Raw genomic sequence first — 72,089 nt, forward strand, 5'->3', positions numbered from 1 at the left:
AGAGCTTTCTCAGAATGCTTCTGTATGGTTTTTATGTGACGATATAGCTTTTTCCACAATAGGACTCATAGCTCTCCAAACATCCACATGCAGATTCTGCAAAAAGAGAGATTCAAAAGTGCTCAATCAAAAGAAAGTTTCAACTCTGTGAGTTGAATGCGCACATCACAAACAGGTTTCTCAGAATGCTTCTGTGTAGTATTTATGTGAGCATATTTGATTTTCTACAGTAGGCCTCACCACGCTCCAAATATCCTCTTGCAGATTCTGCAAAAAGAGAGATTCAAAACTACTCAATCAAAAGAAAGTTTCAACTCTGAGAGTTGAATGCACACATCACAAACAGGTTTCTCCGAATGCTTCTGTGTAGTTTAAATGTGAGCATATTTGATTTTCTACAGTAGGCCTCACAACGCTCCAAATATCCACTTGCAGATTCTACGAAAAGAGAGATTCAAAACTGCTCAATCAAAACATAGGTTCAACTCTGTGAGTTGAATCTACACATCACAAAGGAGTTTCTCAGAATGCTTCTGAGTAGTTTTTATATGAAGATATTTCATTTTCTGCAATAGGCTTCAAATGTCTCCAATTATCCACTTGCAGATTCTACAAAAAGAGTGTTTCAAAACTGCTAAATCAAAAGAAACGTTCAATTCTGTGAAACGAAAGCACACATCACAAGAAAGTTTCTCTGTATGTTTCTATGTAGCTTTTATTTGAAGATATTTCCTTTTCCACCATAGGGCACAAAGGGCTCCAAATATCCACTTGCATATTCCACAAAAAGAGAGACTCAAAACTGCTCAATGAGAAGATAAGTTTAACTCTGTGAGTTGAATGGACATCTCACAAAGGAGTTTCTCAGAATTCTTCCATGTAGTTTTTTTGTGAAGATATTTCCTTTTACACAGTAGGCCTCAAAGATCCCCAAACATCCACTTGCAGATTCTGCAAAAGGAGAGATTCAAAACTGCTCAATCAAATGATAGGTTCAACACTTTGAGATGAATGAACACATCAGAAAAATTTTCTCAGAATGCTTCTGTGTAGTTTTTCTGTGAACATGTTTGATTTTCCAAAGCAGGCCTCACAACGCTCCAAATATCCACTTGCAGATTCTACAAATAAAGCGATTTGAAACTGCTCAATGTGAAGATAAGTTCAACTCTGTGAGTTGAATGCACACCTCACAAAGAAGTTTCTTACGATGCTTCTTTTTAGTTTGTATGTGAAGATATTTCCTTTTCAACAATTGGCCTCAAAGCTCTCCAAACATCCACTTGTAGATTTTGCAAAAAGAGAGATTCAAAACAGATCATTCAAAAGAGAGATTCAAATATGTGAATTGAATGCACACATCACAGAGAAGTTTCTCAGAATGCTTCTGTGCAGTTTTTAGCTGAAGATATTTGCCTTTCCATGGTAGGCCTGAAAGCGATCCAAATATTCACTTGCAGATTCCACAAAAAGAGTGTTTCAAAACTGCTCAATCATGAAATAGGTTCAACCTTGTGAGATGAATGCACACATCACAAATAAGTTTCTCTGACTGCTTCTGTGTAGTTTTTATGTGAAGATATTTCCATTTCCACAATAGACCTCAAACGGCTCCAAATATCCCCTTGCAGATTCTACAAAAATAGTTTCAAAACTCCTCAATCAAAAGAAAAGTTCAACTTTGTGAGATGAATGCACACATCACAAAGAAGTTTCTCAGAATGCTTCTGTGTAGTTTTTATCTGAAGATATTTGCTTTTCCAAGGTAGGCATGAAAGCGCACCAAATATCCCCTCGCAGATTCTGTAAAAGGAGTGTTTCAAAACTCCTCAATCATAAGATAGGTTGAACCCTATCAGATGAATGCACACATCACAAAGAAGGTTCTCTGAATGTTTCTGTGTAGTTTTTAATTGAAGATATTTTCTTTTCCACCATGGGACCCAATGGACTCCAAATATCCTCTTCCAGATTCTGCAAATAGAGAGATTCAAAACTGCTCAATCAAAAGATAGGTTCAACTCTGTGAGTTGAATGCACATTTCCCAAAGTAGTTTCTCAGAATGCTTCTGTGTAGTTTTTATGTGAAGAGATTTGCTTTTCCACTGTAGGCCTCAAAAGGCTCCAAATATCCACCTGCATATTCTGCAAAAGGAGAGATTCAAAACTGCTCTATCAAAAGATAGGTTCAACTCTGAGATTTGATTTCATACATCACAAAGAAGTTTCTCTAAATAGTACTGTGTAGTTTTTATTTGAAGATATTTCCTTTTCCACTATGGGGCGCCAAGGTCTCCAAAAATCCACTTGCCGATTCTACAAAAAGAGAGATTCAAAACTGCTCAATGAAAAGATGGGTTCAGCCCTGTTAGTTGAATGCCTACATAACAAAGAAGTTTCTCTGAATTCTTCTGTGTAGTTTTTATGTGAAGATATTTCCTTTTCCACCACAATCCTCAAAGCTCTCGAAACATCCACTTGCAGATTCTGCAAAAAGACATTCAAAACTGCTCCATCAAAAGATAGGTTCAACTCTGTGAGTTGAATGCACACATGACACAGAAGTTTCTCAGAGTGCTTCTGTGTAATTTTTATCTGAAGATATTTGCTTTTCCACAGTTGGCCTCAAAGCCCTCCAAATATCCATTTGCAGATTCCACAAAAAGTGTGTTTCAAAGCTGCTCAATCATCAGATAGGTTCAACCCTGTGAGATGAATGCACACATCACAAAGAACTTTCTCAGAATGTCTCTGTGTAGTTTTCATATGAAGATATTTCCTTTTCCACCGTAGGGCGCATAGGGCTCCAAATATCCACTTGCAGATTCTGCAAAAAGGGAGATTCAAAACTGCTCAATCAAAAGAAAGGTTCAACTCTGAGTTGAGTGCATACATCCCAAAGACGTTTCTCAGAAGGCTTCAGTGTAGTTTTTATGTGAAGATATTTTGTTTTCCACAGTAGACCTCAAAGGGCGCCAAACATCCACCTGCCGATTCTGCAAATAGAGAGATTCACAACTGCTCAATCAAAAGATAGGTTCAACACTGTGAGTTGAATGCATACCTCACAAAGGAGTTTCTCTGATTGCTTCTGTGTAGTTTTTATTTGAAGATATTTCCTTTTCCAGCATAGGGCTCAAAGGGCTTAATATATCCCCTTGCAGATTTTACAACAAGATAGATTCAAAACTGCTCAAGGAGAAAATAAGTTCAACTCTGTGAGTTGAATGCACACCTCACAAAGAAGTTTCTCAGAATTATTCTGTGTAGTTTTCATGTGAAGATATTTCCTTTTCCACAACAGGCCTCGGAGGTCTCCAAACATCCACTTGCAGATTCTGCAAAAAAAGAAGTTCAAAGCTGCTCAATCAAAACGTAGTTTCAACTCTTTGAGTTGAATGCACACATCACAAAGAAGTTTCTCAGAATGCTTGTGTGTAGTTTTTATGTGAGCATATTTGATTTTCCAAAGTAGACCTCACAGCACTCCAAATATCCACTTGCAGATTCTACAGAAAGAGAGATTCAAAACTGCTGAATCAAAAGATAGGTTCAACTATGTGTGTTGAATGCACCCATCCCACAGAAGTTTCCCAGAATCCTTCTGTGTAGTTTTTTTGTGAAGATTTTTTTTCCACAGTACACCTCAAAGGACTCCAATTATACATTTGCAGATTCTACAAAAAGAGTGAATCAAAACTGCTCTAACAAAAGAAATGTTCAACTGTGTGAGATGACTGCACACATCACAAAGAAGTTTCTAAGAATGCTTCTGTGTAGTTTTTATGCGAATATATTTACTTTTCCACAATAGGCCTCAAAGGGCACAAAATATCCACTTGCAGATTCTGCAAAAAGAGAGATTCAAAACTACTCTATCAAAAGATAGTTTCAACTCTGCGAGTTGAATGCATACATCCCAAAGAATTTCTCAAAATATTTCTGTGTAGTTCTTATGTGAAGATATTTGCTTTTCCACAGTAGGCCTCAAAGGGCTCCAAATAGCCACCTGCAGATTCTGCAAAAAGAGAGATTCGAAACTGCTCAATGAGAAGATAAGTTCAACAGTGTGAGTTGAATGCACACCTCACAAAGAAGTTTCTCAGAATGCTTCTGTGTAGTTTTTATGTGAAGACATTTGCTTTTCCACAATAGTCCTCAAAGCCCTCCAAACATCCACCTGCAAATTGTGCAAAAAGAGAGTTTCAAAACTGCTGAATCAAAAGATAGGTTAAAGTCTGTGAGTTGAATGCATACATCACAAAGAAGTTTCTCTGCATGCTTCTGTGTAACGTTTATTTGAAGATATTTCCTTTTCCACCATAGGGTCCAAAGGGCTCCAAATATCCACGTGCAGATTCTACAAAAAGAGAGATTCTAAAATGCTCAATCAAAAGATAGATTCAACTCTGTGAGTTAAATGCACACGTCACAAAGAAGTTTCTTAGAATGCTTCTGAGTAGTTCTTATCTGAAGATATTTCCTTTTCCACAATAGGCCTCTTAGGGCTCAAATTATCCACTTGCAGATTCTAGAAAAAGATTGTTTCAAAACTGCTCAATCAAAACAAAGTTTCAACTCAGTGAGATGAATGCACACATCACAAAGAGGTTTTTCAGAATGCTTCTGTGTAGTTTTTATCTGAAGATATTTGGTTTTCCACGGTAGGCCTCAAAGGGCTCCAAATATTCACTTGCAGATTCTACAAAAAGAGTGTTTCAAAACTTCTCAATGATAAGAGCAGTTCAACCCTGTGAGATGAGTGCACTCCTCAAAAAGATTCTCAGAATGTTTCTGTGCAGTTTTTATTTGAAGATATATCCATTTCCACCATAGGCCGAAAAGGGCTCCAAATATCCTCTTGCAGATTCTGCAAAAGACAGATTCAAAACTGCTCAATCAAAAGAAAGGTTCAACTCTGTGAGTTGATTGCACACATCCCAAAGAAGTTTTTCTGAATGCTTCTGTGTAGTTTTTATGAGAAGATATTTGCTTTCCACAATGGGCCTCAAATATCTCCAAATATCCACCTGCAGATTCTGCAAAAAGAGTGATTCAAAATGGCTAAATCAAAAGACAAGTTCAGCTCCATGATTTCAATGCATACATCACAAGGAAGTCTCTCTGAATGATTTTCTGTACTTTTTATTTGAAGATATTTCCTTTTCCAAGATACGGCACAAAGGGCTCCAAATTTCCACTTGCAGATTCTCGAAAAAGAGATTCAAAACTGCTCAATGGGAAGATAAGATCAACTGTGTGATTTGAATGTACACCTTGCAAAGAAGTTTCTCACAATGTTTCTGTGTAGTTTTTATGTGAATATATTTCCTTTTCCACAAAGCCTCAAAGCTCTCCAAACATCCACTTGCAGATTCTCCAAAAAGAGAGATTCAATACTTCTCAATCAAAAGATTGGTTCAACTCTGTGAGTTGAATGCACACATCATAAAGAAGTTTCTCAGAATGCTTCTGTGTGGTTTTATTGGAAAGCATTTTATTTTCCACAGTAGGAGTCACAGCGCTCCAAATATCCACTTGCAGATTCTATGAACAGAGAAATCCAAACGGCTCAATAGAAAGGTAGGTACAACTCATTGAGTTGAATGCACACATCACGAAAAGTTTCTTAGAATGCTTCTGAGTAGTTTTCATTTGAAGATATTTCCTTTTCCACAATAGGTGGCAAAGGGCTCCAAATATCCACTTGTAGATCCTTCAGAAAGAGAGATTCAAAACTGCTCAATGAGAAGATAAGTTCAACTCTGTGAATTGAATGCACACATTTCAAAGAAGTTTCTGAGAATGCTTCTGTGTAGTTTTTATTTGAAGTTATTTCCTTTTCCATCACATGGCACAAAGTGCTCTAAATATCCACTTGCATATTCTACAAAAAGAGAGATTCTAAACTGCTCCATCAAAAGATAGATTCAACTCTGTGAGTTGAATGCAAACATCACAAAGAAGTTTCTCAAAATGCTTCTGAGGAGTTTCTATGTGAAGATATTTCCTATTCCACAGCAGGCCTCAAAGGGCTTCAATTATCCACTCGCAGATTCTACGAAGAGTGTGTCAAAACTGCTCAATCAAAAGAAAGTTTCAATTCTGTGAGATGAATGCACACATCACAAAGAAGTTTCTCAGAATGCTTCTGTGCAGTTTTCATGTGAAGAGATTTCCTTTTCCACCATAGGCAACAAAAGACTGCAAGTATTCACTTGCAGCTTCTACAAAAAGAGTGTTCCAAAACTGCTCAATCAAAAGAAAGTTTCAACTCTGTGTGATGAATGCACCCATCCCAAGAAGTTTCTCAGAATTCTTTTGTGTAGTTTTTGTCTGAAGATATTTGTTTTTCCACGGTGGGCCTCATAGCGCTCTAAATATCCACTTGCAGACTGTACAAAAAGACTGTTTCAAAACTGCTCAAGCATAAGTTAGCTTCAACCCTGTGAGATGAATGCACATATCACAATGAAGTTTCTCCAAAAGTTTCTGTGTAGTTTTTATTTGAAGATATTTCCTTTTCCACCATAGGCCACAAAGGGCTAAAAATATCCACCTGCAGAATCTGGAAGAGACAGATTGAAAACTGCTCAATCTAAAGATGGGTTCAACTCTGGGAGTTGAATGCACGCATCACAAAGAAGTTTCTCAGTATCATTCTGTGTAGTTTTTATGTGAAGATATTTGCTTTTCCACTGTAAGCCTCAAAGGGCCCCAAATATCCACCTGCAGATTCTGCAAAAAGAGAGATTCAAAACTACTCAATCAAAAGACAGGTTCAACACTGTGAGCTGAATGCACACATCACGAAGTAGTTTCTCTGATTGTTTCTATGTAGTTTTTATTTGAAGAAATTTCCTTTTCCACCATATTACACAAAGGGCTCCAAATATCCACTTGCAGATTCTACAAAATGAGAGATTCAAAACTTCTCAATGAGAAGATAAGTTGAACTCTATGAGTTGAACACACAGCTCACAAAGAAGCTTGCAGAATGCTTCTGTGTAGTATTTATGTGAAGATACTACCTTTTCCACAGTAAGATTCACAGCTCTCCAAACATCCACTTGCAGATTCTGCAAAAAGGGAGATTCAAAACTGCTCAATAAAAAGATACGCTCAATTCTTTCAGTTGAATGCACACATCACAAAGAAGTTTCTCGGAATACTTCTGTGTTGTTTTTATGTGAAGAGATTTCCTTTTCCATCATAGAGGTCAAAGAGCACCAAATATCCACTTGCAGTTTCTACAAAAAGGGTGTTTCAAAACTGCTATGTTAAAAGAAAGTTACAACTCTGTGAGTTGAATGCGCACATCACAAAGCAGTTTCTGAGAATTCTTCTGACCAGATTTTATGTGAAGATAATTCCCTTTCCAGTGAAGGGCTCAAAGCGCTTCAAAAGTCCACTTGCATATTCTACAAAAGGAGTGTTTCAAAACTGCTCAATGAAAAGTTATGTTCAACTCTGTGAGTTGAAAGCATACATCACAAAGAATTTTCTGAGAATGCTTCTGTTTAGTTTTATGTGAAGATAATCCCATATCCAATGAAGGTCTCAAAATGGTCCAAATATCCATTTGCAGATCTTACAAAAAGAGTGTTTCACAACTTCTCTATGAACAGGTATGTTCAACTTTGTGAGTTGAATGCAAACATAACAAATAAGTTTCTGAGAATGTTTGTCTAGTTTTTCTAAGAAGATATTACCTTTTCCACCATAGCCCTCAAAGCACTACAAATGTACATTTGCAGATTCTAAAAAAAGAGTGTTTACAAAGTGCTCTATCAAAAGAAATGTTCAACTCTCTGAGTTGAATGCACACATCACAAAGTAGTTTCTAACAATGCTTCTGTCTAGTTTTTATTCCAAGATATTTCCGTTTCCAATGAGGGCTTCAAAGGACTTCAAATTTCCACTTGCAGATTCTACAAAAACAGAATTTCAAAACTGCTGTATGAAAAGTTATGTTCAACTCTGTGAGTTGAATGCGCACAACAGAAACATGTTTCTGAGAATGCTTCTTTCTAGTTTTTATGTGAAGATATTTCCTTTACAACCGAAGGCCTGAAAGTGCTCAAAATGTCAACTTGGAGATTCTACAAAAAGTTTATTTCAAAACTGCTTTATCAAAAGGAAGGTTCAACTCTGTGAGTTTACTGCAATCAAAACAAAGAAGTTTCTGAGAATGCTTCTGTCTAGTTTATATGTGAAGATATTCCCCTTTCCAACAAAGGCTTCAAAGCAACCCATGTAACCAATTGCAGATTTTACAAAAAGAGTGTTTCAAAACTGCTCTATCAAAAGGAATGTTCAACTATGTGAGTTGAATGCACAGATCACAAAGAAGTTTCTGAGAATGCTTCTGTCTAGTTTTAAGGTGAAGATATTTCCTTTTCCACTGAAGGCCTCAAAGCTCTCCAAATGTCTACTTGAAGATCCTACAAAAAGAGAGTTTCAAAACTGCTCTACTAAAATAAAGGTTCAATTCCATGAGTTGAATGCACCCATCACAAGGAAGTTTCTCATAATGCTTCCGTCTAAATTCTATGTGAAGATACTTCCTTTTCCACCATTGGCCTCAAAGTGCTCCAAATATCCACTTGCAGACTCTGCAAAAAACTGTATCAAAACTGCTCTATGTAAGGGAATTTTCAATTCTGTGAGCCGAATGCGCACATCCCAAAGAAGTTTTGAGAATGCTTCTGTCTAGTTTTTATTTGAAGATATTCCCATTTCCAAAAGAGGCTTTGAAGCGCTCAAAATATTCAATTGCAGATTCTACAAAAAGAATGTTTCAAAACTGCTCTATGAAGAGGAAGGTTCAACTCCGTGAGTTGCATGCACAAATCACAAAGAAGTTTCTGAGAATGCTTCTGTCTAGTTTTTATGTGAAGATATTCCCGATTCCAATGAAGGCCTCCAAGCGTTCCAAATATCCGCTTGCAGATTCTACAAACAACTGTTTCAAAACAGCTGTATGTAAGGGAACGTTCAATTCTGTGAGTTGTATGTGCATATCACAAAGAAGTTTCTGAGAATGCTTCTGTCTAGTTTTTATGTGAAGATATTCCCGTTTCCAATGAAGGCTTCAAAGCACTCCTAATATCCACTTGCAGATACTACAAAAATTCTGTTTCAAAACTGCACTATCAAAAGGAGATTTCAACTCTTTGAGTTGAATGGACACCTCACATAGAAGTTTCTGAGAATGCTTCTGTCTGCTTTTTATGTGACGTTCTACCCATTTCCAATGAAGATATGAAAAAGATCCAAATATCCATGTGCAAATTCTAAAAGAAGAGTGTTTCAAAACTGCTCTATCTAAACGAAGGTTCGAAACTCTGAGTTCAATGCACATATCACAAAGAAGTTTCTGAGAAAGCTTCTGTCTCTTTTTTATTTGAAGATATTTCCTTTTCCACCATAGCCCTCAAAGTGCTACAAATGTACACATGCATATTCTACAAAAAGAGTGTTTCAAAACTGCTCTATCAAAAGAAATGTTCAACTCTGAGTTGAATGCACACATCACAAAATAGTTTCTGAGAATATTTCCGTCTAGTTTTTATTTGAAGATATTCCCGTTATCTACAAAGGCATATAAGCGCCCCAAATATCCCACTGCAGATCCTACAAAAAGCGTGTTTCAAAACTGCCCTATCAAAAGGAAGGTTCAACTCTGTGAGTTGAATGCACACATCATGAAGAAGTTTCTGTGAATCCTTCTGTCTAGTTAATATGTGAAGATATTTCCTTTTCCACTGAAGGCTTCAAAGTACTCCAAATGTCCACTTGCAGATTCTGCAATAAAAGTGTTTCAAAACTTCTCTATCAAAACGAAGGTTCGACTCTGTGAGTAGAATGCACACATCACAAAGTAGTTTCTGAGAATGCTTCTGTCTAGTTTTTATGTGAAGATATTCCCGTTGCCAATGAAGGCCTCAAATCGATCCACATAGCCCCATGAAGATTCTACAAAAAGACTGTTTCAAAACTGCTCTTTCAAAAGGAAGGTTCAACTCTGTAAGTTGAATGCACACATCACAAAGTCGATTCTGAGAATGCTTCTGTCTAGTTTTTATGTGAAGATATTCCCGTTTTCAACAAAGGCCTCCAAGCGGTCCAAATATCCACTTGCAGATACTACAAAAATAGTGTTTCAAAACTGCTTTATGAATGGTTATGTTCCACTCTGTGAGTAGAATGCACACATCACAGAGAAGTTTCTGAGAATGCTTCTGTCTAGGTTTTATGTGAAGATATACTCGTTTCCAATGAAGGCCTAAAAATGGTGCAAACATCACTTTGCAGATACTACAAAAAGAGTGTTTCATAACTGCTCTATCAAAAGGAAGTTTCAACTGTGAGATGAAAGCACACATCACAATGTAGTTTCTGAGAATGCTTCTGTCAAGTTTTTATGTGATGATATTTCCCTTTCCAACAAAGTCTTCAAAGCACTCCAAATATCCACTTGCACATTGTACAAATGGGGTTTTCAAAACTGCTTTATCAAAAGGAAGGTTGAACTCTGTTAGTTGAATGCACACAACATAAAGAAGTTTCTAACAATGCTTCTGTCTATTTTTTATGAGAGGAAACTCCCGCTTCAAACGAAGGCCTCAAAGCGGTTTAAATATGCACTTGCAGATTCCACAAAAAGAGTGCTTCAAAACAACTCTAGGAAAAGTTATGCTCAACTCCGTGAGTTGAATGCACACATCACAGACATTTTTCGGAGAATGTTTCTGTCTAGTTTTATGTGAAGATATTTCTGTTTCCAACCTAGGCCCCAAATTGGTCCAAATATCCACTTCCACGTTCTTCAAAAAGAGTGTTTCATAACTGCTATAAGAAAAGGTATGTTCAGTTCTGTGAGTTGAATGCAAACATCCAAAGAAGTTTCTGAGAATGCTTCTGTCTAGGTTTTATGTGAAGGTATTTCCTTTTCTACCATAAGTCTCAAAGTGATCCAAATATCCACTTGCAGGTTCCACAAAAAGAGTTTTTCAAAACTGCTCTATCAAAAGGAAGGCTCAATTCTGTGAGTTGAATGCACACATCACAAAGTACTTTTTGAGAATGCTTCTGTCTAGTTCTATTTGAAGATATTCCCGTTTCCAATGAAGGCTTCAAAGCACTCCAAATATCCACTTGCAGATTCTACAAAAAGAGTGTTTCAAAACTGCTCTATCAAAAGGAAGATTCAACCCGGTGAGTTGAATGCCCACATCCCAAAGACGTTTCTGAGAATCCTTCTGTCTAGTTTTTTTGTTAAGATATTTCCTTTCCTACCATAGTCCTCAAAGCACTCCAAATATCCACGTGCATATTCTACAAAAAGAGTGTTTCAAAACTAGTCTATCAAATGGAAAGTTTAACTCTGTGAGTTGAATGCATACATCACAAAGAAGTTTCTGAGAATGCTTCTGTCTAGTTTTCATGTGAAGATATTCCCGTTTCCAACGAAGGCCTCAAAGCAGTCCAAATTTCCACCTGCAGATTCTACAAAAAGAGTGTTTCACAACTGCTCTATGAAAAATTACATTCAACTCTGTGAGTGCAATGCACGCATCACAAAGTAGTTTCTGAGAAGGCTTTTGTCTAGTTTTTTTTTGAAGTTATTCCGTTTTCCACCGTAGCCCTCATAGCACTACAAATGTCCACTTGCAGAATCCACAAAAAGAGTGTTTCAAAACTACTCTATCAAAAGAAATGTTGAACTCTGTGATTTGAAAGCACACATAGCATAGTATTTTCTGAGACTTCTTCTATCTAATTTTTATTTGAAGACATTCCTGTTTCCAACCAAATCTTCAAAGTGCTTCAAATATCCACTTTCAGATTCTACAAAAAGTGTGTTTCAAAACTGCTCTATGAAACGGAAGGTTCAACTCTGTGAGTTGAATATACATATCACAAAGTAGTTTCTGAGAATGCTTCTGTCTTGTTTTTATTTGAAGATATTCCCGTTTCCAATAAGGATTCAAAGAGCTCCAAATATCCACTTGCAGATTCTCCAAAAAGAGTGTTTCAAAACTGCTCTTGGAAAAGATATGCTCAACTTCGTGATTTGAATGCACACAACACAAAGAAATTTCTGAGAATGCTTCTCTCTAGTTTTTATTTGAAGTTATTTCGTTTTCCTCCATAGCCCACAAAGTGCTTCAAATGTCCCTTTCAGATTCTAAAATAAGAGTGTTTTAAAACTGTTCTATCAAAAGAAATGTTCAACGCTGTGAGTTGAATGCACACATCACAAAGTAGTTTCTGAGAATGTTTCTCTCTAGTTTTTATTTGAAGATATTCCCGTTTCCAATGAAGTCTTCAAAGTGCTACAAATATCCACTTTGAGATTCTACAAAAAGAGTGTTTAAAAACTGCTCTATCAAAATGAAAGTTCAACTCTGTGATTTGAATGCACACATCACAAAGAAGTTTCTGAGAATGCTTCTGTCTAGTTTTTATATGAAGATATTTTACTTTCCGCAGAAGTCCTCAAGGCGCTCCAATTGTCTACTTGCAGATTCTACAAAAAAATGGTTTCAAAACGGCCCTATCAAAAGAAAAGTTCAACTCTGTGAGTAGAATGAACACACAACAAGGAAGTTTCTCAGAATCATTCTCTCTAATTTTTAAGTGAAGATTTTCCGGTTTCTAATTAAGGACTCAAAACGGTGCAAATATCCACCTGCAGGTTCTACAAAGAGTGTTTCAAAACTGCTGTATCAAAAGGAATGTTCAACTCTGCGAGGTGAATGCACACATCACAAAGAAGTTTCCGAGAATGCTTCTGTCTAGTTTTTATGTGAAGATATTCCTGTTTCCAATGAAGGCCACAGATCAGTCCAAATATCCACTTGCAGATTCTTCAAAAAGAGCGTTCACAACTGCTCTAAGAAAAGATATGTTCAACTCTGTGTGTTGAATGCAAACATCACCAAATAGTTTCAGAGAATTCTTCTGTCTAGTTTTTATTTGAAGATATTTCCTTTTCCGCCATAACCCTCAAAGCGCTACAAAGGTCCACTTGCAGATTCTACAAAAAGAGTGTTCCAAAACTGCTCTCTCAAAAGAAAGGTTCAACTGTGTGAGTTGAATGGATACACCACAAAGCAGTTTCTGAGAAAGCTTCTGACTAGTTTTATTTGGAGATATTCCTGTTTCCAACGAAGGCTTTAATGCACTCCAAATATCCACTTGCAGATTTTAACAAAATGGTGTTTCAAAACTGCTCTATCAAAAGAAGGTTTCAACTCTGTGAGTTGAATGCACACATCACAAAGTAGTTTCTGAGACTGCTTATGTCTAGTTTTTATTCGAAGATATTCTGGTTTCCAACGAAGTCTTCAAAGCACTCTAAATACTCACTTGCACATTCTACAAATGGGGTTTTCAAAACTGCTCTATCAAAAGGAAGGTTCAACACTGTCAGTTGAATGCACACATCACAAAGAAGTTTCTGAGAATGCTTCTGTCTGGTTTTCATGTGAATATATTCCCGCTTCCAATGAAGGACTCAAATTGGTCGATATATCCACCTGCAGGTTCTTCAAAAAGAGTGTTTCATAACTGCTCTATGAAAAGGTATGTTCAACTCTGTGAGTTGAATGTCCACATCACTAAAAAGTTTCTGTGAATGCTTCTGTCTAGTTTTTTTAAAAGATATTTCCATTTAGAACATAGCACTCAAAGCACTAGAAATGTCCATTTGCAGATTCTACAAAAAGAGCGTTTCAAAACTGCTCTATCGAAGGAAAGTTTCAACTCCGTGAGTGGAATGCACACCTCACAAAGGAGTTTCTGAGAATACTTCTGTCTAGTTTTTATGTGAAGTTATTTTCTTTTTTATCATAGGCTTCACAGCGCTTCAAATATCCACTTGCAGATTGTACAACAACAGTGTTAGAAAACTGCTCCATCAAAAGGAAGGTTCAACTCTGTGAGTTTAATGCACACATCAAAAAGTAGTTTCTAAGAATGCTTCTGTCTAGTATTTATGTGAAGATATTCCCGTTTCCAACAAAAGCCTCAAAGCGGTCAAAATATCCAGTTGCAGATTCTACAAAAAGAGTTTTCAAAACTACTCTACCATAAGAATGGTTCAACTTTGTGAGTTGAATGCACACGTCACAAAGAAGTTTCTGAGAAATCTTCTGTCTAGTTTTTAAGTGAAGTTATTCGTGTTTCCAATGAAGGCCTCACAACAGTCCATATATCCCCATGCAGATCGTACAAAAAGAGTGTTTCAAAACTGCTGTATCAAAAAGAATGTTCAACTATGTGAGTTGAATGCACACATCAGAAAGAAGTTTCTGAGAATGCTTCTGTCTAGTTTTTATATGAAGATATTCTGGTATCCAATGAAGGCTTCAAATCGGTCCAAATAGCCACTTTCAGTTTCTTCAAAAACAGTGTTTCGCAACTGCTCTATGAAAAAGTGTGTTCAACACGGTGAGTTGAATGCAAACATCAAAAAGAAGTTTCTGAAAATGCTTCTGTCTAGTTTTAATTTTAATATAATCATTTTTCCACCATAGCCCTCAAAGTGCTACAAATGTCCTCTTTGGGATTCTACAAAAAGAGTGTTTCAAAGCTGCTCTATCAACAAAAAATTTCAGCTCTGTGAGTTGAATGCACACATCAAAAAGAAGTTTCTGAGAATGTGTCTGTCTAGTTTTTATGTGAAGATATTCCCGTTTCCAATGAAGACCTCAAAGCGGTCTAAATATCCACTTGCATATTCTACAAAAAGAGGGTTTCAAAACTGCTCTATGAAAAGTTATGTTCAACTTGGTTAGTTGAATGCACGCATCACAAAGTACATTCTGAGAATGCTTCCTTCTAGTTTTTATTTGAAGATATTTACTTTTCCAACATACCCTCAAAGTCCAAGAAATGTCCTCTTTCAGATTCTACAAAAACAGTGTCTCAAAACTGCTCTATAAAAAGGAACGTTCATCTCTGTGAGTTGAATTCACACATCACAAAGAAGTTTCTGAGAATGCTCCTACCTTGTTTTTAAGTGAAGATATTCCCGTTTCCAGTGAAGGCCACAAAACGGTCAAAATATCCCCTTGCACATACTACAAAAAGAGTGTTTCAAAACTACTCTATGAAAAGTTATGTTCAAATCTGTGAGTTCAATGCACACAAGAAAAAGATGTTTCTGAGATTGCTTCTGTCTAGTTTTTATTTGAAGATATTTCCTTTTCCATCATAACCCTCAAAGCGCTGCAAATGTCCGCTTGCAGATTCTACAAAAACAGTGTTTCAAAACTGCTCCATTAAAGGAAAGGTTCAACTCTGTGAGTTGAGTGCACACATCACATATTAGTTTCTGAGAATGCTTCTACCTAGTTTTTATATGAAGATATTCTCGTTTCCAAGGAAGGCTTCAAATCGCTCCAAATATCCACTTGCAGATTCTGCAAAAGAGTGTTTCAAAACTGCTCTATCAAAAGGAAGGTTCAACTCTATGAGTTGAATCCACACATCACAAAGACGTTTCTGAGAATGCTTATGTCTAGTTTTATGTTAAGATATTTCCCTTTCCACTGAAAGCTTCAAAGCACTCTAAATGTCCACTTGCAGATTCTAAAAAAAAGGCGTTTCAAAACTGCTCTATCAAAGAAAGGTTCAACTCTGTGAGTTGAATGCACATATCACAAAGACGTTTCTGAGAATACTTCTGTCTAATTTTTATGTGAAAGTGTTCCCGTTTCCAATGAAGGCATCAAAGCAGTCCAAATATCCACTTGCAGAACCTACAAAAATAATCTTTCAAAACTGCTCTATGAAAAGCTATGTAAAAATCTGAGTTTAATGCACACATCACAAAGACTTCTCTGAGAATGCCTCTGTCTAGTTTTTCTGTGAAGATATTTCCTTTTCTACCAAAGGCCTCAAAGCGCTCCAAATATCCACATGCAGATAGTACAAAAAGAGTGTTTGAAAACTGCTCTATCAAAGGTAATGCTCAACTCTGTTAGTTGAATGCACATATCACAAAGTAGTATCTGAGAATGATTTGTGCAGTTTTCATTTGAAGATAATCCTGATTCCAATGAAGCCTTCAATGTGCTGCAAATCTGCACTTGCAGATTTTACAAAAATAGCGTTTCAAAACTGCTCTATCAAAAGGAAGTTTCAACACTCTGGTTTCAATACACACACCCAAAGAATTTTCTGAGAAAATTTCTGCGTAGTTTTTATTTGAAGATATTCCCGTTTCCAACGAAGTCTTCAAAGCACTCCAAATATACACATGCAGATACTACAGAAGGAGTGTTTCAAACCTGCTCCTTCAAAAGAAAGTTTAAACTCTGTGAGTTGAATGCACACATCACAAAGGAGTTTGTGAGAATGTTTCTACTTAGATTTTTATGAAGATATTCCCCTTTCCAACGAAGGAATGCAACCGGTCCAAATATCACTTTGTAAATTCTACAAAAACAGTGTCTCAAAACTGCTTTATCAAAAGGAAGGTTCAACTCTGTGAGTTGAATGCACACATCATAAAGACATTTCTGAGAATTTGTGTGAAGATATTCCCGTTTCCAATGAGGGCCTCAAATTGGCCCAAATATCCACTTTCACATTTTTCTAAAAGCGTGTTTCACAACTGCTCCACGAAAAGGTATTCTCAACTCTGTGAGTTGAATGCACACATCACAAAGGACTTTGTGAGAATGTTTCTGCTTAGATTTTTGTGAAGATATTCCCCTTTCCAATGAAGGAACGCAATCGGTCCAAATATCGCTTTGCAGAATCTACAAAAACAGTGTCTCAAAACTGCTCTATCAAAAGGAAGGTTCAACTCTGTGAGTTGAATGCACACATCACAAAGACATTTCTGAGAATGCTTCTGTCTAGTTTTTATGTGAAGATATTCCCGTTTCCAATGAGGGCCTCAAATTGGTCCAAGTATACAGTTGCAGGTTCTTCAAAAACAGTGTTTCACAACTGCTCTATGAAGAGGAATGTTCAACTCTGTGAGTTCAATGCAAAAATTACAAAGAAGTTTCTTAGAATATTTCTGTCTAGTTTTAATTTGAAGATATTTCCTATCCCACCATAGCCCTCAAAGCGCTACAATTGTCCACATGCAGATTCCGTAAAAAGAGTTTTTCGAAACTGCTCTATCAAAAGAAAGGTTCAACTCTGTGAGTTGAATGCACACATCACAAAGTAGTTTACGAGAATGATTCTGTCTATTTATTTGAAGATATTCCGGATTCCAATGAAGGAACCACAGCGTTCAAAATATCCACTTGCAGATTCTGCAAAAAGGGGGTTTCAAAACTGCTCTATCAAAAGGAAGGTAAAACTCTGTGAGTAGAATGCACATTTCACAAATCAGTTTCTGAGAATGCTTCCCCTCAATTTTTTATATGAAGAAATTCTCGTTACCAAAAGAGGCCTCAAATCGGTCCACATATCCCCTTGCAGACCCTACAAAAAGAGTGTTTCAAAACTGCTCTATGAAAAGGTATGTTCAAATCTGTGAGCAGAATGCACACATCACAAATAAGTTTCTGAGAATGCTTCTGTCTAGTTTTTATGTGAATGTATATGCGTTTCAAATGAAGGCCTCAAAATGGTGCAAACATCATCCTGCAGTTTATACAAAAAGAGTGCTTCATAACTGCTCTATCAAAAGGAAAGTTTAACTCTGTGAGAAGAATGCACACATCACAATGCAGTTTTTGAGAATGCTTCTGTCTAGTTTATATTTGAAGATATTCCCGTTTCCAAGGAAGGATTCAAAGTGCTCCAAATATCCACTTGCAGATTCTACAAAAAGAGATTTTCAAGCCTGCTCTATGAAAAGGTCAGTAAATTGAATGCACAAATCACAAAGAAGTTTCTGAGAGTGCTTCTGTCTAGTGTTTATGTGAAGATATTTCCTGTTCCACTGAACGCCTCAAAGTGCTCCGAATGTCCACTTGCAGATTCTACAAAAAGAGTGTTTCAAAGCTGCTGTATTAAAAATTATGTTGAACTCTGTGAGTTAAATGCACACATCACAAAGAAGTTTCTGATAATGCTTCTGTCTACTTTTTATGTGGATATTTCATATTCCACTGATTTCATAAAAGTGCTCCAATTGTCCACTTGCAGATTCTACAAAAAGAATGTTTCAAAACCGCTCTATGAAAAGTTATGTTCAAATCTATGAGTTGAATGCACACTTCACAAAGCAGTTTCTGAGAATGCTTCTGTCTAGTTTTTAGGTGAAGATCTACTCGTTTCCAAGGAAGGCCTCAAATATGTCTAAATATCCCCTTGCAGAATCTACGAAAAGAGTTTTTCAAAACTGCTGTATCTAAAGGAAGGTTCAACACTGTGAGTTGAATGCACACATCACAAAGAAGTTTCTGAGAACGCTTCTGTCTTGTTTTTATTTGAAGACATTTCCTTTTCCACAATAATCCTCGAAACGCTCGGAATATCCACATGTAAATTACACAAAAAGATTTCTTAAAACTGTTCTATCAAAAAGAAGGCTGTACACTGAGTTGCATGCACACATCACAAAGTAGTTTCTGAAAATGGATCTGTCTAGTTTTTATTTGAAAATACTCACGATTCCAAAGAATGCTTCAAAGCCCTCCAAATATCCACTTGCAGATTCTACAAAAAGCGTGCTTTAAAAGTGCTCTATCAGAAGGAAGTTTCAACTCTGTGAGTAGAATGCACACATCAAGAAGAAGTTCCTGAGAATGCTGTTGTGTAGTTTTTAAGTGAAGTTATTTCCTTTTCTACCAGAGGCCTCAAAGCGCTCCAAATATCCACTTGCAGATTATACAAAAAGAGTGTTTCAAAACTGTTCTATCAAAAAGAAGGTTCAACTCTGTGAGTTGAATGCACACATCAAAAAGAAGTTTCAGAGAATGCTTCCGTCTAGTTTTTATGAGAAGATATTTCCTTTTCTTCCATAGGCTTCAAAGCACTCCAAATATCCACCTGCAGATTCTAGAAAAAGAGTGTTCCAAAACTGCTCTATGAAACATTATGTTCAATTCTGTGAGTGGAATGCACACATCTCAAAGATGTTTCTGAGGATGCTTCTGTCTAGTTTTTATGTGAAGATATACCCGTTTCCAAAGAAGGCCTCAATTCGATTCAAATAGCCACTTGCAGGTTCTTAGAAAGCATGTTTCACAACTGCTCTATGAAAAGATTTGTTCTCCTCTGTGAGTTCAATGCAAACATCACAAAGAAGTTTCTGAGAATGCTTTGTCTAGTTTCTATGTGAAGATATTTCCTTTTCCACCATACGCCTCAAAGCACTGCAAATATACACTTGCAGATTCTACAAAAAGAGTGTTTCAAAACTGCTCTATTGAAAGGAAGGCGCAACTCCGTGAGTTGAATGCACACGCCAAAAATTAGTTTCTGAAAATTCTTCTATCTAGATTTTATTTCAAGATATATGTGTTTCCAATGAAAGCTTCAAAGCCCTCCACATATCCACTTGCAGATTGTACAAAAAGAGTGTTTCAAAACTGCTTGATGAACCGTTATGTTCAACTCTGTGAGTTGAATGCACACATCACAAAGAAGTTTCTTAGGATACTTCTGTCTAGTTTTTATATGAAGATATTTCCTTTTAAACTGAAGGCCTCAAAGCCCTCCAAATGTCCTCTTGCAGATTCTGCAAAAACAGTTTTTCAAAACTGTTCTATGAAAAGGAAGATTCAACTACGTGAGTTGAATGCTCACATAACAAAATAGTTTCTGAGAATGCTTCTGTGTACTTTTATGTGAAGATATTCCTGTTTCTGATGAAGGCCTCATAACGGTCCAAATATCCCATTGCAGGTTCTAGGAAAAGAGTGTTTCAAAAGGGTTCTATCAAGAGGAAGGTTCAACTCTGTGGGTTGAAAGCACACATCACAAAGAAGTCTCTGAGAATGCTTCTGTCTAATTTTTATGTGAAGATATTCCCGTTTCCAACAAAGGCCTCAAAGCGGACTAAATTTCCACTTGCAGATTCTACAAAAAGAGTGTTTCAAAACTGCTCTATGAAAAGGAAGTTTCACCTCTCTGAGTTGAATGCACACATCACAAAATCGTTTCTCAGAATGCTTCTGTCTAGTTTTTATGTGAAGCTATTCCGGATTCCCATAAAGGCCTCAAATCGGTCTACACCCTTGCAGAATCTACAAAAACAGTGTCTCAAAACTCCTCTATCAAAAGGAAGGATCAACTCTGTCAGTTGAATGCACACATCACAAAAAATTTCTGAGAATTCTTCTTTCTTGTTTTTATGTGCAGGTACTCCCGTTGCCAAAGAAGGCCACAAAGCATTCCAAGTATTCACTTGCAGATTCCACAAAAAGAGTTTCAAAACTGCTCTATGAAAAATATGTACAATTCTATGAGTTGAACGCACACATCACAAAGAAGTTCCTGCGTATGCTTCTGTGTAGTTTTTATTTGTGATATTTCCTTTTCCACCATAGCCCAAAATTGCTAGAAGGGTCCATTTGCAGATTCTAAAAAAGAGTGTTTCAAAAATGCTGTTTAAAAAGATAGTTCAACTCCTTGAGCTGAATGCACACATCACAAAGAAGTTTCTGAGAATGCTTCTGTCTACTTTTTAAGTGAAGAATTTCCCGTTTCAAACGAAGGCCTCAAATCGTTCCAAATTTCCACTTGCAGAGGCTAGAAAAAGAATGTTTCAAAACAGCTCTATGAAAAGTTATGTTCAACTCTGTGAGTTGATTTCAAACATCACAAAGAAGTTTATGAGAATGCATCTTTCTAGTTATTATGTGAAGACATTTCCTTTTGTACCATAGGCCACAATGTGTTCCAAATATCCACCCGTAGATACTCCAAAAAGAGTGTTTCAAAACTATTCTATCAAAAGGAAGGCTCAACTCTGTGAGTTGAGTGCACACATCACAAAGTAGTTTCTGAGAATGCTTCTGTCTAGTTTTCATTTGAAGATATTCCCGTTCCCAATGAAGGCTTCAAAGTGCTCCAAATATCCACTTGCATATTCTACAAAAAGAGTGTTTCAAAACTGCTGTATCAAAAGGAAATTTCAACACTGTTAGTTGAATGCACACATTATAAATGAGTTTCTGAGATTGTTTCTGTCTAGTTTTTAAGTGAAGATATTTCCTTTTCTACCATAGGCCTCCAAGTGCTCCAAATATCCAATTTCAGATAATACAAAAAGAGTGATTCAAAACTGGTCTATCAAAACAAAGTTTCAACTCTGTGATTTGAATGCACACATCACAAAGATGTTTCTAAGAATGTCTTTGTCTAGTTTTTCCGTGAAGACAGATGCTTTTCTACCATAGGCCTCAAAACGGTCCAAATGTCCCCTTACCGATTCTAGAAAAAGAGTGCTTCAAAACTGCTCTATCAAAGGGAAGGTTTAACTCTGTGAGTTGAATGCAAACATCTTCAAGAATTTTCTGAGAATGCTTCTGTCTAGTTTTTATGTGAAGAAATTCCCGTTTCGAATGAAAGCCTCAAATCGGTGAAATATACCCTTGCAGATTCTACAAAAAGAGTGTTTCAAAACTTCTCTATCAAAAGGAATGTTGAACTCTGTGAGATGAATGCACAGATCACAAAGTAGTTTCTGAGAATGCTTCTGTCTATTTTTTATGTGCAGATATTCCTGTTTCCAATGAAGGCCTAAAAGCCTTCCAATTATCCACTTGCAGATTCTAAAAAAGAGGGTTTCAAAACTGTTCTATGAAAAGTTATGTTCAACTCTGTGAGTTGAATGCACACGTCACAAAGAAGTTTCTGAGAATGCTTCTCTCTAGTTTTTATGTGAAGATATTTCCTTTTCCAAAGAAGGCCTGAAATCGCTCCAAATGTCCACTTGCACATTCCCAAAAAAAAAAAAAAAGCTTTCAAAGCTACTCTAGCAAAAGGAAGGTTCATCTGTTTAAGTTGAATGCACACATCAAAAAGTAGTTGCTGACAATGCTTCTGTCTAGTTTTTATGTGGAGATATTCCTGTTTCCAACGAAGGCCTCAAATTGGTCCAAATATCCCCTTGCAGATTCTACAAAAAGAGTGTTTCAAAACCGCTCTATGAAAAGATATATTCAACTCTGTGAGTTGAATGCACACATCACAAAGAAGTTTCTGGGAATGCTTCTGTCTAACTTTTATGGGAAGATATTCCTGTTTCCAATGAATGAATCAAACCTTCCAAATATCCACTTGCAGATGCTACAGAAAGAGTGTTTCAAAACTGTCCTATGAAAACTTATGTTCTACTCTGTGAGTTGAATGCACACATCACAAAGAAGTTTCTGAGAATGTTTCTGTCTAGTTTTTATGTGAATATTTTCCTGATTACAACGAAGGCCTCAAATTGGTAAAATTATCCAATTGCAGGATTTCAAAAAGTGTGTTTCACAACTGCTCTATGAAAAGGCATGTTCAACTCTGTGAGATGAATGCAAATATCATAAAGAAGTTTCTGTGAATGCTTCCGTCTAGTTTTTATTAGAAGATATTTCAATTTCCACCATAGCTCTCAAAGCGATACAAATGTCCATTTGCAAACTCTACAAAAAGAGTGTTTCAAAGCTGCTCTATCAAAGGAAATGTTCATCTCTGTGAGTTGAATGCACACATCACAAAGTAGTTTCTGAGAATGCTTCTGATTTTATTTGAACACATTCCCGTTTCCAATGAAGGCTTCAAAACTCTCCAAGTATCCAATTGCAGATACTACACAAAGAGTGTTTCAAAACTGCTCTATCAAAAGGAAGATTCAACTCTGGGAGTTGAATGCACACAACACAGAGAAGTTTCTAATAATGCTTCTGTCTAGTTTTTATGTGAAGAGATTTCCTTTTCCAATGAAGTGCTCTAAGCACTCCAATTGTCTACTTCCAGATTCTACAAAAAATGTGTTTCAAAACTGCTTTATGAAAAGGATGGCTCAACTCTGTGAGTTGAATGCACAGACCACAGAGAAGTTTACGAGATTGCTTCTGCCTAGTTTTATGTGAAGATGTTGCCTTTTCCACCAAAGACCTCAAAGCACTCCGAATGTCCACTTGCAAATTCCATAAAAATGGTTTCAAACTGCTCTATCAAAAGGAAGTTTCAGCTCTGTGAGCTGAATGCACACATCACAAAGATGTTTCTGACAGTGCTCAGGTTTTGTTTTTATCTGAAGATATTCCCGTTTGCAACGAAAGCCTCCAATATGTCAAAATACCCTCTTTCAGATTCTACAAAAAGAGTGTTTCAAAACTGCTCTATGAAAAGTTATGTTCAACTCTGTGAGTCGAATGCACACATCACAAAGTAGTTTCTGAGGACGCTTCTGTCTAGATTTTATGTGAAGATATTCCCGTTTCCAATGAAGGCTTCACATTGTCCAAATATGCTCTCGCAGATTCTACAAAAAGAGTGTTTCAAAACTGCTCTATGAATAGTTATGTTCAACTCCATGAGTTGAATGCACACATCACAAAGTAGTTTCTGAGAATCCTTCTGTGTAGTTGATATGTGAAGATGTTCCCGTTTTCAATGAAAGCCTCAAATCATTCCAAATATCCACTTGCAGGTCCTTCAAAAAGAGTGTTCAACAACTGCACTAAGAAAATGTATGTTCAACTCCGTGAGTTGAATGCAAACATTCCAAAGTTGTTTCCGAGAATTTTTCTGTGTAGTTTTTGGTTGAAGATATTTCCTTTTCCACGATAGCCCTCAAGGTGCTACAAGTGTCCTCTTTCAGATTCTACAAAAAAGAGAGTTTCTAAACTGCTCTATCAAAAGAAAGGTTCAACTCTGTGAGTTGAATGGCCATATCACAAAGTTGTTTCTGAGAGTGCTTCGGTCTAGTTTTTATTTGAAGATATTCCCGTTTCAAATGACGGCTTCAAAGCCCTCTAAATATCCGCTTGCAGATTCTACAAAAAACTGTTTCAGAACTACTCTATCAAAAGGAAGATTCAACTCGGTGAGTTGAATTCACACTTCACAAAGAAGTTTCTGAGAATGCTTCTGTCTAGTTTTCATGTGAAGATATTTCCTTTTCCACCAGAGTACTCAAAGTGCTCCAAATGTCCACATTCACATACCACAAAAAAACTGTATCTAAACTGCTCTATCAAAAGGAAGCTTCAACTCTGTAAGTTGAATGCACACAAAAGAAAGAAATTTCGAGAATGCTCAGTCTAGTTTTTATGTGAAGATATTTCCTTTTCCACTGAAGGCCTCAAAGTGCTCCAATTGTCCACATTCACCTTCTACAAAAAAAGGTTTCAAAACTGCTCTATCAAAATGAAGGTTTAACTCTTTGAGTTGAATGCACACATCACAAAGAAGTTTCTGACAATGCTTTTGTCTAGTTTTTATGTGACGATATTCAAGTTTCCAACGAAGGCCTCAAATCGGTCCAAATATCCCCTTACAGATTCTACAAAAAGACTGTTTCAAAACTGCTCTATGAAAAGTTATGTTCAAATCCGTGAGTTGAATGCACCCATCACAAAGAAGTTTCTGAGAATGCTTCTGTGTAGTTTTTATGGGAAGATAATTCCGTTTCTAATGAAGCCCTGAAACTGTCCAAATATCCACTTGCGGATTATACAAAAAGAGTGTTTCAAAACTGCTCCATGAAAACTCATGTTCTGCTCCGTGAATTGAAAGAATACATCACAAAGAAATTACTGATAACGCTTCTGTCCAGTTTTTATGTGAAGATATTCCTGTTTTTAATGAAAGCCCCAAATCGGTCGAAATATCCACTTGCAGGTTCTTCAAAAAGAATGTTTCACTACTGCTATATCAAAAGGAGTGTTCAACTCTGTGAGTTGAATGCAATCATCTCAAAGAAGTTTCTGAGAATGCTTCTGTCTGATTTTTATTGGAAGATAGTTCCTTTTCCACCACAACCCTCAAAGTCCTACAAATTGTCCTCTTTCAGATTCTACAAAAAGAGTGTTTCAAAACTGCTCTATGAAAAGAAAGGTACAACTCTGTGAGTTGAATGCATACATCACCAAAATGTTTCTAAGAATGCTTCCGTCAAATATTTATGTGAAGATATTTCCCTTTCCACCGAAGGCCTCAAAGCTCTCAAACAGTCCAATTGCAGATTCTACACAAAATGTTTCAAAACAGCTCTATCAAAAGGAAGTTTCAAATCTGTCAGTTGAAGTCACACATGAAAAAGAAGTTTCTGAGAATGCTTCTGTCTAGTTTTTATGTGAAGATATTCCCGTTTCCAACGAAGGCATCAAAGAGGTCTAAATATCCACTTGCAGATTCCACAGAAAGAGTGTTTCAAAACTGATCTATGAAAAGTTACGTTGAACTCTGTGAGGGGAATGCACACATCTGAAAGAAGTTTTTGAGAATGCTTCTGTCTAGTTTTTCTGTGAAGATATTTCTGTTTCCAATGAAGGCCTCAAATCTGTCCAAATAACCACTTGCAGGTTCTTAAAAAAGAGTGTTTCACTACTGCTCTATGAAAAGATATGTTCAACTCTGTGCGTTGCTTGAAAACATCACAAAGAAGTTTCTGAGAATGATTCTGTCTAGTTTTTATGTGAAGATATTTCTTTTTACACCAGAGCCCTCAAAGACCTGCAAATGTCCACTTGCAGATTCTACAAAAAGAGGGTTTCAAAACTGCTCTATCATAAGAAGTGTTCAACTCTGTGAGTTGAATACACATATCACAAAGTAGTTTCTGAGAATGCTTCTGTCTTGTTTTTATTTGAAGATATTCCCGTTTCCAATAAGGATTCAAAGAGCTCCAAATATCCACTTGCAGATTCTGCAAAAAGAGTGTTTCAAAACTGCTCTATCAAAAGGAAGACTCAAATCATTGAGTTGAATGCACACATCACAGAGGTGTTTCTGATAATGTTTCTGTCTAGTTTGAATGTGAAGATATTTCCTTTTCCACCAAAGGCCTTAAAGCGCTCCAAATGTCCTCTTGCAGAATCTACAGAAAGTGGGTTTCAAAACTGATATATCAGAAGGAAGGTTCAACTCTGTGAGTTGAATGTGCACATCACGAAGAAGTTTCTGAGAATGCTTCAGTCTTGTTTTTATTTTAAGATATTCCCCTTTCCAATGAAGGATTCAAAGCGCTCCAAATATCCACTTGCAGGTTTTACAAAAAGAGTGCTTCAAAACTGCTGATCAACAGGAAAGTTCAATTCAGTGAATTGAATGCACACATCACAAACCAGTTTCTGAAAATGCTTCTGTCTAGTTTTTATGTGAAGACATTTCCTTTTCCTCAGAAGGCCTCAAAGTGCTCCCAATGTCCACTTGCATATTCTACAAAAAGAGTATTTCAAAACTGCTCTATCAAAAGGAAGGTTCAACTCGGTGAGTTGATTGCACACATCCAAAAGAAGTTTCTGAGAAGGTTTCTGTCCAGTTTTAAGTGAAGATATTCCCGTTTCCAACGAATGCCTCAAATCAGTCAAAATATCCCCTTGCAGATTCTACAAAAAGAGTGTTTCAAAACTAACCTATCAAAAAGAAGCTTCAACTCTGTGAGTTGAATGCACACATCATAAAGTTGTTTCTGACAAAGCTTCTGTCTAGTTTTTGTTTGATGATATTTACTTTTGGAGCACTGGCCTCAAAGCACACCAAATATTCACCTGCAGATTCTATAAAAAGAGTGTTTCAAAACTGCTGTATCAAAAGGAAGGCTCAAATCTGTGAGTTGAATGCACTCATCATGAAGAAGCTTCTGAGAATGCTCCTGTCTAGTTTCTATTTGAAGATATACACGTTTCCAAAGAAGTCCCAAAACTGTCCAAATATCCCATTGCAAATTGTACAAAAAGAGAGTTTCAAATCTTCTCTATAAAAGGGAAGCTTCAACTCTGAGAGTTGAATGCACACATCACAAAGAAGTTTCTGAGAAAGCTTCTGTACAGTTTTAATGTGAAGATATTCCCTTTTCCAACAAAGGCCTAAAATCTCTCTAAATATCCCCTTGCAGATTCTACAAAAAGAGTGTTTCAAAACTGCTCTATCAAAAGGAAGGTTCAACTTTCTGAGTTGAATGCGCACATCAGAAAGAAGTTTCCAAAAATGCTTCTGTCTAGTTCTTATGAGAAGATATTTCCTTTTCCACCGAAGGCCTCAAAGCTCCTAAAATGTCCTCTTGCAGGTCCTAAAAAAGAGTTGTTTCAAAACTGCTGTATCAAAAGGAATGTTCAAGTCTATGAGTTGAATGCACACATCAAAAGGAATTTCTGAGAGTGCTTCTGTCCAGTTTTTATGTGAAGATATTCCCGTTTCCAACAAAGACCTCAAAAGGCTACAAATATCCCCTTGCAGATTCTACAAAAACAGTGGTTCGAAACTGCTCTATCAAAAGGAAGTTTCAACTCTGCGAGTAGAATGCACACATCACAAAGTAGTTTCTGAGAATGCTTCTGTGCAGTTTTTATGTGAAGATATTCCCGTTTCCAACGAATGCCTCTACACGGACCAAATATCCCTTTGCAGATTATACAAAAAGAGGGTTTCAAAACTGCTCTATCAAAAGGAAGGTTCAACTCCGTGAGATGAATGCACACATCACAAAGTAATTTCTGAGAATGCTTCTGTGTAGTTTTTATGTGAAGATATTCCCGTTTCCAAAGATGGTGTCAATTCGGTCTAAATATCCACTTGCACGTTCTTCAAAAAGAGTGTTTCAGAACTGCTTTGTGAAAAGGTATGTTCAATTCTGTGAATTCAATGCAAACATCACAAAGAAGTTTCTGAGAATGCTTCTGTCTAGATTTATTTTGAAGATATTTCCTTTCCACCATAGCCCTCAAAGAACTACAAATGTCCACTTACAGATTCCACAAAAAGAGTGTTTCAAAACTAGTCTCTCAATAGAAAGGTTCATCTCTGTGAGTTGAATACACACATCACACAGTAGTTTCTGAGAATTGTTCTGTCTAGCTTTTATTTGAAGATATTCCCTTCTCCAACTAAAGCTTCAAAGTGCTTCAAATATCCAATTGCAGATTTCACAAAAAAGAGTGTTCCAAAACTGCTATATCAAGAGGAAAGTTGAACTCTGTGAGTTGAATGCACACATCACAAAGAAGTTTCTGTCTAGTTTTTATGTGAAGATATTTCCTTTTCCAATTTAGGCCTCAAAGTACTCCAAATATTCTCTTGTAGATTCTACAAAAAAGGTGTTTCAAAACTGGTCTATCAAAAGGAAAGTTCAAATCTGTGAGTTCAATTCACACATCACAAAGAATTTTCTGAGAATGCTGCTGTCCAATTTTTATGTGAAGATATTCCCATTTCCAACGAAGGCCTCAAAACGCTCAAAGTATCCCCTTGCAGGTTCTACAAAAAGAGTGTTCAAAACTACTCTATTGAAAGGAAGGTTCAATTATGTGAGTAGAATGCACCCATCACAAATTAGTTTCTGAGAATACTTCCGTCTAGTTTTTATTCAAAATTATTCCCATTAGTAATGAAGGTCTCAAAGCAGTCCATATACCCAGTTGCAGATTCTACAAAAAGAGTGTTTCAAAACTCTTCAATCAGAAGAAAGGTTCACCACTGTGAGTTAAACGCCCACATCACAATGAAGTTTCTGAGAATGCTTCTATCTAGTTTTCATGTGAAGGCATTCCCGTTTACAATGAAGGCCTACAATAGGTCAAATATCCAATTGCAGATTGTACAAAAAGAGTGTTTCAATACTGCTCTACCAAAAGGATGGTTCAACTCTTTGAGCTAAATGCTCACATCACAAAGAAGTTTCTGAGAATGTTTCTGTCAAGTTTTTATGTGAAGATATTCCCTTTTCCAATGAAAGCCTCAAATTGGTCCACTTCTCCCCTTGCAGATTCTACAAAAAGAGTGTTTCAAAACTGCTGTATGAAAAGTTATGTTCAATTATGTGAGTTGAATGCACACATCACAAGGAAGTTTCCGAGAATGCTTCTGTCCAGTTTTTATGTGAAGATATTTCCTTTTTCAGCAAAGGCCTCAAAGTGCTCCAAATATCTACTTGCAGATTCTACAAAAAGAGTGTTTCAAAACTGCTCTATCAAAAATAAAGTTCAACTCTGTGAGCTGAATGCACTCATCACAAAGAAGTTTCTGAGAATGCTTCTGTCTACTTTTAATGTGAAGGTATGGCCTTTTTGACCATTGGCCTCAGTGCGCTACTAATATCCACTTTTAGACTCTACAAAAAGAGTGTTTCAAAGCTGTCCTATCAAAAGGAAGGTTCAACACTGTGAGTTGAATGCAACTATCACAAAGTAGTTTCTGATAATGCTTCTGTCTAGTTTTTATGTGATGAGATTTCCTTTTCCAGCATAAGTCTGAAAGCGCTCCAAATATCCACTTGTAGATTCTCCAAAAGGGGTTTTTTAAAACTGTTCGATCAAAAGGGAAATTTCAAATCTGTGAGTTGAATGCACTCTTCACAAAAAGTTTCTGAGAATGCTTCTCTGTAGTTTTTTTGTGAAGATATTTCCTATTCCATCATAGGCCTCAAAACGCTCCAAATATCCACTTGCAGATTTTACTAAGAGAGTGTTTCAATTCTGTTCTACCAAAAGGAAGGTTCAACACCGTGAGTTGAATGCACTCACCACAAAGAAGTTTCTGAGAACGTTTCTGTCTTGTTTGTATGTGAAGATATTTCTATTTCCATCATAGGCCTCAAATCGCTCCAAATATCCAATTGCAGATTGTACAGAAAGGGTGTTTCAAAACAGCTCTATCAAAAGGAATGTTCAACTCTGTAAGTTGAATGCAGACATCACAAAGAACTTTCTGAGAATGCTTCTATCTACTTATCATGTGAAGATATTTCGTTTTCAAGCATAGACCTCAAATCGCTCTAAATATCCACTTGCAGATTCTAAAAAAAGAGTGTTTCAAAAGTATTCTATCAAAAGGAAAGTTCAACTCTGTGAGTTGAATTTATGAAGCACACAGAAGTTTCTGAGAATGCTTCTGTCTAGTTTTAATGTGAAGATATTCCCTTTTCCAGCATTGGCCTCACATCGCTCCAAATATCCACTTGCAGATTCAACAAAAAGGGTGTTTCAAAACTGCCTTATCAAAAGGAAGGTTCAACACTGTGAGGTGAATGCACACATCACAAACAAGTTTCTGAGAATGCTTCTGTCTTGTTTTTATGTGAAGATATTTCGTTTTCCTGCATAGGCCTCAAAGCGCTCCACATATACCCTTGCAAATACTACAAAAAGAGTGTTTCAAAACTGCTCTATCAAAAGGAAGGTTCACGTCTGTGAGTTGAATGCACACATAAGAAAGACGTTTCTGAGAATGCTTCAATCTAGTTTTTATGTGAATTTATTACCTTTTCCAGCATAGGCCTCAAAGCACTCCAAATATCCACTTGCAGATTCAACAAAAAGAGTGTTTCAAAACTCTTCTATCAAAAGGAAGGTTCAACTTTGTGAGTTGAATGCACTCATCAAAAAGAAGTTTCTGAGAATGCTTCTGTCTACTTTTTATGTGAAGATATTTCCTTTTCCGGCATAGGCTTCAAAGCGCTCCAAATATCCACTTGCAGATTCTACAAAAAGAAAACTTCAAAACTGTTCTATCAAAAGGAAGGTTCAACACTCTCAGTTGAATGCACTCATCACAGAGAAATTGCTGAGAATGCTTCTGTCTAATTTATAAGTGAAGATACTTCCTTTTCCATCATAGGCCTGAAATCCCTCCAAATATCCACAAGCAGATTCTACAAAAATAGTGTTTCAAAACTGTTCTATCAACAGGAAGGTTCAACTGTGTGAGTTGAATGCACTCACCACTAAGAAGTCTCTGAGAATTCTTCTGTCTAGTTTCTATGTGAAGATATTTCCTTTTCCAGCACAGCACTCAAACGCCCCAAATATCAAATTTCAGATACTACAGAAAGAGTGTTTCAAACCTGAACTATCAAAAGGAATGTTGAAGACTGTGAGTTGAATTCATAAAGCACAGGGAAGTTTCTGACAATGCTTCTGTCTAATTATTATGGGAAAATAACTCCTTTTCCAGCATAGGCCTCTAGCGCTCCAAATATCCACCTGCAGATACTACAGAATGGGTGTTTCAAAACAGCTCTATCAAAAGGAAGGTTCCACACGGTGAGGTGAATGCATACATCACAAAGAAGTTTCTGAGAATGCTTCTGTCTACTTTTTATGTGAAGATATTTCCTTTTCCAGCATAGGCCTCAAATTGTTCCAAACATCCACTTGCAGATTCTACAAAAAGAGTGTTTCAAAATTGATCAATCAAAAGATGGTTCAAGTCTTTGAGTTGAATGCACTCATCACAAAGAAGTTTCTGAAATTGCTTCTGTCTAGTTTTTCTGTGAAGATATTTCCTTTTCCAGCATAGCGCTCAAGGCACCCCAAATATCAACTTGCAGACACTACAAAAAGAGTGTTTCAAACCTGAGCTATCAAAAGGAATGTTCAAGTCTGTGAGTTGAATTCATAAAGCACAGGGAAGTTTCTGATAATGTTTCGGTCTAATTTTTATGTGAAGATATTTCCTTTTCCAGGATAGGCCTCAAGCTCTCCAAATATCCACTTGCAGATTCTACAGAAAGGGTGTTTCAAAACTTCTCTTTCGAAAGGAAGGTTCAACTCTGATAGTTAAATGCATACATCACAACGAAGTTTCTGAGAGTGCTTCTGTCTACTTTTTATGTGGTTATATTTCCTTTTCCAGCATAGGCCTCAAATTGCTCCAAACATCCACTTGCAGATTCCACAAAAAAGTGTTTCAAAATTGCTCTATCAAAAGAAGGTTCAAGTCTTTGAGTTGAATGCACTCATCACAAAGAATTTTCTGAGATTGTTTCTGTCTATTTTTTATGTGAAGATATTTCCTTTTCCAGCATAGGCCTCAAAGCCCTCAAAACATCCACTTGCAGATTCTATAAAAAGAATGTTTCACAACTGTTCTATCAAAAGGAAGGTTCAATTTTGTGAGTTGCATGCATTCATCACAAAGAAGTTTCTGAGAGTGCTTCTGTCTAGTTCTTATGTGAAGATATTTCCTTTTCCATCATAGGCCTCAAAGCGCTCCAAATATCCACTTGCAGATTCTATAAAAAGAGTGTTTCAAAAGTGTTCTGTCAAATGGAATTTTCAACCTTGTGATTTGAATGCACTCATGACCAAGAAGTTTCTGAGAATGCTTCTGTCTAGTTTCTATGTGACGATATTTCCTTTTTCAGCATAGACCAAAAAGTGGTCCAAATATCCACTTGCAGATTCTACAATAACAGTATTTCAAAACTGCTCTATCAAAAGGAAGGTTCAAGTTGGTGAGTTGAATGCATAAATCACAGGGAAGTTTCTGTGAATGCTTCTTTAATATTTTTATGTGAAGTTTTTCCCTTTTCCAGCATAGTCCTCAAATATCTTCAAATATCCGCTGGCAGATTCTACGAAAAGTGTGTTTCAAAACTGCTCTATCAAAAGGAATGTTCAACTCTGTGAGTTGAATGCACACATTACAAAGAAGTTTCTGAGAAAGCTTCTGTCTAGTTTTTATGTGAGGATATTTACTTTTACAGCATGGTTCTCAAAGGACTCCAAATATCCCCTTGCAGATTCTACAAAGAGAGTTTTTCAAAACTCTTCTATCAAAAGGAAGGTTCATCTCTGTGAGTTGAATGCACTCATCACAAAGAAGTTTCTGAGAATGCTACTGTCTAGTTTTAATGTGAAGATATTTCCTTTTCCAGCATAGGCCTCAAATTGCTCCAAATATCCCCTTGCAGATTATTGAAACAGAGTGTTTCAACACTGTCCTATCAAAAGGAGGGTTCAACTCTGAGTGATGAATGGACTCATCACATATAAGTTTCCCAGAATCCTTCTGTTTAGTTTTTATGTGAAGACGTTTCTATTTCCAGCATAGGCCTCAAAGAGCTCCAAATATCCACTTGCAGATTTTACAGAAAGGGTGTTTCAAAACTGCTCTATGAAAAGGAATTTTAAGCTCTCCGATTTGAATGCACTCATCACAAAGAAGTTCCTCATAATGCTTCTGTCTAGTGTTTATTTGAAGATATTTAATTTTCCAGTATAGGCCTCCAAGCGCTCCAAATATCCACTAGCAGATACTACAAAAAGGGTGTTTCAAAACTGCTCTATCAAAAGTATGGGTCAACACTGTGAGTTGAATGCACAGATAACAAACATGTTTCTGAAATTCTTCTGTTTTGTTTTCATGAGAAAATATTTCCTTTTCCATCATAGGCCTCAAACTGCTCCTAATATCCACATGCAGATTCTACAAAAAGTGTGTTTGAAAACTGTTCTATCAAAAGGAAGGCTCAACTCTGTGGGTTGAAAGCACTCATCACAGAGAACTTTCTGAGAATGCATCTGTCTATTTTTTATGGGAAGATATTTACTTTTCGAGCATAGGCCCCAAAGCATTCCAAATATCCACTTGCAGATTCTACTAAAAGTGTGTTTCAAAACTGCTGTTTCAAAAGGAAGGTTTAACTCTGAGATTTGAATGCACTCATCACATAGAAGTTTATCAGAATTCTTCTGTCTAATTTTCATATGAAGATATTTCATTTTCCATCATAGGCATCAAAGCACTCTAAATATCCACTTGCAGATTTTATAAAAGGGGTGTTTCAAAACTGCTCTTAAAAAGCAAATTTAAACTCTCTGTGTTCAACGCACTCATCACAAAGAAGTTTCTGAGAATGCTTCCATCTAGTTTTTATGTGAAGATATTTACTTTTCCAGTATAGGCCTCAAAGCACTGCAAATATCCACTTGCAGAGCCTACAAAAAGGGTGTTTCAAAACTGCTCTATCAAAAGTACGGTTCAACTCTGTGAGTTGAATGCACACATCACAAAGAAGTTTGTGAGGATGCTTCTGTTTCGTTTTTATGTGAAGTTATTTCCTTTTACCGCAAAAGCCTCAAAGCGTTCCAAATACACACTCGCAGATTCTGTAAAAACAGTGATGCAAAACTGTTCTATCAATAGGAAGGTCAAACTCTGAGAGTTTAATGACCACATCAGAAAGAATTTTCTGAGAATGCTTCTGTTTAGTTTTTCTATGAAGACATTTCCTTTTCCAGCATAGGCCTCAAAGCATTCCAAATATCCACTTGCAGATTCCACTAAAAGTGTGTTTCAAAACTGCTGTTTCAAAAGGAAGTTTCAACTCTGTGAGTTGAATGCACCCATCACAGACAAGTTTCTGAGACTGCTTCTGTCTAGTTTTTATGTGAAGATATTTCCTTTTCCAGCAAATGCCTCATAGCACTCCAAATATCTACTTTCAGATTCCACTAAAAGAGTATTTCAAACTGCTCTATAAAAAGGAAAGTTCAATTCCATGAGTTGAATGCACTCATCACAAAGATGTTTTTGAGAATTCTTCTGTCTAGTTTTTATGTGAAGATATTTCCTTTTCCAGGGTAGGCCTCAAAGCGCTCCAAATATCCAATAGCAGATTCTACAAAAAGAGTGTTTCAAAACTGTCCTATCAAAAGAAAGTTTCAACTCATTGAGTTCAATGCAATCATCACAAAGTTGTTTCTGAGAACGCTTCTTTCTGGGTTTTATGTGAAGATATTTCCTTTTCCAGCATAGGCCTCAATGGGCTACAAATATCCACTTGCAGTTTCTACAAAAAGGGTGTTTCAAAACTGCTCCATCAAAAGGAAGGGTCGATTCTGTGAGTTGAATGCTTACATTACAAAGAAGTTTCTGAGAATCCTTCAATCTAGTTTTTATGTGAAGTTATTTCCTTTTACATGATAGACCTCAAAGCGCTCAAAATATCCAACTGTAGATTCTACAAAAAGAGTGTTTCAAACCTGCACTATCAAAGGGAAGGTTCAGCTCTTTGATTTGAATGCATAAATCACGGGGAAGTTTCTCAGAATGCTTCTGTCAAGTTCTTATGTGCAGATATTCCTTTTTCCAGTGTAGGCCTCAAAGCACTCCAAATATCCACCTGCAGATTTTACAAAAAGTGTGCTTCAAAACCGCTTTATCAAAACGAAGGTTCAAATCGTGAGTTGAATGCACTCCTCACTAAGAAGTTTCTGAGAATGCTTCAGTCTACTTTTTATGTGAAGATATTTTCTTTTCCAGCATAGGCCACAAAGCGCTCAAAATATCCACTTGCAGATTCTGAAAAAAGGGTGTTTCAAAACTGCTCCATCAAAAATACTGTTCAACTCTGTGAATTGAATGCACACAACACAAAGAATTTTCTGAGAATGCTTTTGTTTAGTTTTTATGTGAAGGTATTTCCTTTTCCAGCATAGGCCTCAATGAGCTCCAAATATTCACTTGAAGATTCCACAAAACGGGTGTTTCAAAACTGCTCTATCAAAAGGAAGGTTCAACTCTTTGACTCCAATGCACTCTTCACAGAGAAGTTTCTGAGCATGGTTCTGTCTAGTTTTTATGTGAAGATATTTTCTTTTCCATCATAGGCCTCAAAGCTCTCCAAATATCCACTTGCAGATTCTACAAAAAGAGTGTTTCAAAACACTTCTATGAAAAGGAAGGTTCAAATGTGTTAGCTGAATATACTCATCACAAAGAAGTTTCTCAGAATACTTCTCTGTAGTTTTAATGTGAAGATATTTCCTTTTCCAGCAGAGGCCTCAAAGTGCTACAAATATCCACTTGCAGATTCTACAAAAATGGTGGTTCAAAACTGCTCTATCAAAAGTCATGTTCAACTCTGTGAGCTGAGTGCACACATCACAAAGAAGTTCCTGAGAATTCATCGGTTTAGTTTTTATGTGAAGATATTTATTTTCCATAAAAGGCCTCAAAGCGCTCCAAATATCCACTTGCAGATTCTACTAAAAGTGTGTTTCAATCTGCTGTTTCAAAAGGAAGTTTCAACACTGTGAGTTGAATGTGCACATCACAAAGAAGTTTCTGAGAATGATTCTGTCCAGTTTTTATGTGAAGATATTTCCTTTTCCAACAAAGGCCTCATAGCGCTCCAAATATCCACTTACAGATTCTACCAAAAGAGTGTTTCAAAACTGCTCTATCAGACAGAAGGTTCAAGTCTGTGAGTTGAATGCACTCATCATAAAAAAGTTTCTGAGACTGCTTCTGCTTATGTTTTATGGGAAGATATTTCCTTTTCCAGCACAGGCCTCAAAGTGCTCCAAATAATCTCTTGCAGATTCTACCAAGAGAGTGTTTCAAAACTGATCTATCAAAAGGAATGTTGAACTCTGTGAGTTGAATGCAATCATCACAGAGAAGTGTCTGAGAATGCTTCCGACTAGTTTTTATGTGAAGATATTTCCTTTTCCAGCATAGGCCTCAAAGTGCTCAAATATCCACTTGCAGACTCTATAAAACGGGTGTTTCAAAACTGTTCTATCAAAGGGAAAGTTCAACTCTGTGAGATGAATGCACTTATCACAAAGAAGTTTCTGAAAATCCTTTTGTCTAGTTTTTATGTGAGGATATTTCCTTTTCCAGCATAGGCCTCAATGCCCTCCAAATATCTACTTGCAGATACTACAAAAAGAGTGTTTCAAATGTGCTCTTTGAAAAGGAAGGTTCTAGCCTGTCAGTTGAATGCATAAAGTGCAGGGAAGTTTCTCAGAATGCTTCTGTCTAGTTTTTATGTGAAGATATTCCTTTTTCCAGCATAGGCCTCAAATCTCTCCAAATGTCCACTTGCGGATTCTATAAAAAGGGTGTTTCAAAACTGCTCTATCAAAAGGAAGGTTCTACTCTGTTAGTTTAATGCAGTCATCACAAAGAAGTTTCTGAGGATGCTTCCGTCTAGTTTTTATATGAAGATATTTCCTTTTCGAGCTTAGGCCTCAAAGCCTTCCAAATATCCACTTGCAGATTCTACAAAAAGAGTGTTTCAAAACTGTTCAATCAAAAGGAAGGTTCAATACTGTGAATTGAATGCACTCATCACAAAGAAGTTTCTGAGAACACTTCTATTTAGATTTTATGTGTAGATATTTCCTTTTCCATCGTAAGCCTCTAATAGCTCCAAATATCCACTTTCAGATTCTAAAAAAATAGTGTTTCACAACTGTTCTATCAAAAGGAAGGTTCAACACTGTGAGCTGAATGCATTCATCACAAAGAAGTTTCTGAAGAGGCTTCTGTCCAGTTTTTCAAAGCACTCCAAATATACACTTGCAGTTTCTACAAAAAGAGGGTTTTAAATCTGCTCTTTCAAAAGGAAGGTTCAAGTCTGTGAGTTGAATGCATAAAGCACAGGGAAGTTTCTGAGAATGCTTCCGTCTAGTTTTTATGTGAAGATATTCCCTTTTACAGCGTAGGCCCCAAATCTCTCCAAATATCCACTTGCAGATTCTATAAAAAGGGTGTTTCAAAACTGCACTATCAAAAGGAACGTTCTGCTCTGTTAGATGAATGCACGCATCACAAAGAAGTTTCAGAGAATGCTTCTGTCTAGTTTTTATCTGAAGATATTTCCTTTTCCAACTTAGGACTCAAAACACACCAATTATCCACTTGCGGATCTACAAAAAGTGTGTTTCAAAACTTCTCTGTCAAAAGGAAGGTTCAAGTCTGTGAGTACAATGCACTCATCATAGAGATTTTTCTGAGAATGCTTCCGTATAGTTTTTAGGTGAAAATATTACCTTTTCCAGTGTGGGCCTCATAGCATTGCAAATATCCACTTGCAGATTCTACAAAAAGAGTGTGTCAAAATTGCTCTAGCAAAAGGAAGGTTTAAGTTTGTGAGTTGAATTCACTCAACCATAAGAATTTTGTGAGAATGCTTCTGCTTAGTTTTTATGAGAACATATTTCCATTTCCAGCATAGGCCTCAAAGAGCACCAAGTATCCACTTTCAGATTCTATAAAGAGAGTGTTTCAAAACCGTTCTATCAAAAGGAAGGTTCACCTCTGTGAATTGAAGGCACTCATCACAGAGAAGTTTCTGAGAAGGCTTCTGTCTAGTTTTTATGTGAAGATATTTCCTTTTCCAGCACTGGCATCAAAACACTCCAAAAACCCACTTGCAGATTCTACAAAAAGAGTGTTACAAAACTCTTCTATCAAAAGGAAGTTTCACCTCTGTGAGTTCAATGCACTCATCACAAAGAAGTTTCTGAGAATACTTCTGTCTAGTTTTTAGGTGATGATATTTCCTTTTTCATCTTAGGCCTCAAATCTCTTCAAATATTCACTTGCAGATACTACAAAAAGAGTGTTTCAAAACTGCTCAATCAAAAGGAACGTTCAAGTCTGTGAGTTGAATGCATAAAGCATCAGGAAGTTTCTGAGAATGCTTCTGTCTAGTTTTTATGTGAAGATATTCCCTTTTTGCAGCATAGGCCTCAAATCGCTCAAATATGCACTTGCAGATACTACAAAAAGAGTGTTTCAAAACTCTTCTATCAAATGGAAAGTTCAACCCTGTGAGTTGAATGCACTCATCACAAAGAAATTTCTGAGAATGCTTCTGTCCAGTGTTTATGTGAAGATATTTCCTTTTCCAGCATAGACCTCAAAATGCTCCAAATATGCACTTGCAGATTCTTCAAAAATTCTGTTTCAAAACTGTTCTATCAATAGGAAAGTTCAACTCAGTGACTTAAATGCATTCATCACAAAGAAATTTCTGAGAATGCTTTTGTCTAATTTTTCTGTGAGGATATTTCCTTTTCCATCATAGGCCTCAAAGCACTCCAAATATGCACTTGCAGTTTCTACAAAAAGAGTGTTTCAAATCTGCTCTTTCAAAAAGAAGGTTCAAGAGTGTGAGTTGAATGCACAAAGCACAGGGAAGTTTCTCAGAATGCTTCTGTCTAGTTTTTATATGAAGATATTCCTTTTTCCAGCATAGGCCGCAAATCGCTCCAAATGTCCACATGCAGATTCTATAAAAAGTGTGTTTCAAAACTGCTCTATCAAAAGGAAGGTTCTAATCTGTGAGTTGAAATCATAAAACACAGAAGAGTTTCTGAGAATTCTTCTCTCTAGTTTTTATGTGTAGATATTCCCTTTTCCAGCACTGGCCTCAAAGATTCTAAAATATCCAAGTGCAGATTCTAAAAAAAGCGTGTTTCATAACTGCTCTTTCAAAAGGAAGGTTCAACTCTGTGAGTTGAATACACACATCACACAGAAGTTTCTGAGAATGTTTCTGTCTTGTTTTTAAATGAAGGTATTTCTTTTTCCAGCATAGGCCTCAAAGCGCTCCAAATATCCACTTGCAGGTACTACAAAAACAGTGTTTCAAAACTGCTCAATCAAAAAGAAGGTTCAAGTCTGTGTGTTGAATTCCTAAAGCACAGGGAAGTTTCTGAGTATGCTTCTGTCCAGTTTTTATGTGAAGATATTCCCTTTTCCAGCCTAGGCCTCAAAGTGCTAAAATTATCCACCTGCGGATTCTACAAAATGGTGTTTCAAAACTGCTTTAATAAAAGGAAGTTTCAAGTCTGTGAGTTGAAGACACACATCACAAAGATGTTTTTCAGAATGCCTCAATATAGTTTTTATGTGAAGTTATTACTTACTGCAGCATAGGCCTCAAGCACTCCAAATATCCACTTGCAGATTCCACAAAAAGATTGTTTCCAAACTGTTCTATCAATAGGACATTTCAACCCTGTGAGTTGGATGCACTCATCACAAAGTAGTTTCTGAGAATAATTCTGTCTAGATTTCAGGTGAAGATATTTCCTTTTCCAGCATAGGCCTCAAAGCCCTCCAAACATCCACCTGCAGATTCTACAAAAAGTGTGTTTCAAAACTAGTCTATCAAAAGGAAGGTTCAACTTTGTTGGTTGAATGCACTCATCGCACAGAAGTTTCTGAGAATGTTTCTGTCTAGTTTTTAGGTGAAGATATTTCCTTTTCCAGCATAGACCTCAAAATGCTCCAAATATCCACTTGCAGATTCCACAAAAAGAGTGTTTTAAAACTGCTCTATCAAAAGGAAGGTTCAAGAGTGTGAGATGAATGCATAAAGCACAAGGAAGTCTCTGAGAATGCTTCTGTCTAGTTCTTATGTTCAGATATTCCCTTTTTGCAGGATAGGCCTCAAATCGCTCCAAATATACACTTGCAAATTCTACAAACAGAGTGTTTCAAAACTGTTCTATCAAAAGGAAAGTTCAACTCGGTGACTTAAATACACACATCACAAAGAAATTTCTGAGAATGCTTTTGTCTAATTTTTCTGTGAGGATATTTCCTTTTCCATCATAGGCCTCAAAGCTCTCCAAATATGCACTTGCACTTTCTACAAAGGGAGTGTTTCAAATCTGCTCTTTCAAAAAGAATGTTCAAGAGTGTGACTTGAATGCACAAAGTGCAGGGAAGTTTCTCAGAATGCTTCTGTCTAGTGTTTATATGAAGATATTCCTTTTTCCAGCATAGGCCTCAATGAGCTCCAAATAATATCTTGTAGATTCTTCAAAGAGAGTGTTTCATATCTGACTCATCACAGAGAAGTTTCTGAGAATGCTTCCGTCTAGGTATTATGTGAAGCTATTTCCTTTTCCAGCATAGGCCCCAATGCGCTCCAAATATCCCCTTGCAGATTCTAAAAGAAAGAGTGTTTCAAAACTGTTCCATCATAGGAAAGGTTCAACTCTGTGAGCTGAATGCATTCATCCCAAAGAAGTTTTGGAGAATGCTTTTGTCTCGTTTTTATGTGAGGATATTTCCTTTTCCAGCATAGGCCTCAAAGGACTCCAAATATCCACTTGCAGATTCTACAAAAAGAGTGTTTAAAATCTGCTCTTTGAAGAGGAAGTTTCAGGTCTGTGAGTTGACTGCATAAAGCACAGGGAAGTTTCTGAGAGTGCTTCTATCTAGTTTTTATGTGAAGATGTCACCTTTTTCACCATAGGCCTCAATTCGCTCTAAATATCCACTTGCAGAGTCTACAAAAAGGGTGTTTCAAAACTACTCTATCAAAAGGAAGGTTCAAGCCTATGAATTGAATGCATAAGGCAAAAAGAAGTCTCTGAGAATGCTTCTGTCTAGTTCGTATGTTCAGATATTCCCTTTTTGCAGCATAGGCCTCAAATCGCTCCAAATATCCACTTGCAAATTTTACAAACAGAGTGTTTCAGAACTCTTCTATCAAAAGGAAAGTTCAACCCTGTGATTTCAATGCATTCATCAGAAAGAAATTTCTGAGAATGCTTCTGTCTAGTTTTTATGTGAAGACATTCCCTTTCCAGCATAGGCCTCAAATTGTTCCAAATATCCACTTGTAGATTCTATAAAAAGAGTGTTTCAAAACTGCTCTATCAAAAGGAATGTTCAATTTTCTGAGTTTAGTGCACTCATCACAAAAATGTTTCTGAGAATGATTCTGCTTAGTTTTCATGGGAAGATATTCCCTTTTCCATCATAGGCCTCAGTGTGCTCCAAATAATCTATTGTAGATTCAACAAAGAGAGTGATTCAAAATTGTTCTTCCAAAAGGAAGGTTGAACTCACTGAGTTGAATGCACTCATCACAGAGAAGGGTCTGAGAATGCTTCTGTCTAATTTTTATGTGACGATATTTCCTTTTCCAGCATAGGTCTCAAAGCACTCAAAATATCCACTTGCAGATTCTACAAAAAGTGTGCTTCAGAACTGTTCTATCAAAAGGAAGGTTCAACTCTGTTAGCTGAATGCATTCATCACAAAAATTTTTCTGAGAATGATTCTGCTTAGTTTTTATGGGAAGATATTCCCTATTCCATCATAGGTCTCAATGTGCTCCAAATAATCTCTTGTAGATTCTACAAACAGAGTGATTCAAAACTGTTCTACCAAAAGGAAGGTTGAACTCTGTGAGTTGAATGCAATCATCACAGAGAAGTCTCTGAGAATGCTTCTGTCTAATTTTTATGTGAAGATATTTCCTTTTCCAGCATAGGTCTCAAACCACTCCAAATATCCACTTGCAGATTCTACAAAAAGAGTGTTTCAAAACTGTTCTATCAAAAGGAAGGTTCAACACTGTAAGCTGAATGCATTCATCACAAAGAAGTTTCGGAGAATGCTTTTGTCTAGTTTTTATGTGAGGATATATCCTTTTCCAGCATAGGCCTCAAAACGCTCCAAATATCCACTGGCAATTTCTACCAAAAGAGTTTTTCAAATCTGCTCTTTCAAAAGGAAGGTTCAAGTCTGTGAGTTGAATGGATAAAGCACACTGAAGTTTCTGAGAATGCTTCCGTCTAGTTTTTATGTGAAGATATTCTCTTTTACACCACAGGCCTCAAATCGCTAGAAATATCCACTTGCAGATTCTACAAAAAGGGTGTTTCAAAACTGCTCTATCAAAAGGAATTTTCTAGTCTGTTAGATGAATGCACGCATCACAAAGAAGATTCAGAGAATGCTTCTGTCTAGTTTTTATGTGAAGATATTTCCTTTTCCAGATTAGGCCTCAAAGCACACCAAATATCCACATGCTCATTCTACAAAAGGAGTGTTTCAAAACTGCTCTATTAAAAAGAAAGTTCAAGTCTGTGAGTACAATGTGCTCATCATAGAGATGTTTCTGAGAATGCTTCTGTATAGTTTTTATGTGAAGATATTTCCTTTTACAGCGTAGGCCTCATAGCGCTCCAAATATCCACTTGCAGATTCTACAAAAAGAGTGTGTCAAAACTGCTATATCAAAAGGAAGGGTTAAGTCTGTGAGTTGAATGCACTCATCACTAAGAACTTTGTGAGTATGCTTCTGCTTAGTTTTTATGAGAACATATTTCCATTTCCAGTATAGGCCTCAAAGCGCACCAAGTACCCACATTCAGATTCTACAAAGAGAGTGTTACAAAACAGTTATAAAAAAAGGAAGTTTCAACTCTGTGGGTTGAATGCACTCATCACAAAGAAGTTTCTGAGAATGCTTCTGTCTAGTTTTTAGGTGAAGATATTCCCTTTTTCATCATAGGCCTCAAATCGCTCCAAATATCCAATTGCAGATTCTACAAAAAGAGTGTTTCAAAACTGCTCTATCAAAAGGAAGGTTCAAGTCTGTGAGTTGAATGCATGAAGCATGGGGAAGTTTCTGGGTATTCTTCTCTCTAGTTTTCTTGTGAACATTTCTCTTTTTGCAGCATAGGCCTCATACCGCTCCAAATACCCACTTGCAGATTCTACAAAAAGAATGTTTTAAAACTGTTCTATCAAAAGGAAATTTCAACCCTGTGAGTTGAATGCACTCATCACTCAGAAATTTCTGAGAATGCTTTTGTCTAGTTTTGACATGAAGATATTTCGTTTTCCAGCATAGACTTCAAAGTTCTCCAAGTATCCACTAGCAGATTTTACAAAACGAGTGTTCCAAAACTACTCTATCAAAAGGAAGTTTCAAGTCTGTCAGTTGAATGCACTCATCACAAAAATATTTCTGAGGATGATTCTGCTTAGTTTTTATGGGAAGATACTGTCTTTTCCAGCATAGGCCTCAATGAGCTCCAAATAATCTCTTGTAGATTCTACAAAGAGAGTGTTTCATAACTGTTCTACCAAAAGGAAGGTTGAACTCTTTGAGTTGAATGCACTCATCCAGAGAAGTTTCTGTGAATGCTTCCGTCTAGTTATTATGTGAAGATATTTCCTTTTCCAGCATAGGCCTCAAAGCGCTCCAAATATCCACTTGCAGATTCTACAAAAAGAGTGTTTCAAAACTGTTCCATCAAAGGGAAGGTTCAACTCTGTGAGGTGAATGCATTCATCACAAGGAAGTTTCGGAGAATGCTTTTGTCTGCTTTTTATGTGGGGATATTTCCTTTTCCTGCATAGGCCTCAAAGCGCTCCAAACATCCAATTGCAGTCTCTACAAAAAAAGTGTTTCAAATCTGCTCTTTCAAGAGGAAGTTTCAAGTCTGTGAGTTGAATGCCTAAGGCACAGGGAAGTTTCTGAGAATGCTTCTATCTAGTTTTTGTGCAAAGATATCCCCTTTATCACCATAGGCGTTAAGTCACTCCAAATATCCACTTGCAGATTCTACAAAAAGGGTGTTTCAAAACTGCTCTATCAAAAAGAAGGTTCTACTCTGTTAGTTTAATGCACACATCACGAAGAAGGTACGGAGAATACTTCTGTCCAGTTTTTATGTGAAGATATATCCTTTTCCAGCTTAGAATCAAATCGCACCATATATACACTGGCATATTCTACAAAAAGACTGTTTCAAAACTTCTCTATCAAAAGGAAATTTAAAGTCTGTGAGTACAATGCACTCATCAAAAAGAAGTTTCTGAGCATGCTTCCGTCTAGTATTTATATGAAGAAATTTCGTTTTTGAGCATAGGCCTCAAAGCATTCAAAATATCCACTTGCAGATTCTACAAAAAGTGTTTCAAAACTGTTCAATCAAAAGGTTGGTTCAACTCTGTGAGTTGAACTCACTCATCACAATGAAGTTTCTGAGAATACTTCCGTCTAGGTTTTATGTGAAGATATTTCCTTTTCCATCATAAGCCTCAAAGAGCTCCAAATATCCACTTTCAGATTCTACTAAAAGAGTGTTTCACAACTGTTCTATCAAAAGGAAGGTTCAACCCTGTGAGCTGAATGCATTCATCACAAAGTAGTTTCTGAGAAGGCCTCTGTCCAATTTTTATATGAAGATGTTTCCTTTTGCAGCATAGTCCTCAAAGCGCTCCAAAAATCCACCTGCAGATTCTACAAAAAGAGTGTTTCAAAACTGTTCAATCAAAAGGTTGGTTCAACTCTGTGAGTTGAACTCACTCATCACAATGAAGTTTCTGAGAATACTTCCGTCTAGGTTTTATGTGAAGGTTTTTTTTCTTTTCCATCATAAGCCTCAAAGAGCTCCAAATATCCACTTTCAGATTCTACTAAAAGAGTGTTTCACAACCGTTCTTTCAAAAGGAATGTTCAACCCTGTGAGCTGAATGCGTTCATCACAAAGTAGTTTCTGAGAAGGCCTCTGTCCAATTTTTATATGAAGATGTTTCCTTTTGCAGCATAGTCCTCAAAGCGCTCCAAAAATCCACCTGCAGATTCTACAAAGAGAGTTTCAAAACTGCACTATCAAAAGGAACGTTCAACTCTGTGAGTTGAAATCATAAAACACAGACATGTTTCTGAGAATGCTTCTGTCTAGTTTTTATGAATACATATTTCCTATTCCAGCTTTGGCCTCAAAGTGCCAAAAATATCCACCTGCAGATCCTACAAAAAGGGTGTTTATAACTGCTCTTTCAAAAGCAGGGTTCAAGTCTGTGAGTTGAATGCACACATCACAAAGAAGTTTCTGAGAATGCTTCAGTCTAGTTTTTATGGGAAGAAATTTCCTTTTCCAACATAGGCCTCAAAGTGCTCAAATATCCATTTGCAGATTCTACAAAAAGAGTGTTTCAAATCTGTTCTATCAAAGGAAGGTTGAAGTCTGTGAGTAGAATGCACTCATCACAAAGAAGTTTCTGAGAATGCTTCGGTCTAGTTTTTATGGGAAGATATTTCCTTTTCCAACGTATGCCTCAAAGCCCTTCAAATAAACACTTGCAGGTTCTTCAAAAAGAGTGTTTCAAAACTGTTCTATCAAAAGGAAGGTTCAACTCTGTGAGGAGAATGCAATGGAATGGAATGGATTGGAATCTCCAATCCACTCTACACTCTTTTTGTAGAATCAGCAAGAGTTTATTTAGAGCTCTTGAGGCCAATGTTGGAAAAGAAGTGTTTCAAAACTGCACTTTCAAAAGGAAGGTTCCTCTCTGTGACTTGAATGCATAAAGCACAGAGAAGTTTCTGAGAATGCTTCCGTCTGGGTTTTATGTGAAGATATTTCCTTTTCCAGTGTTGGCCCCTTAACACTCCATATATCCACTTGCAGATCCTACTGAAAGAGTGTTTCAAAACAGCTATATCAAAAGGAAGCTTCAACTCTGTCAGTTGAAGGCGCACATCACAAAGAAGTTTCTGAGAATGCTTCTGTCTAGTTTTCAGGTGAAGATATTTCATTTACCAGCAAAGGCGTCAAAACGCTCAAAATATCCACTTGCAGATTCTACAAAAGGAGTGTCTTCAAAACTGCTATTTCAAAAGGAAAGTTAAAGTCTGTGAGTTGAATGCACTCATCACAAAGAAGTTTCTGAGAATGCTTCTGTATAGTTTTTATAGGAAGATATTTCGTTTTCCAGCTTAGGCCTCAAATCCCTCGAAACATCCACTAGCAAATACTACAAAAATAGTGTTTCAAAACTGGACTTTCAAAACGAAGTTTCGTCTCTGACTTGAATGCATAAAGCACAGGGAAGTTTCTGAGAATGCTTCTAAATAGTTTTTATGTGAAGAAATTTCGTTTTCCAGCATAGGCCACAAAGCGTTCCTAACGTTGACTTGCAGATCCTACGAATAGAGATTTTCAAAACTGTTCTATCAAAAGGAAGGTTCAACTATGTGGGTTGAATGCAGAAAGCACAGGGAAGTTTCTGAGAATGCTTCTAAATAGTTTGTATGTGAAGATATTTCCTTTTCCAACATAGGCCTCAAAGTGCTCCAAATAAACAGTTGCAGGTCCTACAAAAGGAGTGTTTCAAACTCTTCTGTCAAAAGGAAAGTTCAACTCTTTGAGTTGAATGCACTCATCACGAAGTAGTTTCTGAGACTGCTTCTGCCTTGTTTTTATGTGATGATATTTCATTTTCCAGCATTGGCATAAGATCCCTCCAAATAACGACTTACAGATGCTACTAAAAGAGTGTTTCAAAACTGCTCTATCAAAAGGAAAGTTCAAGTGTGTGAGTTGAATGCATTCATCACACAGAAGTTTCTGAGAATGCTTCTATCTCTTTTTTATGTGAAGATATTTCCTTTTCCGTCATAGGCCTCAAAGCGCTCAAAATAAACACATGCAGATCCTAAAAAAGGAGTGTTTCAAAACTGTTCTATCAAAAGGAAGGTTCAAGTCTGTGATTTCAATGCACTCATCACACAGAAGTTCCTCAGAATGCTTCTGTCTGGCGTTTCTGTGAAGATATTTCCTTTTGTAGCATAGGACTCAAATCGCTCCAAATATACACTTGCAGATTTAACAAAAGGCTGTTTCCAAACTGCTCTATCAAAAGGCAGGTTCAACTCTGTGAGTTGAATGCACACATCACAAAGAAGTTTCTGAGAATGCTTCTGTGTAGTTTTCAGGTGAAGATATTTCATTTGCCAGCAAAGACTCAAAACGCTCAAAATATCCACTTGCTGATTCTACAAAAACAGTGTTTCAAAACTGCTCTTTCAAAATGAAGTTTCAAGTGTGTGTGTTGAATGCACTCATCACAAAGAAGTTTCTGAGAATGCTTCTATCTAGTTTTTATGGAAAGATATTTAGTTTTCCAGCATAGGCCTCAAATCGCTCCAAATATCCACTATCAAATTCTACAAAAAGAGTGTTTGAAAACTGCGCTTTCAAAAGGAAAGTTCCTCTCTGAGACTTGAATGCATAAAGCACAGGGAAGTTTCTGAGAATCATTCTGTCTAGTTTTTACGTGAAGATATTTTCTTTTCCAGTGTTGGCCTCTTTCCTCTCCAAATATCCACTTGCAGATTCTACTGAAAGAGTGTTTCAAAACAGCTATATCAAAAGGAAGCTTGAACTCTGTGAGTTGAATGCACACATCGCAAAGGAGTTTCTGAGAATGCTTCTATCTCCTTTTATGTGAAGATGTTTCCTTTTCCAGCAGAGGCAAAAAAGCGCTCCAAATATCCCCTTGTAGACTCCACAAAAAGCGTGTTTCAAAACTTTTCTATCAAAAGGAAGGTTCAACACTGTGAGTCGGATGCACATACAACAAAGAAGTTTCCGAGTATGGTTCTATCTAGATTTCATCTGAATGTATTTCCTTTTCCACTAGATGCCACAATCGCACCAAATATCCACTTGCAGTTTCCACAACAAGAGTGTTGCAGAGTTGCTCTATGAAAAGGAAGTTTCAACTCTGTGAGTTCAATCCCCAAATGACAAAGAAGTTTCTGAGAATGCTTCTGCCTAGGGTTTATGGGGAGATATTTCTTTTTGTAGCATAGGTCTCATATCGCTCCAACTATCCACTTAGAGATTTTCAAAAAGGCTGTTTCCAAACTAATCTATCAAAAGGCAGGTTCAACTCTGTGAGTTGAATGCACATGTCACAAAGAGGTTTCTGAGAATACTTCTGTCTAGTTATTATGGGAAGATATTTCGTTTTCCAACATAGGCCTCAAATCGCTCCAAACATTTACTAGCAAATTCAACAAAAAGTGTGTTTCAAAACTGCGCTTTCAAAAATAAGGTTCCTCTCTGCGACTTGAATGCCTAAAGCCAGGGAAGTTTCTGAGACTGCTTCCGTCTAGTTTTTATGTGAACATATTTCCTTTTCCTGTGTTGGCCTCTTAGCACTCCAAATATCCACTTGCAGATTCTACTTAAAGAGTGTTTCAAAACAGCTATATAAAAAGAAAGCTTCAACTCTGTGAGGTGAATGCGCACATCACAAAGAAGTTTCTGAGAATGCTTCTATCTGGTTTTTATGTGAAGATATTTCGTTTTCCAGCATAGGCCTCAAAGCGTTCCAAATGACGACTTCCAGATTCTACAAAAAGAGATTTCCAAAACCGTTCTATCAAAAGGAAGGATCAGCTATGTGGATTGAATGCAGAAAGCATAGGGAAGTCTCTGAGAATGCTTCTGTCTAGTTTTTATGTGAAGATATTTCCTTTTCCAACATAGGCCCCAAAGCGCTCCAAATAAACAGTTGCAGATCTTACAAAAGGAGTGGTTCAAAACTGTTCTATCAAAAGGAACATTCAACTCTGTGAAGTGAATGCACTCATCACGAAGAAGTTTCTGAGAATTTTTCTGCCTAATTTTTATGTGACGATAGTTCGTTTTCCAGCATTGGCATAAAACTCCTCCAAATATCCACTTACAGGTGCTACTAAAAGAGTGTATCAAAACTGCTCTATCAAAAGGAAAGTTCAAATGTGTGAGTTGAACGCACTCATCCACAGAAGTTTCTGAGAATGCTTGTGTCTCTTTTTTATGTGAAGATATTTACTTTTCCATCATAGGCCTCAAAGCGTTCCAAATAAACACTTGCAGATTCTACAAAAGGAGTGTTTCAAAACTGTTCTATCAAAAGGAAGGTTCAAGTCCATGAGTTGAATGCCCTCATCACACAGAAGTTCTGAGTGTGCTTGTGACTAGGGTTTCTGTGAAGATATTTCCTTTTGCAGCATAGGCCTCAAATCGCTCCAAATATCCACCTGCAGATTTTACAAAAAGGCTGTTTCCAAACAGCTCTATCAAAAGGCAGGTTCAACCCTGTGAGTTGAATTCACATATCACAAAGAAATTTCTGAGAATGCTTCTCTGTAGTTTTCAGGTGAAGAGATTTCATTTCCTAGCAAAGGCCTCAAAACGCTCAAAATATCCACTTGCATATTCTACAAAAAGAGTGTTTCAAAACTGCTCTTTCAAAATGAAGGTTCAATCCTGTGAGTTGAATGCACTCATCATAAGAAGTTTCTGAGAATGCTTCTGTCTAGTCTTTATGGGAAGATATTTCTCTTTCCAGCATAGGCCTCAAATCGCTCCAAATATCCACTATCAAATTCTACAAAAAGAGTGTTTGAAAACTGCGCTTTCAAAAGGAAAGTTCCTCTCTGTGACTTGATGCATAAAGCACAGGGAAGTTTCTGAGAATGCTTCCGTCTAGTTTTTATGTGAAGATATTACCTTTTCCAGTGCTGGCCTCTTAGCACTCCAAATATCCACTTGCAGATTCTACTGAAAGAGTCTTTCAAAACAGCTATATCAAAAGGAAGCTTCAACTCTGTGAGTTGAATGCGCACATCACAAAGAAGTTTCTGAGAATGCTTCTATCTAGTTTTTATGTGAAGATCTTTCCCTTTCCAGCATCGGCTTCAAAGCGCTCCAAATATACACTTGCAGACTCCACAAAAAGTGTGTTTCAAAACTGTTCTATCAAAAGGAAGGTTCAGCTGTGTGAGTAGAATGCACACATCATAAAGGAGTTTCTGAGAACGGTTCTATCTAGTTTTCACGTGAATGTATTTCCCTTTCCACTAGAGGCCGCAATCACACCAAATACCCACTTGCAGTTTCCACAGTAAGAGTGTTGCAGAACTGCTCTATGAAAAGGAAGTTTCAACTCGGTGAGTTCAATCCCCAAATGACAAAGAAGTTTCTGAGAATGCTTCTGTCTAGGGTTTATGTGGAGATATTTCTTTTTGCAGCATAGGTCTCTAATCGTTCCAAATATCCACTTGCAGATTTTACAAAAAGGCTGTCTCCAAACTACTCTATCAAAAGGCAGGTTCAACTCTGTGAGTTGAAAGCACACAGCACAAAGAAGTTTCTGAGAATGCTTCTGTATAGTTTTTATGGGAAGATATTTCGTTTTCCAGCATAGGCCTCAAATCTCTCCAAACATTCACTGGCAAATTCTACAAAAAGAGTGTTTCAAAACAGCGCTTTCAAAAGGAATGTTCTTCTCTGTGACTTGAATGCATAACGCACAGGGAAGTTTCTGAGAATGCTTCCGTCTAGTTTTTATGTGAAGATATTTCCTTTTCTAGTGTTGGCCTCTTAACACTCCAAATATCCCCTTGAAACTTCTACTAAAAGAGGGTTTCAAAACAGCTATATCAAAAGGAAGGTTCAACTCTGTGAGTTGAATGCGCACATCACAAAGATGTTTCTGAGAATGCTTCTATCTAGTTTTTATGTGAAGATATTTCCTTTTCCAGCATAGGCTTCAAAGCGTTCCAAATGTCGACTTGCACATTCTACGAAAAGAGTGTTTCAAAACTGTGCTGTCAAAAGGAAGGTTCAACTATGTGAGTTGAATGCACTCATCACGAAGAAGTTTCTGAGAATGCTTCTGCCTCCGTTTTCTGTGATGATATTTCGTTTTCCAGCATTGGCATAAAAGCCCTCCATATATCCACTTACAGATGCTACTAAGAGAGTGTTTCAATACTGCTGTATCAAAAGGAAAGTTCAAGTGTGTGAGTTGAATGCACTCATCACACAGTAGTTTCTGAGAATGCTTCTGTCTCGTTATTAATGAGAAGATATTTCCTTTTCCATCATAGGCCTCAAAGTGCTCCAAATAAACATTTGCAGATTCTACAAAAGGAGTGTTTCAAAACTGTTCTATCAAAAGGAAGGTTCAAGTCCATGAGTTGAATGCACTCATCACACAGAAGTTCCTGAGAATGCTTCTGTCTAGGGTTTCTGTGAAGATAATTCCTTTTGCAGCATAGGCCTCAAATCGCTCCAAAATCCACTTGCAGATTTTACAAAAAGGCTGCTTCCAAACTGCTCTATCAAAAGGCAGGTTCAAGTCTGTGAGTTGAATGAGCACATCACAAAGAAGCTTCTGAGAATGCTTCTGTGTAGTTTTTAGGTGAGGACATTTCATTTCCCAGCAAAGGCCTCAAAAGGTTCAAAATATCCACTTACAGATCCTACAATCAGAGGGTTTCAAGACTGCTTTTTCAAAACGAGGGTTCAAGTCTGATAGTTGAATACACTCATCACAAGGAAGTTTCTGAGAATGCTTCTGTCTAGTTTTTATGTGAAGATATTTCCTTTTCCAACAAAGGACTCAATGCGCTCCAAATACACAGTTGCAGATCCTACAAAAGGAATGTTTCAAAACTGTTCTAACAAAAGGAACGTTCAACTCTGTGAGTTGAATGCACTCATCACGAAGAAGTTTCTGAGAATGCTTCTGCCTCGGTTTTCTGTGATGATATTTCGTTTTCCAGCATTGGCATAAAAGCCCTCCATATATCCACTTACAGATGCTACTAAAAGAGTGTTTCAATACTGCTGTATCAAAAGGAAAGTTCAAGTGTGTGAGTTGAATGCACTCATCACACAGAAGTTTCTGAGAATGCTTCTGTCTCGTTATTAATGAGAAGATATTTCCTTTTCCATCATAGGCGTCAAAGTGCTCCAAATAAACACTTGCAGATTCTACAAAAGGAGTGTTTCAAAACTGTTCTATCAAAAGGAAGGTTCAAGTCCATGAGTTGAATGCACTCATCACATAGAAGTTCCTGAGAATGCTTCTGTCTAGGTTTTCTGTTAAGATAATTCCTTTTGCAGCATAAGCCTCAAATCGCTCCAAAATCCACTTGCAGATTTTACAAAAAGGCTGTTTCCAAACTGCTCTTTCAAAAGGCAGGTTCAAGTCTGTGAGTTGAATGAGCACATCACAAAGAAGTTTCTGAGAATGCTTCTGTGTAGTTTTCAGGTGAAGATATTTCATTTCCCAGCAAAGGCCTCAAAAGGCTCAAAATATCCATTTACAGATCCTACAATCAGAGCGTTTCAAAACTGCTTTTTCAAAACGAGCGTTCAAGTCTGATAGTTGAATGCACTCATCACAAGGAAGTTTCTGAGAATGCTTCTGTCTAGTTTTTATGGGAAGATATTTCGTTTTCCAGCATAGGCCTCAAATCGCTCCAAACATCCACTAGCAAACTCTACAAAAAGAGTGTTTCAAAACTGCGCTTTCAAAAGGAAGGTTCCTCTCTGTGACTTGAATGCATGAAGCACAGCGAAGTTTCTGAGAATGCTTCCGTCTAGTTTTTATGTGAAGATATATCCTTTTCCAGTGTTGGCCTCTTAATACTCCAAATATCCACTTGCAGATTCTACTGAAAGAGTGTTTCAAAACAGCTATATCAAAAGGCAGCTTCAACTCTGTGAGTTGAATGTGCACATCACAAAGAAGTTTCTGAGAATGCTTCTGTCTAGTTTTTATGTGAAGATATTTCCTTTTCCAGTATAGGCCTAAAAGCGTTCCAAATGTCGACTTGCAGACTCTACGAAAAGAGATTTTCGAAACTGTTCTATCAAAAGGAAGGTTCAGCTATGTGGGTTGAATGCAGAAAGCACACGGATGTTTCTGAGAATGCTTCGGTCTAGTTTTTATGTGAAGATATTTCCTTTTCCAGTGTTGGCCTCTTAGCACTCCAAATATCCCCTTGCAGATTCTACTGAAAGAGTGTTTCAAAACTTTTCTATCAAAAGGAACGTTCAACTCTGTGAGTTGAATGCACTCTTCACGAAGAAGTTTGTAAGAATGGTTCTGTCTAGTTTTTATGTGATAATAGTTCGTTTTCCAGCATTGGCATAAAAACCCTGAAAATATAAACATACAGATGCTACTAAAAGAATGCTTCAAAACTGCTCTATCAAATGGAAGGTTCAACTCTGTGAGTTGAATGCACTCATCACACAGAAGTTTCTGAGAATGCTTCTGTCTCGTTTTTATGTGAAGATATTTCCTTTTCCATCATAGGCCTCAAAGCACTTCTAATAAACACTTGCAGACTCTACAAAAGGAGTGTTTCGAACCTGCTCTATCAAAAGGAAGGTTCAAGTCTGTGAGTGAATGCACTCATCACACAGAAGTTCCTGAGAATGCTGCTGTCTAGGGTTTCTCTGAAGATATTTCCTTTTGCAGCAGAGTCCTCAACTTTCTAAAATTATCCACTTGCAGATTTTACAAAAAGGCTTTTTCCAAATTGCTCTAATAAAAGGCAGGTTCAACTCTGTGAGTTGAATGCACGCGTCATAAAGAAGTTTCTGAGAATGCTTCTGTGTAGTTTTCAGGTGAAGATGTTTCATTTCCCAGCAAACGCCTCAAAACGCTGAAAATATCCACTTGCGGATTCTACAAAAAGAGTGTTTCAGAACTGCTCTTTCAAAATGAAGGTTCAAGTCTGTGTGTTGAATTCACTCATCACAAAGAAGTTTCTGAGAATGCTTCTGTCTAGTTTTTATGGGAAGATATTTCATTTTCCAGCATAGGCCTCAAATCGCTCCAAACATCCACTAGCATTTTCTACAAAAAGAGTATTTCAAAACTGCGCTTTCAAAAGGAAGGTTTCTCTCCATGACTTGAATGCATAAAGTAGAGGGAAGTTTCTGAGAATTCTTCCGTCTATTTTTTATATGAAGATATTTCCTTTTCCAGTGTTGGCCTCTTAACACTCCAAATATCCACTTGAAGATTCTACTAAATGAGTGTTTCAAAACAGCTATATCAAAAGGAAGCTTCATTTCGGTGAGTTGAATGTGTAAATCACAAAGTAGTTTCTGAGAATGCTTCTATCTAGTTTTTATGTGTACATATTTCCTTTTTCGGCATAGGCCTCAAACCGTTCCAAATGTCGAATTGCAGATTCTATGAAAAGAGATTTTCAAAACTGTCCTATCAAAAGGAAGGTTCAACTATGTGGATTGAATGCAGAAAGCACAGGGAAGTCTCTGAGAATGCTTCTGTCTAGTTTGTATGTGAAGATATTTCCTTTTCCAACATAGGCCTCAAAGCGCTCCAAACAAACAGTTGCATATCCTACAAAAGGAGTGTTTCAAAACTGTTCTATCAAAAGGAACGTTCAACTCTGTGAGTTGAATGCACACATCATGAAGAAGTTTCTGAGAATGCTTCTGCCTAGTTTTTCTGTGATGATATTTCGTTTTCCAACATTGGCATAAAACCCCTCCAAATATCCACTTACAGATGCTACTAAAAGAGTGTTTCAAAACTGCTCTATCAAAAGGAAAGTTCAAGTGTGTGAGTTGAATGCACTCATCACACAGAAGTTTCTGAGACTGCTTCTGTCTCGTTTTTATATGAAGATATTTCCTTTTCCATCATAGGCTTCAAAGGTCTCCAAATAAACAGTTGCAGATTCTACAAAAGGAGTGTTTCAAAACTTCTCTATCAAAAGGGAATTCAAGTCCCTGAGTTGAATGCACTCATCACACAGAAGTTCCTGAGAATGCTTCTGTCTAGGGTTTATGTGAAGATATTTCCTTTCGCAGCATAGGCCTCAAATCGCTCCAAATATCCACTTGCAGATATTACAAAAGGGCTGTTTCCAAACTGCTCTATCAAAAGGCAGGTTCAACTCTGTGAGTTGAACGCACACAACACAAAGAAATTTCTGAGAATGCTTCTGTGTAATTTTCAGGTGAAGATGTTTCATTTTCCAGCAAAGGCCTCAAAACGATCAAAATATCCACTTGCAGATTCTACAAAAAGAGTGTTTCCAAACTGCTCTTTCAAAATGAAGGTTCAAGCCTGTGAGTTGAATGCACTCATCACAAAGATGTTTCTGAGAATGCTTTTATCTAGTTTTTATGGGAAGATATTTCGTTTTCCAGAATAGGTGTGAAATCGCTCCAAATATCCACTAGCAAATTCTACAAAAAGAGTGTTTCAAAACTGCGCTTTCAAAAGGAAGGTTCCTCTCTCTGACTTGAATGCATAAAGCACAGGGAAGTTTCTGAGCATGCTTCCGTCTAGTTTTTACGTGAAGATATTTCCTTTTCCAGTGTTGGCCTCTTAGCACTACAAATATCCACTTGTAGATTCTACTGAAAGGATGTTTCAAAACAGCTATATCAAAAGGAAGTTTCGACTCTGTGAGTTGAATGCGCACATCTCAAAGGTGTTTCTGAGAATGCTTCTAACTAGTTTTTATGTGAAGATGTTTCTTTTCCAGCATAGGCTTCAAAGTGCTCCAAATATCCACTTGCAGACTCCACAAAAAGAGTGTTTCAAAACTGTACTATCAAAAGGAAGGTTCAACTCTCTGAGTAGAATGCAAACATCACAAAAATTTTTCTGAAAAACGTTCTATCTAGTTTTTATCTGAATGTATTTCCTTTTCCACTAGATGTCACAATCGCACCAAATATCCACTTGCAGTTTCTACAACAAGAGTATTGCAGAACTGCTCTATGAAAAGGAAGGTTCAATTCTCTGAGTTCAGTCCCCAAATGAAAAAGCTGTTTCAGAGAATGCATCTGTCTAGAGAATATCTTCACTTAAAAACTTCTTTGGGATGAGTACATTCCACATTCCATTCCATTCCATTCCATTAAACATTCCATTCCATTCCATTCCATTCCATTCCACAGTCCATTCCAGTCCACATTCCATTCCATTCCCCATACCATTCCACATTCAATTCCACATTCCTTTCCACGTTCCATTCCACGTTCCATTCCATTCCATTCCACATTCCATTCCATTCCATTCCATTCCATATACCATTCCACATTCCTTTCCATTCCTTTCCATTCAACATTCCATTCCACATTCCATTCCATTCCATTCCACATTCCATTCCATTCCATTCCAAATTCCATTCAACTTTCCATTCAATTCCATTCCATTGCACATTCCATTCCACATTCCCTTCCATTCCATTTCACATTCCATTCCATTCCATTCCATTGCACATTAAATTCCACAATTCATTTCTTTCCATTTGACATTCCTTTCCATTTCATTCCACATTCCATACCGCATTCCATTCCATTCCATTCCACATTCAATTCCGCATTCCATTCCACTCCACATTCCATTCCATTGCATTCCACATTCCATTCTAATCCATTCCACGTTCCATTCCACGATCCAATCCATGTTCCATTCCACGTTCCAATCCACGTTCCATTCCACGTTCTATTCCACAGGCCATTCCATTCCATTCCACGTGCCATTACACATTCCATTACATTCCATTCCACATTTAATTCCATTCCATTCCGTTCCATTCCACATTCCACTCCACATTACTTTCATTCCATTCCACTCCACATTCCTTTCCATTCCATTCCACATTCCATTCAATTCCATTTCACATACCATAACAATTAATTCTATTCCACTTTATATTCCATTCCTTATTCCATTCCATTCCATTCCACATTTCATTCCAATCCATTCCATTTCACATTCCATTCCTTTCCATTGCATTCCAGATTCTATTCCATTCCACATTCCAGTCCATTCCATTCCATATTCCATTCCATTCCATTCCATTCGACATTCTGTTCCATTCCATTCTATATTCCACTCCATTTCATTCGATTCCACGTTCTATTCCATTTCACATTCCACTCCATTCAATTCCACATTCCATTAAATTCCATTTCACATTGCATTCCACATTCCATTCCACAATCCAGTTCACATTCCATTCAACATTCCATTCCACATTCCATTCCATTCCATTACACATTGCAGTCCACATTCCATTCCACATTCCAGTCCACATTCCATTTCATTCCATTCCATTCCACATTCCATTCCATTCCATTCCACATTGCAGTCCACATTCCATTCCACATTCCAGTCCACATTCCATTTCATTCCATTCCATTCCACATTCCATTCCATTCCATTCTACATTTCATTCTATTCCATTCCACATTGCAGTCCACATTCCATTCCATTCCATTCCATTCCACATTCCATTCCATTCCATTCCACATTTCATTCCATTCCATTGAACATTCCATTGCATTTCAATCCATTCCACATTCTATTCCATTCCACATTCCATTCCATTTCATTCCATATTCCATTACAATGCATTCCATTCCATTTCATTCCATATTAGATTACAATGGATTCCACTCCATTCCATTTCACATTTCATTCCATTTCTTTCCATTCCACATTTTATTCCACTCCACATTCCATTCCTTTCCATTCCACATTCCATTCCAATCCATTCCATTCCATTCCATTCCACATTCTACTCCATTCCATTGCATTCCACATTCTATTCCATTCCACATTCCATTCCATTCCACTGCACATTCCATTCCATTAAACTCCACATTCTATTCCATTCCATTCCACATTCCATTCCATTCCATTCTACATTGCATTCCATTTCACTCCATTCCATATTATATTGCATTCCACAATACAATCCATTCCATGCCACATTCCATTCCATTCCATTCCATTTCATTCCACATTCCATTCCATTCCACATTACATTCCATTCTATTCCATATTTCATTCCATTCCTTTCCACATTCCATTCCATTTATTTCCACATTTCATAGCATTCCATTCCATTCCATTCCACATTGCAATTCATATTCCATTGCATTGAATTCCTCATTGCATTCCACATTCCATTCCATTACATTCCATTCCACATTCCATGCAATTCCATTCCATTCCATTCCATTCCATATGCCATTCCATTTCATTCCATTCCACATTCCATCCCATTCCACATGTCATTCCACATTCCATTCCACATTCCATTCCAAGTTCCATTCCACTTTCCATTCCACATTCCTATCCATGTTCCATTCCATTACATTCCACATTCCATTCTATTTCATTCCATTCCACATTCCATTATACATTCCATTCCATTCCATTCCACATTCCATTCCACAATCAACTGCATTCCATTCCACATTCCATTCCACACTCCATTCCATTCCATTGCACATTCCATTCCACAATCCCTTCTATTAGATTTCACATTCCTTTCCATTCCATTCCACATTCCATTCCGCATTCCATTCCATTCCATTCCACATTCAATTCCACATTCCATTCCATTCCATTCCACATTCCATTCCATCGCATTCTTTGTTCCATTCTAATCCATTCCACGATCCTTTCCATGTTCCATTCCACGTTCCATTCCACGTTCTATTCCACATGCCATTCCATTCCGTTCCAAGTTCCATTACACATTCCATTCCATTCCTCCATCCATTCCTTTCTATTCCACACTGCAGTGCACATTGCATTCCACATTCCAGTCCACAATACCTTCCATTCCATTCCATATTTAATTCCATTCCATTCCATTCCATTCCACTTTCCATTCCACATTCCTTTCCATTCCATTCCATTCCACATTCCATTCCATTACATTCCACAAAACATTCCATTACATTCCACATTCCATTTCATTCCATTTCACATACCATACCGTTTCATTCCATTCCACATTTTATTCCATTTCACATTCCGTTCCATTCCATTCCACATTCCATTCCAATCCTTTGCATTCCATTCGATTCCACTTTCCTTTCCATTCTATTGCATTCCACAATTTATGCCTTTCCTCATTCCATTCCATTCCATTCCACATTCCATTCCATTCCATTCCACTCGACATTCCATTCCATTTCATTCTACATTTCATTCAATTTCATTCCATTCCACATTCTATTCAATTCCAGATTCCATTCCAATCTATTGCATTCGATTCCACCTTCCATTCCATACCATTCCATTCCACATTACATTCCAAACTATTCCACATCGAATTCCATTCCATTCCACATTCCATTCCATTCATTTCCACATTTAATTGCATTCCAATCCATTCCATTCCACCTTCCATTTCGTATTCCATTGCTTTGCATTCCACATTGCATTCCACATTCTAATCCATTCCATTCCATTCCACTCCACATTCCATTCCATTCCATTCCACATTCCATTCCACATTCCATTCCATTTCATTCCATTCCACATTCTATTCCATTGCACTTTCCATTCTATTCCATTCCACATTCCATTGCATTCCATTCCATTCATTTAAACATTCCATTCAATTCCATTCCATTCCATTCCCCACTCCATTTCATTCCTTTCCATTCCGTATTCTATTCCATTCCACATTCCATTCCATTCCATTCCACATTTCATTCCATTTCATTCCATTCCATTCCACATTCCATTCCATTTCTTTTCATTCCACATGCTATTCCATTCCACATTCCATTCGATTCCATTCCACTTTCCATTCCATTGCATTCTATTCCATTCCCTTCCACATTCCAATCCTTTACATTCCATTCCACATTCCATTCCATTGATTTCCACATTTCATTGCATTCCATTTCATTCCATTACACATAGCATTAAATTCTACATTTCATTCCACATTCCATTCCACGTTCCATTCCACGTTCCATTCCATTCCATTCCACATTCCATTCCAATCCACTCCGCATTCCAATCCACATTCCATTCCATTCCACTTTCCATTCCATTCCATTGCACAATCCATTCCACATTTGATTCCTTTCCATTACACTTTATATTCCACATTCCGTTACTTTCCAATCCATTCCTCATTCCATTCCACATTCCATTCCACGTTCCATTTAATTCCATTCCACATTAAATTCCACTTTCCATTCCATTGCATTCTATTCCATTCCCTTCCATATGCCAATCCTTTACATTACATTCCACATTCCATTCCATTCATTTTCACATTTCATTGCATTCCATTCCATTCCATTCCACATAGCAATGCATTCCACATTTCATTCCACATTCCATTCCACGTTCCATTCCACATTCCATTCCGTTCCATTACACATTCCATTCCAATCGACTCCACGTTCTTTCCAAATACCACTCCATTCCATTCCACATTTCATTCCATTCCATTCCGCATTTGATTCCATTCCATTCCGCATTTGATTCCATTCCACTCCACATTCCATTCCAAATACCATTCCATTCCATTCCACATTTGATTCCATTCCATTCCACATTCCATTCCACATTCCGTTCCATTCCAATCCATTCCACATTCCATTCCACATTCCATTCCACATTCCATTGAATTCCATTCCACATTCCATTCCTCTTTCCATTCCATTTCATTAAACATTCCATTCCACATTACATTCTGTTCCATTCCATTCCACATTCCATTCCATTTCATTTCACATTCCATTCCATCAATTCCACATTCGATTCCGCAATCCACTCAACATTCGATTAACTTCCATTCCACATTCCATTCCACATTCCATTCCATTCCATTCCATTCCGCATTACATTCCACATACCATTGCACATTACATTCCGTTTCATTCCATTCCACATTCCATTCCACATTCAATTCCATTCCATTTTTCATTCCATTCCATCTATTCCACATTCCATTCCACATTCAATTCGTCTTTCCATTCCTTTCCATTCCAAATTCAATTCCGCATTCCATTTCGTTCCATTTCTCATTCCATTCCACATTCCATTCCATTCCATTCCACCTTACAATCCATTCCATTCAGTATTCCATTCCATTTCATTTCACATTCCTTTCCATTCCATTCCACTCCACATTCCATTCCACATTCCATTCCATTCCATTCCACGTTCCATTCCATTCAATTCCTCGTTCTTTTCCACTTCCATTGCATTCCATTCCACGTTCCATTCCACATTCCATTGCAAATTTCATTCCACGTTCCAATCCACATTCCATTCCACGTTCCATTAGATGTTCCATTCCACCTTTCAATCCATGTTGCATTCCATTCCATTCCACGTTCCATTCCGCATTCCATTCCATTCCATTCCACATTCTGTGCAAGATTTCATTCCACATTCCTTTCCATTCCATCCCACCTTCCATTCCATTCCACATTCTCTTCCACATTCCATTCCATTCAATTCCACATTTCATTCCATTCCATTGCAATACATATTCCATTCAATTCCATTCCGCATTCCATTCCATTCCATTCCACATTCCATTCCATTCCATTCCACATTCCAGTCCACATTCAATTGCACGTGTCATTCCATTTCATTCCACATTCCATTCCTGTCAATTCAACATTCCATTCAACGTCCTATTCCATTCAATTCCACATTGCATTCCATTCCATTTCACATTGAATTCCATTCAATTCCTCATTATATTCCATTCCATTGCATTCCACATTCCATTCCATTCCCATTCCATTTCATTCCATTCCATTTTGTATCACATCCCATTCCATTCCATTCCATATTCCATTCCATTCCTTTCCACATTCCATTCCACATTCAATTTCACATTCAATTCCACTTTCCGTTCCATTTCATTCCACATTCCATTCTGTTCAATTCCACATGCCATTCCATTCCATTGCATTCCATTACACATTCCATTCAATTCAATTCCATTCCATTCCATTCCCCATTCCATTTCCTTCCTTTCTATTCCATATTCTATTCCAATCCACATTCCATTCCATTCCATTCCACATTTGTTTCCATTTCATTCCACATTCCATTCCACATTCCGTTCCATTCCAATCCATTCCACATTCCATTCCACATTCCATTTAATTCCGTTCCATATTCCATTCCTCTTTCCATTCCATTCCATTCCACAATCCATTCCACATTACATTCTGTTCCATTCCATTCCACATTCCATTCCTTTCCATTTCACATTCCATTCCATCAATTCCACATTCGATTAAACATTCCACTCGACGTTCGATTAAATTCCATTCCACATTCCATTCCACATTCCATTCCATTCCATTCCATTCCACATTACATTCCACATACCATTGCACATTGTATTCCGTTTCATTCCATTCCACATTCTATTCCACCTTCCATTCCATTCCATTTCTCATTCAATTCCATCTATTCCACATTCAATTCCACATTCAATTCGACTTTCCATTCCATTCCATTCCACATTCAATTACGCATTCCATTCCATTCCATTCCTCATTCCATTCCACATTCCACTAAATTCCATTTCACCTTAAAGTCCATTCCATTCAATATTCCATTCCATTTCATTCCACATTCCTTTCCGTTCCATTCCACATTCCATTGCATTCCTTTCCACATTCCTTTCCACATTCCATTCCATTCCATTCCACGTTCCATTCCACATTCCATTGCACATTTCATTCCACTTTCCAATCCACATTTCATTCCACGTTCCATTAGACGTTCCATTCCACGTTCCATTCCACGTTCCACTCCATTCCATTCCACGTTCCATTCCGCATTCCATTCCATTACATTCCACATTCTGTACAACATTGCACTCCACATTCCATTCCATTCCATCCCATCTTCCATTACGTTCCACATTCTATTCCACATTCCATTCCATTCCATTCCACATTCCATTGCATTCCATTCCACTTTCCGTTCCACATTCCAGTCCACATTCTATTCCACATTCCATTCCATTTCATTCCGCATTCCATTCCAGTCCATTCAACATTCCATTCCATGTCCTATTCCATTCAGTTCAACATTGCATTCCATTCCATTCCACATTCCATTTCATTCAATTCCTCATTTCATTCCATTCCATTGCATTCCACATTCCATTCCATTCCATTCCCATTCCATTTCATTCCATTCCATTTTGTACCACATCACATTCCATTCCATTCCATATTCCATTCCATTCCTTTCCACATTCCATTCCACTTTCAATTTCACATTCTTTTCCTCTTTCCTTTCCATTTCATTCACATTCCACTCCGTTCAATTCCACATGCCATTCCATTCCATTCCACATTCCATTCCTCATTCCATTCCACATTCCATTCCATTCCATTCTACACGCCATTCCTTAACATTCCACATAGCATGCCACATTCCATTCAATTCCATTCCACATTACAGACTTTTATATTCCACATTCCATTCCACAATCCATCCCACATTCCATTCCATTCCATTCCACTTTCCATTCCAGATTCCATTCAACATTCCATTTAACATTACATTCTTTTCCATTCCAAATTTAATTCCACCTTCCATTGCATTCCATTCCACATTCCATTGCTTTACACTCCAAATTACACTCCACATTCCATTCCATCACACATTCCATTGCAAACTCCATTCCACATTCCATTCCTTTCCATGTCACATTTCGTTCCAAGTTCCATTCCCTTCCATTCCACGTTTCTTTCCACATTCCATTCCACATTCAATTCGACATTTCATTCCGTATTCAATTCCACATTCCATTCCACATTCCATTCCACATTCCATTCGTTTCCATTCCTCATTCCATTAAACATAAAGGTGAAATTCCATTTCACTTTCCATTCCATTCCATTCCATTGAATTCTACATTTCATTTCTTTCCAATCAGCATTCTATTCCATTCCATTCCAAGTTCCATTCCATTTCACATTCCATTCCATCCCATTAAACTTTCCATTCCATTCCATTCCATTCCACATTCCATTCCACATTCTATTCCACATTCCACTCCATTCCATTCTATTCCACATTCCATTCCATTTCATTCCACTTTCCATTCCATTCCATTCCACATTCCATTCCATTCCATTCCATTCCATTCCATTCTATTACTCATTCCATTCCATTCCATTCCACGTTCCAATTCACAATCCATTCCACATTCTATTCCACGTTCCATTCCATTCCATTCCACATTCCATTCCATTCCACATTCCATTCCATTCCATACCACATTCCATTGCGCATTCCTTTCCATTCCATTCTGCATTCCATTTCATTCCATTCCACATTCCAATCCACATAACATTCCAAATTCGATTCCACATTCCATTCCACGTTCCATTCCATTGCATTCCACATTATATTCCATTACTTTCCACATTCCATTCCATTCAATTCCATATTTCTTTCCATTCCATTGCAATCCACATTCCATTCCATTCCATTCGGCATTCCTTTCCACATTGCATTCCATTCCATTCGACTTTCTATTCCACATTCCATTCCACATAGAATTCCACATTCCATTCCATTCCATTCCACATTCCATTCCACATTTCAGTCCATTCCTTTCACATTCCATTCCACTTTCCATTCCGTTCCATTCCACATTTCATTCCACATTCCATTCCACATTCCATTCCACTTTCTATTCCACATTCCATTCCATTCCATTCCATTCCACATTACATTCCACTCCATTCCTTTCCACATTCCATTCCACTCCATTCCATTCCATTCCACATTCCATTCCACATTCCATTCCATTCCATTCCTGTCCATTCCACATTAAATTCCACATTCCACATTCCATTCCACTTTGCAATCCATGTTCCATTCCTTTCCATTCCTCATTGCATTCCATTCCATTCCACATTTTATACCATCCCATTCCATTCCATTCCGCATTCCATTCCATTACTTTCCACATTCTATTTCAGATTCCATTCCATTCCACTGCACATTGAATTCCATATTTCATTCCATTCCATCCCACATTCCATTCATTTCAGCTTTGCATTCCATTGCATTCCACAATCTATTCCTCATTCCATTCCATTCCATTCCACATTCAATTCGACATTCCATTCCATTCCATTCCACATTCCATTCCATTCCATTGAACATTCCCTTCATTTCCATTCCACATTCCATTCCACATTCCATTCCACCTTCCATTCCACTTTCCATTCCATTCCATTCCACCTTAAATTCCACATTCCATTCCACGTTAAATTCCACGTTCCATTTCATTCCATTCCATATTCCTTACCATTGCATTCATTTCATTCCGCAATCCATTCCATTCCATTCCAGATACTACTCCACATTCCATTCCATTCCATTCCACATTCCATTTCACATTCCATTCCACATTCCATTCAATTCCATTCCGCATTCCATTTCACATTCCATCACACTTTCCATTCCATGCTATTCCACATTCCATATCACATTCTTTTCGACATGACATTCCACATTCCATTCCATTCCATTCCACATTCCATTCCACAGAACATTCTACATTCCATTCCACATTCCATTTCATTCCATTCCACGTTCCATTCCACATTTCATTCCACATCCCATTCCACGTTCCTTTCCATTCCATTCCACGTTCCATTCCAAATTCCATTCCACATTCCTTTCCACGTTCCTTTACATTCCATTCCACGTTCCATTCCGCTTTCCATTCCATTCCATTCCACTTTCTATTCCACTTTTTGATTGCACATTCCATTCCACTTTTTGATTGCACATTCCATTCCACGTTCCATTCCACATTTCATTCCACGTTCCATTGAACTTTCCATTTCACGTTTCATTCCATTCGATTGCACCTTCCATTCCACATTCCATTCCACAATCTGTTCCACATTCCATTCAACATTCCATTCCACATTCCACTCTGTCCCATAACACGTTCCATTCCACATTCCATTCCACATTTCATTCCGTTCTATTCCACATGCCACTTCACATTCCACTCCACATTCCATTCCACATTCTATTCCACATTCCAGTCCACATCCCTTTCCATTCCTTTCCACATTCCATTCAAAATTCCATTCCATTCAATTCCAGATTCTTTTCCACATTGCATTCCACATTCCATTACAATCCATTCCACTTTCCATTCCATTCCATTCCACATTATATTCCACATTAAATTCCACATTCCCTTCCTCTGTCCATTACATTCCATTCCACATTCCATTCCACATTACATTCCATTCCACATTCCTTTCCACATTCTATTCCACATTACATTCTAGATTCCATTTCATTGCTTTCCACTTTACATTCCAGATTCCATTCCACATTCCCTTCCACTTTCCATTCCATTCCATTCCACATTCCATTCCACATTCCCTTCCACATTCCATTCCATTCCATTCCACATTCCATTCCACATTTCAGTCCATTCCTTTCACATTCCATTCCACTTTCCATTCCGTTCCATTCCACATTTCATTCCACATTCCATTCCACATTCCATTCCACTTTCTATTCCACATTCCATTCCATTCCATTCCACATTACATTCCACTCCATTCTTTTCCACATTCCATTCCACTCCATTCCATTCCATTCCACATTCCATTCCACATTCCATTCCATTCCATTCCTGTCCATTCCACATTAAATTCCACATTCCACATTCCATTCCACTTTGCATTCCATGTTCCATTCCTTTCCATTCCACATTGCATTCCATTCCATTCCACATTTCATACCATTCCATTCCATTCCATTCTGCATTCCATTCCATTACTTTCCACATTCTATTTCAGATTCCGTTCCATTCCACTCCACATTCAATTCCATATTTCATTCCATTCCATCTCACATTCTATTCATTTCAGCTTTGCATTCCATTGCATTCCACAATCTATTCCTCATTCCATTCCATTCCATTCCACATTCAATTCCACTTTCCATTCCATTCCATTCCACATTCCATTCCATTCCATTACACTTTCCATTCCATTCCATTCCACCTTAAATTCCACATTCCATTCCACATTCCATTCCACTTTCCATTTCATTCCATTCCATGTTCCTTACCATTGCATTCATTTCATTCCGCAATCCAATCCATTCCATTCCAGATACTACTCCACATTCCATTCCATTCCATTCCACATTCCATTTCACATTCCATTCCACATTCCATTCAATTCCATTCCGCATTGCATTTCACATTCCATCACACTTTCCATTCCATACTATTCCACATTCCATAACACATTCTTTTCCACATGATATTCCACATTCCATTCCATTCCATTCCACATTCCATTCCACAGAACATTCTACATTCCATTCCACATTCCATTTCATTCCATTCCACGTTACATTCCACATTTCATTCCACATTCCATTCCACGTTCCTTTCCATTCCATTCCACGTTCCATTCCAAATTCCATTCCACATTCATTTCCACGTTCCTTTACATTCCATTCCACGTTCCATTCCGCTTTCCATTCCATTCCATTCCACTTTCTGTTCCACATTTGATTGCACATTCCATTCCACGTTCCATTCCACATTTCATTCCACGTTCCATTCCACATTTCATTCCATTCAATTGCACCTTCCATTCCACATTCCATTCCACAATCTGTTCCACATTCCATTCAACATTGCATTCCACATTCCACTCTGTTCCATAACACGTTCCATTCCACATTCCATTCCAAATTTCATTCCGTTCTATTCCACATGCCACTTCAGATTCCATTTCACATTCCATTCCACATTCTATTCCACATTCCAGTCCACATTCCTTTCCATTCCATTCCACATTCCATTCAAAATTCCATTCCATTCAATTCCAGATTCTTTTCCACATTGCATTCCACATTCCATTACAATCCATTCCACTTTCCATTCCATTCCATTCCACATTATATTCCACACTAAATTCCACATTCCCTTCCTCTGTCCATTACATTCCATTCCACATTCCATTCCACATTCCATTCCATTTCACATTCCTTTTCACATTCTATTCCACATTACATTCTTTAATCCATTTCATTGCTTTCCACATTACATTCCAGATACCATTCCACATTCCCTTCCACATTCCGTTCCATTCCATTCCACATTCCATTCCACATTCCCTTCCACATTCCATTCCATTCCATTCCTCATTCCATTCCACATTCCATTCCACATTCCAATCCATTCCATTCCACTTCCCATTCCGCACACGATTACATTCCTTTCCACATTCCATTAAATTCCATTCTGCATTCCATTCCACATTCCATTCCAGCTTCTATTCTATTCCATTCCACGTTTCATTCCACCTTCCATTCCACATACCATTCCATTCCATACCATTCCAGTCCACATTCCATTCAAATTCATTCCCCATTCAATTCCATTCCTATCCACATTCCATTCCTTTCCATTCAAAATTCCTTTCCACATTCCATTCCACTTTTTATTCCACATTCCCTTCCACATTCAAATGTACGTTCCATTCCATTGCATTCTACTTTCCATTCCACGATCCATTCCACATTCCATTCCGCATTCCATTCCGTTAAATACCATGTTCCACTCTAGGTTCCATTCTATTCCATTCCACACTCCATTCCACATTCCATTCCATTCCACATTCCATTCCACATTCCATTCCACGTTCCATTCCACGTTCCATTCGATTTCATTCCATGTTGCATTCCACATTCCATTCCATTCCATTCCACTTTGCATTACACATTCCATTCTACATTCCATTCACATTATATTCCATTCCATTCCACATTCCATTCCACATTCCATTCCATTCCGTTCCACATTCCATTCCATTACACTCCACATTTCATTCCAAATTCCCTGCCATTCCATTCCACATTCTATTCCAAGTTCCATTCCAATCAGTTCCACGTTCCATTCCACGTTTCATTCTAATCAATTCCACATTCCATTCCACATTCCAATTCATTCCATTCCACATTCCATTACACATTGTATTCCATTCCATTCCACATTCCATTCTCATTCCATTCCATTCCATTCCGCATTCTATTCCACATTCCACTCCATTCCATTCCACATTTCATAAAACAATCCATTCCATTAAATTCCACGTTCCATTCCACATTCCATTCCTCTTTACTTTCCATGATCCATTCCAGGTACCTTTCCACGTTCCATTCCATTCCATTTCACGTTCCATTTCATTCTGTTCCACATTCCATTCCACATTCCATTTCACATGCCATTCCAGATTCTATTTCACTTTCCATTCCATTCCATTCCCTTCCATTCCACATTAAATTCCATTCAATTGCACTTTCCATTCCATTCCATTGCACATTCCATTCCGTTCCATTCCACGATCCATTCCACATTCCATTTCATTCCATTCTATTCCACATTCCTTTCCATTCCATTAAACAATCCATTCCACATTCCATTCCACATTCCATTCCACGTCCCTTTACATTCCATTCCATATTCCAATCCATTCCATTCCACATTCTATTCCATTCAATTCCACATTCCATTCCATTCCATTCCACGATCTGTTCCACATTCCATTCCACATTCCATTCCACACTTCATTGTGTTCCATAACACGTTCGATTCCACATTGCATTACACTTTCCATTCCGTTCTATTCCACATGCCCCTTCGCATTCCATTCCACATTCCATTCCACATTCTATTCCACATTCCAGTACACATTCCATTCCATTACATTCCACATTCCATTCCAAATTCCATTCCATTCCATTACACATTACATTCCACATTCCATTCCTCATTCCCTTCCACATTCCATTCCATTCCATTCCACATTCCATTCCACATTCCAATCCATTGCATTCCGCATTCCATTCCACATACGATTACATTTCTTTCCACATTCCATTAAATTCCATTCCACATTCCATTCCACATTTCATTACAGCTTTTATTCCATTCCATTGCATGTTTCATTCCGCCTTCCATTCCACATTACATTAAATTCTATACAATTCCAGTCCACAATCCATTCCATTCCATTCCCCATTCCATTCCATTCCTTTCCACATTCCATTCCTTTACATTCAACATTCCATTCCACATTCCTTTCCAATTTCTATTCCACATTCCGTTCCACATTCAAATGCACGTTCCATTCCATTGCATTCTACTTTCCAATCACGATCCATTCCACATTCCATTCCATGTTCCATTCCATTCCATACCATGTTCCATTCCACGTTCCATTCTATTCCATTCCACACTCCATTCCACTTTCCACTCCACATTCCTTTCCATGTTCCATTCCATGTTCCATTCGATTTCATTCCATGTTCCAGTAAACATTCCATTCCATTCCATTCCACTTTGCATTCCACGTTCCATTCCACTTTACATTCCACATTACATTACATTCCATTCCACATTCCATTGCACATTCCATTCCATTCCGCTCCACATTCCATTCCATTACACACCACACTTCATTACACATTCCCTTCCATTCCTTTCCACACTCAATTCGAAGTTCCATTCCAATCAATTCCACGTTCCATTCCACATTTCATTCCACATTCCATTCCACATTCCATTCTGTTCTATTCCACATTCCATTCCACATTCCAATCCATTCCATTCCACATTCCATTCCACATTCCATTCTCATTCCATTGCATTCCATTCCTCATTCCATTCCACATTCCATTCGATTCTATTCCACATTTCATACAACATTTCATTCCGTTCCACTCCACTTTCCATTCCAGATTCCATTCCTCTTTCTATTCCATGATCCATTCCACTTTCAATTCCACGTTCCATTCCATTCCATTCCACGTTCCATTTCATTCCGTTCCCCATTCCATTCCACATTCCATTTCACATGCCGTTCCACATTCTATTTCACTTTCCATTCTTTCCATTCCACATTCCATTCCATTCCGTTGCACGTTCCATTCCATTCCATTCCATGATCCATTCCACATTCCATTCCACATTCCTTTCCTTTCCGTTCTATTCCACATTCCATTCCATTCCATTAAACAATCCATTCCACATTCCATTCCATTCAATTCCACATTCAATTCCATTCCATTCCACATACCATTCTATTCCATTCCATTCCATTCCATTATATTCCACATTACATTCGATTGCATTCCGCATTCCATTCCATTCCGTTCCATTCCACATTCCACTCCATTCCTTTCCATTCCACATTCCATTCCGTTCCATTCCACATTCCTTTCCATTCCATTCCACATTCCATTCCACGTTCCATTCCATTCCATTCAACGTTCCATTCCATTCCATTCAATGTTCCATTCGACTTTCCATTCCACATTCCATTCCACATTGCATTCCAACTTCCATTCCATACCATTCCACATTCCGTTCCATGTTCCATTCCATTCCATTACACGTTCCATTCCACGTTCCATTCCACGTTGCATTCCTTTCCATTCCCCATTCCATTCCATTCCATTCCACATTCCAATCCACGTTCCATTCCATTTCTTTCCACGTTCAATTCAACCTTCCATTTCACATTCCATTCCACCTTGCATTCCAAGGTGTATTCCATTCATTTCCACATTCCATTCCATTCCATTCCACGTTCCATTCTATGTTCCATTCCACACTCGTTTTCACAATCCAATCCAAGTTCCATTCCATTCTTTCTAAGTTCCATTCCACTTTCCATTCCATTCCATTCCACATTCCAATCCATATTCTATTGCCCATTCCATTCCTCGTTCCATTCCATTTTCAATTCCACATTCCATTCCACATTCAATTCCATGCCATTCCACACTCCCATCCATTCCATTCCACTTTCCTTTCCAGATTCCATTCCACATTCCATTCCATTCCATTCCAGATTCCATTCCACATTCCATTCCATTCCATTCCACATTCCATTCCGCATTCCATTCCATTCCATTCCGTTCCACATTCAATTCCATTCCAGTAAACATTCCATTCCGCATTTCATTTCATTCTACTCCACCTTCCATTCCACATTCAATTCCAAACTTCTTTCCATTCCATTCCACATTCCATTCCACTCCTTTTCATTCCATTCCACATTCCATTACACTTTCCATTCCACATTCCATTCCACGATCCATTCCATTCCATTCCTTTCCACATTCCATACCATTCCGTTCAATTCCTTTCCGGGTTTCATTCCATTTCGTTCCACATTCCCTTTCATATTCCATTCCATTCCTTTCCTCAT

Source organism: Pongo pygmaeus, chromosome 14, assembly GCF_028885625.2.
Source record: "Pongo pygmaeus isolate AG05252 chromosome 14, NHGRI_mPonPyg2-v2.0_pri, whole genome shotgun sequence".
Taxonomy (NCBI): Eukaryota; Metazoa; Chordata; class Mammalia; order Primates; family Hominidae; genus Pongo; species Pongo pygmaeus.